The 70556-nt window shown below is 42.9% G+C and overlaps 2 protein-coding genes across 3 annotated transcripts; both read left to right on the top strand.

Moving 5' to 3' along the window:
- Positions 1-39592: 39592 nt before the first annotated feature.
- Positions 39593-65113, top strand: ASMT (acetylserotonin O-methyltransferase). Of its 2 annotated transcripts, XM_051633868.1 has the most exons (9): positions 39593-39649; positions 56156-56344; positions 58136-58307; positions 58589-58718; positions 59559-59627; positions 60147-60265; positions 61048-61188; positions 62453-62575; positions 64611-65113. In XM_051633868.1, exons 2-9 carry the CDS (start codon positions 56273-56275, stop codon positions 64820-64822), a joined length of 1038 nt encoding a protein of 345 aa, XP_051489828.1. In that variant the 5' UTR covers positions 39593-39649; positions 56156-56272; the 3' UTR covers positions 64823-65113. The 2 variants fall into 2 exon arrangements, with proteins under 2 accessions (XP_051489828.1, XP_051489838.1); XM_051633878.1 differs by lacking the exon at positions 56156-56344 and having other exon boundaries at positions 39641-39649.
- Positions 39647-48526, top strand: AKAP17A (A-kinase anchoring protein 17A). Its single transcript, XM_051633780.1, has 4 exons — positions 39647-40747; positions 43251-43399; positions 44300-44540; positions 45980-48526. The coding sequence occupies exons 1-4, from the start codon at positions 39986-39988 to the stop codon at positions 46901-46903; spliced, it is 2076 nt and encodes a 691-aa protein (XP_051489740.1). The 5' UTR covers positions 39647-39985; the 3' UTR covers positions 46904-48526.
- Positions 65114-70556: the final 5443 nt, after the last annotated feature.

Here is a 70556-nt window from a genome sequence, read left to right as displayed (position 1 = left end):
TGTCTTCTGCGTAGCTTTGACCAAGTATATTTTACTGTTGAGTGAAGCTTATGTGATGAAGTGTAGAAATGACTAAGTACTCGCTTCAGCACCATGAGAGCAATATTCTCAACATGACTTCACTGTTGTGGTGTACAACAGACCAAGAAAAAAAAGACTAAAAAAATTAAAAGAGCAGCATCTGGACAAGTATTCGATGCACATATTGTCTAAGATGGTTTTATGCACAGGGGGTCTCTAGGTGAAAGTTGGGCATGCTGGAACATCAGGAGTTAGGTCTGTGCATAAAAAAGGTTTCTACCCCTAAAAGCCTGTTCCCCTTGGCTGAATGTACCTCTTTGACTGAAAGGCATTTCTGAGCCTGAGCACTATATAAAACCATGACCCTGAAAGCTAGCAGAGGCCAGTTCCACACAAAAGCACAGGTGTGAGCGTAGGCTGCCTTTGAGGAGTGAGCATCTCCTCACTGAACCTGAGGTGACACCCAGGCTCTGTGTGCAGGTGCAGGGGGATAGGCACTCCAAAGTGGATTCCTCCCACCAAAATAGCAGAGAAAGAAAACACTTCCATCCACCCATACTGCAACACTGAGGACAGACCTGTACCTTTCTCCATTATTTATGATTTAGAAAACAAGTCCTGGACATATATGCACGCATGTCCTTTCCACAGCCTTGAAGTCTTTTTGCCTAGGCATGTGTGTGCTTTAATTTAAAAACCTTACAGGGGAGGGAAGCATCACTTGCTGCATTTCAAATGTTGGTAGTCAAGAGAGAACAGAAATGTCACCAACAATGCACTTTTATACATCAGTTTCATAGCTCAAGCACCCAGCTACCTTGGTTTGGGCCTGTCAAAAGTCTATAGAAGCTACAAGAAGTAGAGATTGAGTCCGCTCTTCTCAGTAAAGCTGAACTGACACAGCAGGATTTGATGTGTCAGTGAGCCTGTGCTCCACAGACTTTTCCACAGGAGAGGCTTTGCATGAACTACATCAGTGACTTTAGTTACAAGGACCAGAGCTCATCATGTCCAGTTTTTGATGTATAGTGAGTTTCAGAAAGAGTTTTTATCTTAGATTACTACTGCTTACAAGAAGACATGGTCGCTTGGATCTTGGATTCCTCTCAGCAGAGTGGTCCAGTTTCATCAAAAGGACTGGAAATGGTACACATCCCAGCTGTATGCTTAAGGGACTATCCCAAAAAGTGGGACTAGGAAGCCTGAACCTGTCCAGACTGAACGGTCTTCCACTTCCTGGGGCAGTGTTCTGGATTACTGCACAGGGGGTGACTAGGACTGCCTTCCCCAGCACCGCTCACTGCCTTGTGTGGTGAGCACTGCTGGGCCCGTGCTGAACAGGGGCAGTTGACAGCAGATCTGATGCCTCATCCTGCAATGCTTCTGAGCCTGCGAAGAGACCTTTTGTTTAGGTTATCTGAGGTAGTGGTGAGGTTGTCTTTCCCAGCTCCGGACATCTGCACTGCAGAATGTCTACACCAGAGCCAGTCATTTGAGGCACTATTGAATAAAGGCAATGCAGATCAACAGACCTTTACAAGGTTCTTAATCTGGGAGTTTCAACAGCCAAGTAAGGGTTCCTTTTGAGATACATACATGTTTGTAGAATTTGTAATGCAATCAAGATTTTATAAAAACAACAAATCAAGTCTTTATTCGCTCAGGTTTTCCACTGACTTCTCAAGGATTATTCCTAGAATTAATGACTCCTTAGGCATGCTCCTGTGAAGCACTGAGGAGTATGTGATCTACACTTGAAGTTCATCCTTTCACAGAAATAACTGGGATGCTAAGGATCCTCAGTGTAAACAGGTGTTTAACTGCTGGTTTTGAACCGAGGCCAAAACATTTGGGTGATTCTTCAAGCTAGGGCTATTTATCATGGCCAGCAGATCCATTCCTGGCTCCGAGCCTGGTGCTACCAGCAGGACTTTGGGTTCTTTAACCATGGCCTGATTTACAAGACACCAGGCCTGCTGGCAGCAGGTGGTAAAAGCTTATCTATCTCACAGGGGGGAAAGGGTTCTAGGACAAGAGTTAGCAAGGCTCATTGAGAGACCTTTAAACTAGTTTTGAATGGGGATGGAGACATAACCGAGATTGCTAGAGAGGCTTCAGGATGTAGTAGCTCAGCACCTGTGGGGCAGCATGCTAATATTTTTCCCTCTATGAAATGCTTATACACCAATGCACACAGCATGGGGAATAAACAGGAGGAACTGGAGATCTGTGTGTGGGGTCATGAGCTCATTGCAATTACTGAGACATGGTGGGATAGCTCACATGACTGAAATGCTGTCATGGATGACTATGTCCTTTTTAGGAAAGACAGGCCAGCAAGGTGAGGTGGTGCAGTTGCTCTCTATGTGAGAAAGCAACTGCAATGTATGAAGCTCTCCCTGGGGGCAGATGAAAAGCAAGTTGAGAGCTTGTGGGTAAGGATTAAGGGACAGGCTAATATGAGAGACACTGCTGTGGGTGTTTATTACAGGCCACCTGATCAGGATGGGGTTGTTGATGAGGCCTTCTACAGGTAGCTGAGAGTCACCTCACAATCACAGCCCTTGGTTCTCACAGGGAACTTCAGTCACCCTGATACCTGCTGGTAAGGCTACACAACCAGGCATGTACAGTCCAGGAGGTTCCTTCATTGTATTGACAATAACTTTTTTATTCAGATGGTGGAGGGGCCAACAAGGAGAGGTGGACTACTGGATCTAGTCCTCACAAAGAAAAAGGGACTGGTGGAAGACATTAAGGTTAGGGGCAGCCTAGGCTGTAGTGACCATGAGATGGTGGAGTTCATATACAGTAGGTACAGAGCGTCTATCAGGGTCACAACCCTGTGCTTCAGAAGAGCTAACTTTGACCTCTTCAAGGAATTGCTTAGTGAAATCCAATGGGATAGATTATTATAAGGCAGGGTTGTCCAAAAGATTTTGTTAATATCGAAGAACCAGTTCCTCCTAGCTCAAGATTGGAGCATCCCAAAGAGTAAGAAATCAAGTAAGAGAGCCAGGAGACTTGCACGGTTGATCAGGGAGATACTGGACAAACTCAAGAGGATGAAAGAAGTTTATAGGTCATGGAAGAAGGGGATGACTTCCTGGGAGGAATACAAGAATGTTGTTAAAGGATGTAGGGATGCAATGAGAAAAGCCAAGGACCTTTAGAATTAAATTTGGCAAGGGAGGTCAAAGACAAAATGAGAGGCTTCTTTAAATACATTGGAGGCAAAAGGAAGACTAGAGGAAATGTAAACCTGCTGCTGAATGAAGTGGGTGCCCTGGTGACAAAGGATATAAAGAAGGTAGACTTACTGAGTTCCTTCTTTGCCTCAGTCTTTACTGCTCAGGCCAGCCCTCAAGATTCCCAGACCCTTGAGACCACAGAGGAAGTCAGGAGAAAAGAAGACTTTGCCTTGGTCAAAGAGAAGTGGGTTAGAGATTAAGTAAATAAACTGGACATCCACAAGTCCATGGACCCTGATCTGATACACCCATGAGTGTTGAGCAAGCTGGTAGAAGTCATTGCTAGGCCACTCCATATCATCTTTGAAAAGTCATGGATAAAAGAAGAGGTGCCTGAGAACTGGAGGAAAGCCAATGCCACTCCAGTCCTCAAAAAGGTTAAGAAACAGGACCCAGACTGGTTAGTCTCACCTCCATCCCTGGAAAGGTGATGGAACTGGCTTGTTCTTGGTGCCGTCTCAAAGCATGTTGAGGAAAAGAGGGTCATCAGGAGTAATCAGCATGGATTCACCAAGGGGAAGTCATGCTTGATCAATCTGATAGCCTTCTACAATGGCATAACTGGATGGATAAATGAGAGAAGGACAGTGGACATGGTCTACCTTGATTTCAACAAGACTTTTGACACCATCTCCCACAGCATCCTCACAGCCAAACTCAAGAAATGTGGATTGGATGATAGGCAGTGAGGTGGACTGGGAATTTGTTGAATGTTGAAAGACAGAGCTCAGAAAGTTGTGGTAAGTGGGGCAGAATCTAGTTGGAGACCTGTGTCCAGTGGAGTCCCCCAAGGTCTGTATTGGGTCCTGTCCCATTGAATATATTCATTAATGACCTGGATGAAGGGATAGAGTGTATCATTAGCCAGTCTGCTGATGATACAAAACTGGGAGGGGTGGCTGACACACTAGCAGGGTGTGCTGCCATCCAGCGTGACCAGGACAGGCTGGAGAGCTGGGCAGGAAGAAACTTAATGAAGTTCGACAAGGGTAAATTTAAAGAGCTGCATCTAGGGAGAAACAGCCCCGTGTGTCAGCACAAGCCGGGGGCTCACCTGATGCAAAGCAGCTCTGTGGAGAAGGACCTCGGAGTCCTGGTGGACAACAGGCTGACCATGAGCCAGCAATGTGCCCTTGTGGCCAAGAAGGCCAGTGGCATTTTGGGGTGCATTAAGAAGGGTGTGGCCAGTAGGTCAAGGGGGGTCATTCTCCCCCTCTACTCTGCTCTGGTGACACCAGGAGTACTGCATCCAATTTTGGGCTCGTCAGTTCATGAAGGATAAGGAACTCCAGGAAGGAGTTCAGGGCAGGCCCCCAAAGATGATTATGAGGAAAGGCTGAGAGATCTGGATCTATTTAGCTTAGAGAATAGCAGACTGAGGGGGGAATCTCATAAACACTTAGAAATATTTAAAGGGCAGGTGTCAGGAAGGATGGGTCCAGTCTCATTTCAGCAGTGTCCAATGACAGGACAAACTGAAGCATAACTCCAGTTAGTCACCGGAACAGGTTGCCCAGGGAGATGGTGGAGTTGCCATCTCTGGAATACTCAAGAAATGTGTATATGTGGCACTTCAGGGTATGAGTGGGCATGGTGGTTTTTTTGGGGTTGGTGGTGTTGTTGGTTTTGTGGGGTGTGTGGTTGTGGTTTTGTGTTTTTTCCCCTTTTTTTTTTTTTTTAACTGGTGGACTCAGTGATCTGAAGAGGTCTTTTCCAACCATCATCATTCTGATTCATAGGATGTTCAAGCTAAACATAAGGAAAAACTTCTTTACTGTGAGGGTAACAGAGCACTGGAACAGGCTGCCCAGAGAGGTTGTGGAGTCTCCTTCTCAGGAAACATTCAAACCCTGTCTGGACATGTTCCTGTGTTATCTAACGTAGGTGATGCTGTTTTAGCAGGGGAGTTGGACTAGATGATTTTCAGAGGTGACTTCCCACCCCTACCATTCTGTGATTCTGTGATCATACAGCTTCATATGCAGAAGCACTGAGAAGTTTTCCATTAAACATGGCTGTAGGACAGAGTCTCAAGTTCTTCTTGCCTTGACTCCTCTCACTTTCACATGCATAAACTGAATCAACTGTCAGCCTTTGTCAGCTGCCAGACTTGCTTCTCACCATGCACCTACAGGTAAACAGGAAGGAGTTTCAGTCTCACAACCTCAAAATGTGCAAAAAGTATTCACCTCCTGAAAACTAATGAGATTTGGTTTGTTTCCTATGTTGTAATTTTTTTAACAACAATCTTCTTTCAGTTAAAAAACAGGAGCTAGAAATAGAGCTTTTTTCCACTTTTTGATCCTTCAGGCTACAAATATTTCAAATTTTACAAGTTTCATTAACTATCATGAAGAGATGCATTAGGGTGAAAATAAAATTTTCATCAGCTAAAAAACAAAATACACATTTCTTGATTTATTGGAAATTCCTGATATTTTTTCCCTGATCCTCAGTATGCCAGAGGTTTTAAGGTTTTGACCACTCAATCATTGTAGCTTTGATCATTGCCACCATTGCAGATTGCAGTGAAGTGCAACAGAACACGAGTTCCCACTGAATCAAACCACCAGCACAGAAAAAGTGGCTAGAGCCTTAGCTTGAATTGACTCAACTTTGAGAAAACTAATAACTGCTTCTGAAATCGTTTAGGAAACTGTGATTGCTGACTGATTTGCTGATCTAACACCTACTAGGCAGATTTCAGTTTGATAATCCAAATACTCAGTTAAGCTTTAAAAATTATTTCTCCTTGCTATTATTTCTGTTTCAGGGTATAATCCCCATATAAGTGGGTCTCCCTTAATTTTCCCTGGCAGTGTAATGGGGCCATTAAACAGGCAAAAAAGAAATAATGCAGGGATCAGGATTTCTTCCTCTGTGTTTAATTGTTGGAGGCATTTTTCTACCAGTCATATAATTCAATTCTGTTTGACATGTATCTTTGTTAAAGATGTATTTAAATTCCAGCCTAAGGACTGGATTCAGGACTGAGCACTTCAAGTGTTATTTCTGTGGGAAAAAGATTAGGACAAGACAGGATCCAGATCTCAGTCCATTGGGTTACTGCATTTTGCAGAGGGAGCTTTCTCCTAGACAGAGGCAAGCAAAGTGGTCAGAAGCTCAGGTGACTTGCATTGGAGGATAATGCATTCATTTGTTGTGATTCTCCAGGTACCTACTTGGGATAGGTCTCCAAGACATGATGATCTCTGCTGACAAGACCACACATCAAATTCTTTGATTTCCTCCTAAAGAGTGGGTCAGCTCCAAAGAGAAATCTCTATGGTTCTGCAGAAGGCAGTGGTTTAGTGGTCCCTCTACACTCTTATGGTTGAAGCAATAGAATGTTTCCCCAGAGTTGAACTCTCTCTTCGTGCTCTGCCCCATACTCCTAAGAGATGCAAGTAAAACCACTTCAACCAAAGTTTTCCCAAAGTGGGCATATTATTGGGTCTCAATTTCTGGGAGCATGCCTTGAAACACCTGGGGACTGACCAACCGAAGTCAACAGGAGCAAGGCTTTGGTCAAAAACTGCACTACTAGGTTCTGTGTTACTGTGTCATATAGGTTCAAGCATGGTGGTCATCAAGGTTGTTTGCTTACCTTAGCCACAAGGAAGGCTTGTCTCCTGCCAGACCTCAGACACCTCAGATTCTCAAGTGATTGGTGGGCAGACTAGCAGGAAACCAAGGCTTCCTGTCTGCCTGTTCCCTGACTTACCAAGCTCAGGGATATATCACAGAATGTTTTGGGTTGGAAGGGACCTTTAAGGGTCATCTAGACCAACCCCAAATGAAGGCTGAGCATGTGGGAAAGCCTTTTTTCAGGCTTCCCAGCTTTCTAGCTTCTTGCAACTGAGCTCTCTAACTCTTGGCCAAAACAAGCAGTAAAGTGGTTGGCTCCTGCAAAAGTCAATATACTCATCTTATGGAAGGAAATGATTTTTTTTTCATGGTAAAAAATAGTATCTTTGTAATACTTTGAGTTTGGTTTTGCTTTTTGCTTTTAACACCTAAAGTGCTTCAGGGTTTTCTTGCACATATTTGGAAAGCTGTTTGTTGTTTTTTTTTTTTTCTTTTCTTTTTGTTTTGTTGCCCAGATGTAGAATGTGACAAATTGGAATATGCCAAGTAGATGTTTTGGAGCAGCCATCAGTTCTAGAGCAGCAGGTGCTGAAAAACAAGGCTGTAGCTGTCTCATCCAGGACAGTGGGATCACTGCAATTTTTTGTTGGGCTGCTTTTTTGTTTTGTTGGGTTTTTTTCCCCCCTTCCTCTGTCTCCTTCTTGCACCACACAGCTGTTGGGAAATTGCATTTACCCATGTTTGGGTAAGCAGATTCAGTCAAGGCTTGACTGCTACCAAAGATCCTCTGAAGTGAAGACACATTTACTTCTGCTTGCAGCACTAGGTATGACTGGTGTGCAAGATAGAAGCTTGCCTACTGAACACCAAGGGAAGATAAGAATGAAAGAATTATCAGCTTGCCAGCAGCAGCGACTCCACCTCCTAAGGCAGGGGGACTGTCATCCAGGCCTTTAAGAGCAGCCAGGAGTAGGCCAGCCTGGCAGGTAGGAAAGCCTTTTTCTTTTTTCTTTTTTCTTTTTTCTTTTTTTCATAACTAAAAAGTTGTTTTTCAGACTTTATGTAAGATGTCCTATTTGTCTCTAACTTCTCACTGATTACAAACGGATTACAGGAAGGAAGCACTCCACCCAGTTTCTTAATTTATCATGCACCGTTGCTAAAAGGTGTCATCCACGTCTCAACAGAAATCTGTTTTTTCCCCTTCTTTTAAAGAAAAAATAAAAGGGAGGGGAGGAAAGCAGATTATCTTACTGCTTATTAATTATTAATTGTGTGGCAATTACATTCAGAAAAGCTGTTGATTTTTCCAGTTTAACATTTGCTAAGAAATTCTTTCAGCAATAAATCCTTTTATAAAGATTTGATGTTATCTCTTGCAGAAAGGAAAAGGTGTGCAAGAGAGAGAGAAGTTAGGTGGTCTGTATTTCCAAGGGGCTTATGTTGCATCTCAAACCAGAAATCTGTATCTTACTCCTACAATATGAACATCAGTCAGTACTGTCAATGTTGTAATTATTCCTGAAGACCATCAGATAAAAAAGTGAGGGTCGAATTTTGTTCCCAGTTCTTCTAAGGTGGGATTAAAACCATGCAGGTCCTGGAGTGATTCCACCCTTATCACCATCCTCTTGGGACTACAGCTTTGCTCCTTACATCCTTATCACTCTGCTTGTGAAGCTGTGCATGCAGAAAGCTCCCACTGAGAGGACGGAAGGTATTTGGGGTGACTCAGGGAAGAAGCCAGTTTGTGCACAGCTCCTGGGATGCTTGGGGGGGCAACTAAGAGGGAGTGCGAGGGGGGCAGCACCTCTGGATTTGCAGTGAGAACCACGGGCAGCAGGGAGGGGAAAGAAGCAAAGATGAAGGCAAGATGGATCGGGAAGTCTCTACAGGAGTGCCCAGGCAGCTTGTGGAAGAGAACCGTCCCAAGGCCCTTGCCATGGCAGGTGTCCTTTCAGCTGCAGCTTTCCAGAGGAGCAGTAGCTTCATACCAACCTGCAGGCTCAGCTGCCTGCAGAGCTCCAGCTGAGGCATGGCTCAGGCTTTCATGGGCCCAGCCAGGGCCCACAGAGCCACTCCTGTGGCTGGTGCACCTTGGTGGTGGACAGTGACCAAGGACCAGACTTTGTGCACCAGCTGAGGCTGAAAGGCCAGTGCCCAGAGGTCGGAGAGATGCAAAGCACCAGGCGGATTTTCTACTGTGCTATGCTTTGCTGAACGCTGCAGATATTAGGGGCTACATAACGTGCTGGGCCATGCCCATAAATGGCTGACAAAAGCACCAAAACCATTAGAAAACGTACATATAATTATCAACAGTGCAAACACTGATTGCAAAGAGGAAACCAAATTTACGTAGAGAGATCAAAGTTAATCTGTGGGTCTTTTTGCCATTCAGTTTTTAACAGCAGGCTTTGTCAACTCATCTGTACTTACCCTTGACCCAGGCAACAATGAATTTTGCTCTCAGTCCAGATATTTCTTTGCTGCATGACCAAATGTTTATTGTATTGTCTTCAGTCATTTCCTTTAACAATGCAAACGGGAAAGAAGCTTTAGAAGATATTTTTTTGTTTTGTTTTAAGCCCAAGAAATGTAGTCCAGCAGAGTGCAGGGCCCCTGCACTAATGTATACATTGCATTTCTAATTCAGAGACATTCATATGCTGGAGTATCCTGATGCCAAGGAAGATCAGTTCCTTTCTTGATGTTCTCACTGAGCTGTACTTAGTGCCAATAATTGTCTCCCAAAGAAGCTGCGACCGTGTTCTGGAAGAAAGTGGTGTACACTCTTCTGTGGTTTTTGCAATTTGAGCTCTAAAATAACAGCCTTTTCAGGTCCCAGATAAAACGGCAATGTGTAGCTGTTCCAGAGCACATGTATTGTCAGTTCTGCAATTTTTCCCTCAGGAAGTTCTTGGCATATCTGCATTTTCATTGTATGTCTCAGGAATGCATCTTCAGATGTTCATTTGTGCCTTTTGTTAAAATTCTTCACGGCACAATAATAAACAAGTGGGATAAAGCAAAGACTGTTTAATGCCAGCAAAAACTTGTGTAACCCCAAACAATCTCTTCAAGCTGGCAATACAGTCTAGCTGGATTACTCTTATCACCCTATCGAGCACGTAGCACATCATAAAAATCTTGCACAAAACAAACTTGAAAGCACTAGTGTGCTTTTTAGTCTCCCTAAATTGTGTACAAGGGAAAGTAAGAAATTTTCAGTATGAAGTTTTTGAATAATTGCAGTCCTGCTGCTAGTGAGTGAGGGAGAAAACACAAAAAGACCTGTGAGCCAAAGCATCATCTCTAAGGCATTTCAGCACAACAAACACCTCAAAGCGAGCCTCTGTCCGCCTTTCCTGTGCTGTAAAGCATGGGGTGTCTTCCTAAGTGGAAGCAGAGTTAAAGAAGATGCACAGCAGAGGAGCAGCTCTGAGTGGCCAGTTCCCTGGGCACTGCCAGGGGCTGCTGCGTGTGGCCTGAACTGGAATATCTCCCCTTCCCACAGAAGGCAACAGCTGCAGGGTGACAGAGCGGGGCCAAGGAGCTGACTGTTTCCTGGAGACAGCAGGCAACCTTGGCTCTCGTGCTCTACAGCAAAGTGGTGCTGGTCAGGTTAAGGGAGAATTTCACAGAGGGACCCCAAGGCATCCAGAAGCTACAGGGACATGAGCAAGCTGAGTGCTGGCAGGGCAGTGCACTGTGTAGCTCTTGGGCATCACCCTGGTTTGTTAGCTACTGCTACCACAGTGGGAGGATGGATATGGTATCTCTTCTGAAATTAGAAGCCTTTTTTTAAGAAAGAAGGCTGAGTGGGTAAAGAATAAACCCTCCCTTGTTCCAATTTATTATATATATATATATACATATATATATATAAAATCAACAAGTTCCCTTGCATGTCAGAAACCTTTTTCCTTTTTTATTTTCCCTGAGTAAATGCAATACATTTTAATAGATAAATAAAAATATTTTTAGTTTTTTATCCACAATGTTTAGCAATTCAGGCATTTGAATGTAAAGCATATTGTCTTAGATACTCTGAATAGCATTTTCACCCAATACATGTTTCCATTACTGTATGATTTTCACCCCTACTCAATTCTTCTCTTCTCCAGTTTCATCTTCTTATCATTCCAGATTCAGTTCAGTTCTTGCTCACAGGTTTCAGGTTAGAAGATGCTTTACATGTTACAATTGCATAAATTTAGTGTGATTTAACCCTATGCTTGCTTTATTATTTTTTTTTCTTTTTTGTTAAGGCATATTGTCCCAAATGGGGGAAAAAACCTGGTTGTTTACACAGGAAGGGGGTCTTGTGTGCTTTTCATCAGTCCTTGCTTGCATCAGCAGGCACCAGTGCTGTGCTCAGGACTGCAGGGTGCCTTTCCCTGTCCCTTCCACCTGTGTCCAGAGCTTCTGCAGCTTTGCAGCTTTCCAAACGGAGTTGCGGGGGGTGGGTGGTGGAACATGCAGCCCTGGCACCAGCCTATTCTGGAATCTTGCCAGTAAATATCTTGATGGGGAAGAACTCACACAGCTCTAGGAATACCTTTGCAGCATCTACCTTGGTCTATGCTAGAGGGGTCATTCTCAAGACCAGAGATGGGCAATCAGCCTAAGGACAACCTCTGCTTTTAGCCCAGCCAGCTGCTTGTTTTCAGCAGGTGGCTCAGCCTCGCTGATTGCCATCACCACCAAGAAGGTGAGGGCGGTCACTGCTTGCTGCTCCCCGCTGCACAGCCTGCCACAGCAGCAACCAGTGGAGAGAGATGGGAGGAACTGGGAGGCTGAAATGCACCTTTCCTTCATGAACGCAGGGAAGGTCCCGTTCTCTCTCCCTGGGTTTCCTCGCTGTGCATTATGTGGGGTTTCACTGTTTTGTCCCTCCTCCCAACAGGACCCACTCGCCACCTCAGAAAAATCTAATTTTGCACCTGCCTCAGCTCCTGCTGTTGCAAAGTTAGGGAGGTGTGAAGTGAGTTTCCATCCAACATGAGAGGATATAGGTAACAGTGCCTCCTGGTGACTTCTGCCATCATGCTAAGCTCCTGAAGTGATGAACACAGGTGTCCTCAATTACTTGACAGGCACCGAAATCTTCCCGCAGGCTGTATGGTGTCACATGCAAATATTACAGGCCAGGCAGCAGCACATGAATGCCAGCTGGACCTCCCTTCTCCCTCCACTGAAGGCAAGGGAGCAGGTCACTGAATGGGGCTTACAGCTCTTTCACCAGTGGCAAGTGTGGGAGCATTTACTATAGCTGCAGTAAAGTACACCCACGAGTGAGCAAATGAATCAGAAGAAGTTTGGAGGAAGGTCTCAGCATATTTTTGTGGCTCTAATGGGGATACTGAAAGCAACAATAGCTATCCCAGTTGAGGTGGCCAACCTGCTGGACCACTGTGAGCCACTTCTCCTACATGACCTGGACTCCTTTGGGGAAGCTGCATCCAGTGGCAGAGAGACAGTAAAATTTCAGCTCATAATCACCTGCAGCAGCATTTTAATTGGTCCTCACTGACAAGTCAGCACTTACCAAATTCCTAAGCAGCAGCCAGGAGCCAAATGAGGTAAGATAATAATAATAATAATAATAATAATAATAATAATAATAATAATAATAATAATAATAATAATAATAATAATAATAATGTAATACATTTCCAGGAATTAATTCTTCCTTATATAGTCTGACACTATGGCTTTGTGACAAGAAAAGGCCCCTGCTAGGAACTAAAGCAAATTTTTGTCTGGGTTTGATTTCTTTTTCCCTATCTAATATTGAAGTATCTTTAACCTTAATTTTAAGGCTTTGATGGGAAATTTAAGGATTTTTATTTTGGTGGCAGCTAGATGGCAGGTAGATTTTCAAGTCTCTGAGCACATCTAAGTTTCCAGAAGATAAAAATGTTTTGTGTTTCCCTGGTTTCCCAAGCATGAACTAATTTGTACTGGATTTCCTATCCTGCAGATTCCTCCTGCTCCACCTCAGATACGGGGGATATTATTCACCTTCCTTGTTGACTCCCACATACGTAGAGGAGGAGCAGCATCAGCTTTTATTAATATGTAGTGACCTGTTTGTATTTTCTGATTCTAGAAACATAGCAGTAAATGTGAGAGGCTGAACGTTTAACGAGCCTGTGGCTGGTGATGATAAGGGATACTTCCTGTAGGTTTCACCTCCATCTATTGTTTTTGGTAACAATGGGGGAAAATGAAATGTGTTTTCTAAATCAGCAATTTCATGACACTCTTTGCTTTCCCTAATGAGGAAGCATTAGGGAATACCAAAACTTATAAAGGAGAAAGAATTTGAGCAAACAGGATAAAAACCAAGGCTAGTACGTCAGTAAAAGCAGCTCATTGAGCTTCATTGAATGCATTTAGAGTGAATTGCTTGGTGGGCTGATTTTCTTCATCACACATATAGAAGCCTCAGCTGACACCACCTTCCTCCTCCATATGAAGGCATGCACTTTGATGAGTATGAAAGCCTTTCTCCCACATGCAGCAAGGTCCTCTTCCTCCACAGCAGAAGTCCCAGCTCCTCTTTTTCAAGACGAGCTGTGCTCTCTCTTCCCTAACATCTACAGCTGGCATCACAAGCACCCTTCTGTTACTGCCAGGCAGGAGCAAACCATTGCTGTCCCAGGCAAGGGAAAAGAAGCAGCAGGAGGGATAACCAACCTGGCCCCTATTCCATGAGCCTGCAATGCTTCTCTGTTATTGTAACTTATGCCAGGTCAGCTTCAGGAAAAAAAAAATAAATGCTGATTTCAAAGTCTTTGCTCCTTATCCCTGCTTTCCCCAGCTTGTTTCTCCCCAGCCTGTTTCCCTTCAGCAGGCTCTGGCTGGATGCAATACAAGATTGTTCTGGGAAACAGGATTTCAGACTGCTGCAGGGCATGTACTGCCCCACTGACCCAATGTAAAACTGAAACGTGCCTCTCCCAGGGCTGCTGAGACTGTGACTTGAGGAGACCCAGAGGTCTTCAGGGACCTGCCCACCCTCTGCTTTTACTCTCAGATGGAACAGAAACTAGGGAGCTTGACCACCAGCAGGGACTTGCCACTCCTTGGCCAAAACTCAGACACAAGCTAGCACTGAACTGCAAATGTCCAGGAGCAGTTCTAAGCCAAAACATTTCCCTTACTCTCCTCTTCCCTGCCACCATTACTGTACTTAACTCAGACTTTGGCCAGTTGTACAAAATAATTGGATTAGCAATGAACAATTTCTCTTAGGCTCAGCTATAGCTTGTAGCTACCTTCACCCTTGTCTTGTTAGCTAACATATCATTTCCTTTTCATCTTCCTTTACTCTGCCAAGCCAGATAAGTGTGAGCTTAAAGCTCAAGTGCTTATCAACTGAAACTGCAACAGTTTCATGGATAAGAATCACATTAGCTGTGTAAAAATGCCGACACTGGTTGGTTAGATTTCTGTCCTTGAAGAGAAGGGCATGGCCTGGAGGGTGGCCTGTCTCATCTCTCTGAAATAGCTGCCCTGGAATAAAATTAAGTATCTTTCTAGAAGTGCCATCTATCCCCAGCTGACAAGATTAAACCAGACACCTACATTTTAGACTACTTAATTTACATGAGCTGAATTCCATCCTTTGTGACTTACTCCAGAAAGGCAAGTCTTACCTCATGGGTATTTTAATAAGTTAAACTCATCACTGCCATTGCTGAGCATACACTTAGCATGTATCTTTACAGAGCTGGCCTTGGTATACTTGAGTATATGAAACAAAATTATTTTAGCATGAAGTTTAGAGGAAATTTGATAACAGAAAAGTCTAAAAACTGATTTTGTTCCCTCCTCCCCCATTCTCCTAAAGAGATATAATTATTTGATTTTTGTATGTGTTTTTTAAACAACTGTGGTTTTGAAAACATGAGTCTGAGTACCAGTTGCTGCAACTGGTGCTCTAGCAGATTAAGTCCAGGGTATTGCTAGCTATGCATACAGATCTTTCAAATTAAATGTGGCAGAATTAGAGCATGCCATTGGACAGTAACACTATTTTTATTCCTTAATACTTTTACCTGGAAGTCCTACTGCCATTATCATGCATCTAGGTATTCTACCTGTAAGACATACTAAGAGATTGTTTAAAAATCAGATTATTTCTTAACTATTTGCTTTATGGGTTGTCACTCATGAGATTCATAGTCTCAAACCCTTTATGGGGATGAAAAACTTTCTCTTAAGAGAAAGAAAGAAGAGGAAGAAGAAAGTTCAAATGATATTAAAAAGGAACCAATTAATGAAAATTAAAAAAGGATCTGAGGTGATCTGGAGTTGAACTTAAAGCAGTTTGATTTGTCCGCAGAAAAATTCCCTCTGGGGAAAAAAGATAAATCCAGCATCACCAGTAATTTTGACTTAAGACCAGGTGGAAGAATCCCAGGCAGCTGCACTGATGCAGGAGGAGAAGGCACCCAGCTGGTGCAAGATGTAGGTGAATCCTTCTTTGAAGCATATTGTTGCAGCTGCAGCATGGAGAGATAGGCTGCTAGCTAAATATTTCCAGATCAACAGGAAAGGCCAGAAGGAAGGTGAGCAGTTATTAAATGTAAAATGACATTTAAAAAAGAAGTTTGGAATGTCAAACTTGTGGAAAATACGAGATAATAGCATGAAAATTTTCTTCTCTCCCTCTGCACAAACATTGTAAGAAAGTTTGCTCTCTAACTACGTAACTATATTCCCCCTTTTCCGTAGTGCATCTGCCTCAGATGTAAAGGACTAGTCATGCCAATTATGTATGCCATAAAACCAGGTTTTGTTTATACTGTTCATTGAAGCAGGAGCTGGGTTTATGCACTCCCAGCCCCACAACCCCATTATTTTGCATCTGTTATGTTAACCTAGAAACAGTTCTGGCTCACTATTTATGGATAACCAGACTCAAACTTTTGCAAGGGGGTGAGCCTGGAGTACACTTGAACTCACCTGTGACCCATCCTTCTGAAACCCAAAGAACACACTGGGATAAAGGCTTAGATACTTGGCTATGCCTCTACCTCACCATGGGCTGGGGTGTGGGTGCATCTGGGATAAAGAACAAGTAATGCTGTAGACAAAATGCAAAGAACTCGTCCAGCAATTGCCGTCCTGAACGTAGGATTTGGTAGCTGTAGTGATGCGTAGCTACCCACCAGGTGGTGCCATGCAAACACAAGTGTCACCAGCACTGGTTTACAGCTGTACCTTCAGTAGAAATCTGAGTTACTCCAGATACAAGCACCGTTTTTTGTTGCAGAATAAATCAAACCTTTTGTTGCTACACTGTTATTTGGAGCTGTATTCTATTTTTAAGAAACAATATAAAGTAAACATGAAGGAAATAACAAGAAGCGAGATATTGATATAATTCATACCTGTTTTTGATACTATTTACATTGACTTTTCTTCCCCTTAGTGCCAAAGAGCATGTATTCAGTCCTGAGACAGAAGTTTAAATTGATGTTTCAGCGTTGAAAAGATTGTACTAATCAGCAATGAGCAGGTAAACTGATGTTAAAATAATGCAAAAGTTTTGGATTTTGGTCAGCAGATATCAAGACTGGCTGGCACCACAAAGCCTGACATGGAAACATCTGCTCTCCTACAGTGGGAGGTGATCTCTGACACCCAAGGATGGATGTTGATAGGCCAAGTGCAAGGGTAACCCAAGTGCACATGGTTTGAGGTAATCCCAAGCACAGGCACAGGCTGGGCAGATGATTGAGAACAGCCTTGAGGAGAAGGACCTGGGGGTGTTGGTCAATGAAAAGCTCAAAATGAGCCAGCAACATGCACTTGCAGCCTAGAAAGCCAACCGTGTCCTGGGCTGCATCGAAAGAAGCACGGCCAGTCGGTCAAGGGAGATGATTCTGCTCTTCTACTATGCACTTGTGAGACCCCCACCTGCAGTACAGTGTGCAGTTCTGGAGCCCCCAACACAGGAAGGACATGGAGCTCATGGAGCAAGTCCAGAGAAGGGCCATGAAGATGAGCAGAGGGCTGGAGCACATCCCCTATGGAGACAGGCTGAGAGAGCCTGGAGAGGAGAAGACTCTGGGAAGACCTTATAGCAGCCTTCCAGTACCTGAAGGGGGTCTACAGGAAAGTTAGGAAGGGACTTTTTACAAGGGTTTGTAATGATAGGATGAGGGGTAATGGCTTTAAGCTGGAGGAGGGAAGATTTAGATTAGGTATTAGGAAGAAATTCTTTAGCATGAGGGTGGTGAGACACTGGCACAGGTTGCCCAGGGAAGCTGTAGAAGCCCCATCCCTGGCAGTGTTCAAGGGCAGGCTGGATGGGGCTTTGAGCAACCTGAGCTGGTGGGAGGTGTCCCTGCCCATGGCAGGGTTGTTGGGACTAGATGATCTCTAAGATCCCTTTCCAACACATAGAATCATAGAATCATAGAATCCTAGGGGTTGGAAGGGACCTTGAAAGATCATCTAGTCCAACCCCCCCTGCCAGAGCAGGGTCACCTAGAGTACATCACATAGGAACGCATCCAGGTGGGTTTTGAATGTCTCCAGTGAAGGAGACTCCACAACCTCCCTGGGCAGCCTGTTCCAGTGCTCTGTCACTCTTACAGTAAAAAATTTTTTTCGGATATTCACCTTAAACCTCCTATGCTCCAATTTACACCCATTACCCCTTGTCCTATCACTGGTCATCACTGAGAAGAGCCTAACTCCATCTCCCTGACACTCACCCCTTACATATTTGTAAACATTGATGAGGTCACCCCTCAGCCTCCTTTTCTCCAAGCTAAAGAGACCCAGCTCCCTCAACCTTTCCTCATAAGGGAGATGTTCCACTCCCTTTGGAGTGGAACACAAACCATTCTGTCATTCTATGATCCAGTAATACTTTTTATTTCTTCCACTTTCCCTCACAGTTACTTTTGCTAGCCTTCCCTTTGCCCCACACATATCTTAAGAATCTTTTTTAAACAGTGAGAAACCGAAAAGAAGGTTATTTGCATCCCCTGTCCTTCTGTCTCCTGCCTGATCTCCCTAAGAAGGACAGTATACTCATCTATACGGAGCATTTGCCGTCCTTTTGTCCCTTTCCCATTTGACTCACTCCTGCAAGGTATCTACTGTGTCTGACTTCCCCTTCTGGATAGATCCCATCTGCAGTGGTAAAGAGCCACAAGCAGCCTGAAAATCTGGCACTTTTGGGGCCAGCAGATAAGTAATGCAGCATAGGCAGAAGGAGAGAAGGAATTCTCCATACATCCAACTTCTGAGATCCTCTTCGGGCTGTTTGATACTTTGATGCACATGACAGAGTTGGGGAAAAAAACTGCTGAGACCTGATAGCTTCACCCGGAGAGCCCTGAAGTATAATTCAGAAAGTTTTGAAAAAATTATATGAAAAATCTTAAAGCCAAGCAGCAACAGCCCACAATACAGTTATCAGGGTTCAGTACTGTGCGATTAACAACTTCAAAGCAAGCCAGTCCTGTTTGCAAATGCCACAAGACATTGGGATACCATGAATATAGGCATTTCAAAGTAGGATCCTAAAGATCCTGACTGAAGTGTGACGATTTCCAGGTATTGGAAGCAAAACACCTGCCCCTACCTCAGAACTCCTGGGATAGATTCCCAGGCCTGGACCTCAGCACAGATGGCTTGGCTTTACATCAGAGGAGATCCTTGGATGAAGGTGCCTGAGACTTGAGGACAGAGTGCCCTCAGCTCAGCTAAAATGGAGAACTGCTTCAGGTTGAGCAGGGTCATACAAGAGAGACACTGTTGAGTCAGTTTTGGATTCCCGAGGCTGAGGCAGTGGCATTTGCAGAAAATCCCCATTGTTCATTTCCAGGGAATTGCTGCTGAGACAGGGCAGGAAGAACATGTTTAATGCCATGGCTTTGATGTATGACTAAAATGGCAACTTTCTGACCCCCAAACAGAGGGTTGCAACTGAAAGCTCATTCCCATATTACTGTTCTTGTGACAGTAATAATGCACCTGAAACACCTCTGAAGAAAAGGACTTTTTTTGCTCTGACTCAGACCAGGTGCCATAAGACTTTTCACCTTAATGCTGTGGCTTCGTGCTGGTTTTACACTGAACTTTAACATCATCAATACAATACAAGGCAAAAAATAGTGCTTGCATTTCCTTTTCCTAGGCATTCCTCACTTGTTAGTAACATGAGTGGTTTTTCAGCTGTTTGACAAACAGATTTTGAAAAACGGACTTTGCATCACCCACACAAGAAGGCAGAAAAAAAGGAAGCACTGAATTGCAAATTATTCATTGCTTTCCTCTTCCCTTCCCTGTGTTTTAGCAATGGGGTCCTTGACCTCTACAGCTAGCTCACAACTCTCCTACAAATTACAGCCAGGACCTTGATTTAATACCAAGTCAGTTCAACATCCAACAGTTAAAAACTTAAAATCACCCTTATCTCTGAGCAGCTTAGCTGGCACGGAACCAGTTTCAAGATGTTTCAAGCAAGAACACATGATAACTTGACAAACTCAATGTTAAATCGATTTATTTAAGGCAGGATTAATTCTCTATCATGTACATATAAATGGTAGTTTCCACCACACATACATACATGAGGAAATAGGAAGTGAATTACATTGGCTTTCATTTTATGGCATGGCTGGGTCACATTCTCGATCCACAAATGAAACTTCACTTCAACTGTCAATAAAGCTCTGTGTTCTTCCTGTAGGATCTCATCAGAAATCAGACACTTAATTTTTACTTTGTTGTGCCCAGCTGCAGCTTAACCCATCTCTCTGTACGGAACTTCCAAAAGTAAAAACTGTTTAAAGGGAGTCAGTTGGACCATACAGACCCATTCATTGACTCCATTAAGACTTTTATATTGAGATGGTTTTGGCAAGGCAGCTGTTACTGCACAGAAGATTTAGTCCAAATCACACCCCTACACTTGCATGTGAATGGTGAGGTAGTGATAAATAAATAAAATAGAAAAAATCTCCTCTGATGAGAAGTAGAAAAGCTCTACACTATATAGATTAGATCTTTTACCTGTTTGTGACATCAGCTACATCACTGTCTAGAAAGACACCTTAATATCTAAGAAAAGTGATATGAAGCTCATTTGCATGCTCATGTCAGTGAGATACTTAGCAAGATGTTTAGTGCACTGAAGTATCAAGTATCATAGAATGGTTTGTGTTGGAAAGGGATCTTAGAGATCATCTAGTCCCAACACCCCTGGACAAGGACACCTCCCACTAGCCCAGGTTGCTCCAAGCCCCATCCAACCTGCCCTTGAACACTGCCAGGGATGGGGCAGCCACAACTTCCCTGGGCAACCTGTGCCAGTGTCTCACCACCCTCACACTAAAGTATTTTTTCCTAATACCTAATCTAAATCTTCCCTCCTCCAGTTTAAAGCCATTACCCCTTGTTCTGTTGCTGCCTGCCCTTGTAAATGTCCCTCCCCAGCTTTCTTTAAAGCCCTAGTATTATCCACTAATATTTTTGCTGTGGTCTAACCACTGCCTGCAGACAAAGTGATTTCAAAACCGTCTGCCTTTATCCCTTCCAGAGAGCAGTAAGTTCATACTACACTGAAAGAAGTAATTATCTTTGTGGTAGTATGAAGTAAATGCAAATAAAGGTGATGTTTTCAACATTCAAGGCTTTTACCTGCTCCACTCTATCCTACCTCACTACAGCTGCATAGTCCTCTATCTTCTCTGTTGCAAAAGACTTTTTTTTAACATTCTGTTCTGAAAAGTTCAGTCACAGCCACATGAGAACAATATGTTTCCTGAAAAAGTCTTGTGCAGAAATCAACTTCTTTTTTTCTTTTTTTTTTTTTTTTCTAAGGAAGAAAATGATGAATGACAGAGTGACCTCACTTCCAGAGCTGATGGGAAACAGTTGTGAGGTTTCTGGGAAGTTCAGGCACTTAGGAGATTTAGGCTTGGTCAGTCAGAACAAAACTATACACACAAGAAATTATGCTGTTTCCTCAGATCAAAAGCACTTTGGGTGCTGCCACTGTTCCAGGAGGTTGATGTTTCTGAAAATTTCATGCTTACTTGGTCTGGCAAACACTCAAGGATTTTACTGAGTTACTGATTATGCCCATTGCTTGCTGCACAGACAAATACCTCGAAGCCTCCACTCCCAACATGAGCTACTCAGGCCATGGCCACACTGTTCCCTGCCAGGCCCTAAAGCTTTTTCATAGTTTTAGCCCCATGATCCAGGACCCTGAGAGCCCCAGCTGGGACCCAGCAGCTTTGTTGATAACGCAGTATGTTTCCAAGAGAATACCTCAGGTAAAACAGCAGCATTTCCCTGTGATACTCACAGAAAAAAATCAGACCATCTCTGCTGCTGAGACCATCATTCTGCCAGGCCCTGAGGGCAGCCCCCAGCTCTGCTGCCATTCCCTGCTCCTCGGGCCAGGCTGCTCCTGCTCAGGGCAGCCCTGCTGCAGCCCAGCTGGATAGCCTGGCATCTGACTTCTGGGAAAGACCAGGGCAGAGGAGCTGGGAATATCACTGGGGCAGTTTTACATCTCCTGTTTTCTTGGGAACTGCATTTGTGACCAGATCCTCAGGACCTGGTCCTTGCCTGAGCTGCACCACACTCTGTGCCCACCCTCATACCTGCTGACCATCACCACTACACCTCAATGGACTTTGCACACCCAGGGCTCGGGGCTGACCCTGGTCATCACCACCATCCCATCCCATCCCATCCCAGCCCAGCCCAGCCCAGCCCATCCCATCCCATCCCATCCCATCCCATCCCATCCCATCCCTGCTCCCTTGCTGGGTGCTGCTGGATGAACCATGGTTAGGGAGGGCATGGCTCTGATGGTCTTGCAGCCACTCTTGGCTCCTGGCTTGCTCTCATGAGGCAGCCCACCCTCACAGCCCCCATGACATCCTTATGGGACAGTGAAAGCAAAAAGTGTGCTCTTCTGATCACTTCTCAGTTATTTTTATTTATGTACATACTTGGTTTTACAGGCTCCAGCAATCTCCTAAATAAAAGTCATGGCACAAAACTAAGGAGAAAAATCAGAATATAGCTACTTTGTGTATGTGAAGATGCAATTACTTTGTCAAAAGAGCAAGCACATGGTCAAAAGAGCACAACTGAACAGAAAAGGAAATATTTTGGACATTTCTCCCTTGGAGTTATCCTTTCAGTAGAGAGGTGCAGGTATCAGGCTATGATGTTGAACTCTCTGGCTGTGGTGTCATATCAAATAGAAGGGGAGAGGAAAACCTATAAAACTTCATACTCTGCTTTAATCCCTCAGTGGGACTTTTTAAAGAAGATATCCATTGCCTTACATAGCATGCCATTCTTCTCAAAAAAGTTCATATAGAAACTGGTGAAAACCTCTGTACTTTTCCAGTGGTTCACTAGGGTTTATCCTAAGCTGACAGATAATTGCCCTGGGAGAAAAACAGTGGAGGGAAGACAGAAACCAGACTTTTTCTCACTAATGCTTCCACAGAAAAAAAAAAACACAAAACCCAACAAAACACCAAAAAAGCCACTTCCATAATAGGCTTTCTTCGTGGAAAGAAACTTTTGCTTAATTATAATGTATTTGCTTTACCTGGAATACTTAAAAAGCTCTGTATAATGCTGACTTGAGTATTCATAAGCTCTGAATGCAGCCAGTAAGTGCTAATTCAGTAACATCTTCACCAGCTTTGCACAAATATGCTGACATCTCTTCACAGTGTCTGAAGCCACAGATGTCTGTCCAGGACAGTGAAAGCTTTTCACAGAAAAGTCCATTTTCTCCTCACATTTACCAACTGGCCACGGTGCATTAACACCAGTCCAGGTCACCTTCCTTCACTCCACTGTCTCTCCAGTGTTCATGTCTCACCCACCTTCCCTCATTCTCACTACACCAGTTTCACTTCCCTTCTGGGCAGCTCGTTGAACTCATGTGCATGCAGATAGACAAGAACAGTCCCTTTCCCTGCAGTAAATCCATGAAACACAAGCAAAATAAACTGAGCAGCTATCTGACTGTTGGTTTTTTTGTGGTTGCTCTGTCCCCATCCTACTCACTTCTGCAGTTGCAGGCACTTCACCCACGTTTTACACTAGCAGGCATTTGGAAAGTGATACTTTCTTTATGAAGCCTAAATGAGGCTTGCTTTGGGAGGCAAAATCTGACTTGGACTTTTAAATTCAATAAGTTGTTCTGAAAACTTCATCCTCTTCCTGAGATGTATCTATCTATGTAAAGTATTTGGCATCATAAAACATGAGTGAAAATACAGAACTAGCTAAATTCCTAGTTAGCTAAGTAAATTCATTTGATCATTAGTTATAACACTGAAACTCTGTTTTCTGAAAAGAGCTGTTGCCTTAAACAGGGAAGTTTTTCACACCCTGATTAGTGTTTATGGTCAGGCACAAATTCCATACAGACATTTTCAATAAAATGTGAATAAAATTCAGCTCAATATAATTTTACAGAATTATACAATTAGCATAGCAAAATATGAGCACATCACTTATATTCCATTGGATTTGGGGGAATTTATAAATCAATGATTCATCTGGGGAGTTTTACTCTTCTGGAATTTGTCTCACTGACAAAGGAAAGGTAGACCAAAACTTGGATTTAGCCTGTGTGATTGAAAATGTAATATAAGAAAGAGCAATTGCATTTGCACAAAACAAATAGGTTTGGATGGGTTCTTATTTGTTCATATCCTTTCCCTATGGCAGCACCAGTTCAATTTCTGACATAATATTTTGATCTAATGTCTTAGAAAGAATGATAGGGAGTATAAATTCCTCAGGCAATTTGTTCAAGTGGCACCTTTAAATTAGAAAAAAGAAAAAGTCTTCCTGATGTGACTCTTTACTTGATCTGGAGCCTGGAACCCCAGTCTTAGCCACCCTGAGCACAGAGAATGAGCTCCCTCCTACATAAGCCCTCTGAACATTCTTTATCTCCAGGCTAGGCAAACTCAGTCTCTTCAAACTACAAAGATTGAACAAATACCACCACAAATCAAACACTCCTGTCAGTCAAACAAACAGTGATAAGAGTTACTTCTGCTCCCAAATACTTTAGAAGTTCTTAATAAATGATTTATTTTCTTACCTGATTTTTTAACACACATTGAGTTTCTTCAGTCTTTTCTCACGGAATGCATTTCTGCTGCAGCTTGCCAATAGAAACGTGTCATACCGAGACACATACTCCCTCTTTTCACTTCCTTTAATCACTGACAAAGCTATTTTAGAATATTTGTTAAAATACTTATTTTTTTCTCCCACTTCAAAGATTTATTTTTGGAGGATGCCCCCATTACTCACAGAGCACTGGATGGCTGTTTCACTCACCTTGCATCACAAATGTTGGAGCCACTGCCAGAGGTATTTTTCCAGAACGGACATGTGGTTTTGCAACACTGACATTCCAACTTATATTCACCTTCTATTTAAAGCATGGAAAGCTGCAAAGAGTTTCTTAAAACATTAAGAGCAATCCAAGTAGAAGATGAATACAAGTATGTCTCCATGTTAGCAGCCTGAACTTTCTCTGTCATTCACCCATAAGCTTCATTTTCTATTGTGGAAAAAATACATAACCTGTTTCAATAGTGCTACTTATTTGAAATTAGCCACATGAGGATGTCCTAAACTCAAATATGACACAGAGCAGTGGTCTCTGCATTTCTTTGATCATGCACCACTAACATTAAAACATTTTTGAGCACCCCCCCAACATATGTATATTTATTTATACGTAAGTTATATACATGTACCACTGTATTAACATATGGTATGCATTATATAATCTACAAACATATAAATTAAAAAGTAGAAGATAAAGATGAAAGATATGTATATTCTTAATTTTATTTATTAATGGTACAAAATTATTTTCTTCCTGTACCCCAGTGGATGGTCTTGCACAGTCCTTGGGATGTGTGCACTCTGCTTTGGAGACAACTGATGTAGATCACATTAGGCAATGCCACCAATGGCTTCAGGAGCCTTAGCAGACCTTCCAGTTGTCCCTGTAAAATCTATTCCTATGCTAAGGCTTCTTCCTAAAATATAACTTTTGCATTTCCCTCTTCCATTAAACCAGAGAGCTTGTCTGCAGTAGCAGTAGTGTCCCATGCTAATCACATCAGATAAGAATCCCTCCTGACGGGTGCAGACCTCTGAGATGTCCTCTTCAAGGTACAGCTGGAATGATGGAAGAAATGATTACCACAGCTATTAATTTGCTCCTTAGCAGATCAATCTTTTAACATGAGCTCCTCTAAAAGAACTTCATATATTAAGCAGTAGGAGATAGCAGCAAAATAGATTGGGGTAGTAATATACATGGCATCTTTCACAGCAATCATAAAAACGAAAACCAAACTTACATCCAGCTTGGCTTTTTCATGCTAATAGGAAATACAACCTGAAAATATCAGAGGTGAGAATACCCAGAAGTGAGAAGTAAGCTGGGGCTTTCCAAGAAGTAGCAGTCAGAGAGTGTGATGATTAAAACCAATAGATATTCAGAGTTCTTTATACAGAATAGAAAACTCCATGTTAGTTTTAGGTGTATAGCTCCTGAAAACAACTAGGAATACTTGGTAAAAAGAGTGGTAACGATAACAATCTGTCCTAATTAATACAGTTCTGATTTAGTAAAAGGGGTGCTTTACTTGGAGATATGCCCCTCTCTCTCTAGCACTGGCTTCATGCCTAAGCTACAGAGCCCATGCCTAGGACTCCTCACGACCCTCTGTGAAGTTTAGTCTCTCAGATTAAGTTACATTTCATTTTTTTTTTCTCTATTAATCTGTTCTCCTGTTAGTGCTCTTCAAGGGGAAACTTCAGTTTTGAATAATAGTATTTGTTTTCTTGCTTGGTCATTATCTTTGTAAGCTAAATTTGTCAACTATGATTTCTTTGTATATTGCCTGTATGTCATTACTCTTCACTTTCTTGTTTTATCCTAAGTCAGATGCAGCTCTTTTCACTTGCTGTGGTGAGCGCCTAGTTACTCTGGGACACACTGTCTGAACTCATGTGGTTTTTAGATTACAAATGGAGGTCAACAAAGAGCAACACACTCTATGTGCAGAAGCCTTCCTAAAAGACACTGCTCTGTACAAGATACTTTCTTTGCTTTGGTGCAACACGCAAATTTGCAGGCAGTTTCCTGCCCAGAAGCGTGGTGAGAAGCAGATGCAGCAAGAACCAGGTAAGTTTTGTCTTTCTGCTGTTTCTCAGCTCTATTGTAAACTAATGCACAGTTTAACTACAGTCATTCTGAATCTGGCAGCAGCTTAGAACCCAAAGTCATGTACAGAAGCACTGACCTCAATTGCTCTGTATGTAGTTTAGTGCACTTTTTGTGTCAAGAGTTACATGTGACCTCTTGCAGCTCTGGCTGCAGCTGGCTAAAATGTGGCATTTGCCTCCAGCAGCAGAGGTGTAAACAAACACTGATTTTTCCTGCCTCTGTGATGTAGGTATCTAATCTCTAGCAAAGGAGCCAAACAGATAGGTACAGCCAATAACATCTTAAACTGAGGTAGCAACTTCTGCCTGACCCTGGCTGGCGAATTAGTTACCATCTGCTCACCGCCATTCAGCAGCTGAGGGAAGGAGAAGGCATGGGTCAAGAAGTCCCCAGTTGCCACGGGTAAAATCAATGGAGTCAGCTAGATCTAGGGCTGGGGCTGGCTAACTGGCACTTGCCTTCTGCGTGGGAAGGCATTCATAGCAACTGCTTTGCTGCCAGATCAGTAGATAGGTTTGTCTTTGACCAGCATCACTGAATTGAGGGATGCCTGGACTCAGTGTAAAATGAGATACCTGAAACGAGATAAAGCCAATATGAAAATAATTGAAAAACATTGTGTATGCAAATGGAAATTTCCCCAAGTACTCCTTACAAGCAGAGTCACACAGACTTTGACCTCAGCATCACACAGGCTGTAAATTATCATCCTCTAATTCATGCTTTGAGGTCAGTAACTGTTGGGTGAGCAACAGCATTTGAGAACAGCATTCACATCAAATTTTGCATACTGGGCAATTAAGGAGATCAACTGAATTTCTTTTCTCTTTTAAAACCATCAGTTTGAACAGCAGTAAACATTATCACAGAGCTTGGACTGAAAGGAAAAGCTTGCTAGAAACCAAATACCTCAGCTTCATAACGGTGAACAGTTGCTTCTGTTTTCAGAATTTTCTATTTTGTAAAAATGTGACCTGAAGAATTGTTTTTTTGGGGCTTGATTCTCTTCAGGCTGAGATGGGGTTTCCTATCTCACCTATGTATTGTGAAGGTTCTGTGATCCTCCCACCAGAAGGAAACAAACCGTTTGTTCCTCGGGAGAGAGAATCAGAACTTGCCTCATGCAGAGAGCTGAGATGAAGACCCAAAATCCATACCTGACTTCAGTTTTGACTAGTTAGACTCATTCCAACCATTTTTTTAGAACTTGACTTAGGGTGTTTGACTCCCCCCATACACTGTATGCAGGTGTCTCCATACATAGCAATGACTTCACACTTAAAATTTACACAGCACCATGTTCAATTATTTTAGATAGAACGGCTTTATACCAAAGTTTTGAGTGGGAGGGAAATTAAATTTCTGTTTCTCAGACAAGCATTTCAACTGCCAAATTGCCTTCTTCTGTGTACTGTGAAGAGTTGCTACCAGCTATCACACACTCGGACTTGGCAAGCCTTGAGAGTTTATTCTTACAATCATGATGCTTTATTCTCAAAATGATGTGCCATATCTCTAAACTTACTGTTTTATTGAAAACACACGAGAAAGTCAGTGAAAGACAAGCAGAGCACAAAAAAAGAAGAGATGAGAACAAAAAGGGAGAGCTGAGCTGACAGCCAGGGCAACTGAAAACATTTGTCTAAAACTTAATTGGTTGCTGCAAGTTTGTGATCAGCAGAACTTGTTTAAAAAGAGACATGGTTCCTGATAAACTGGCTAAGATTACAAGAACATCATCTATCTTTGTAAAGAAAATCGCAGTAGCACAGCTCCGTAGGAAGGATGATAAAGTTGTAGGAAATCACTCACATTGAATTTAAACTCTTCAGGTCCCCTTACAATGAGCCATATATATGTAAAATCTTAAAACACATAATATGAAAGAAACAAAAGAATCCAGCCCCTAGCTCAGTAAGCAAGGGCTTTCTAAAAGAGGTAGCAAGGGTTGTGAAAAGCTAGCAAGGTTATGAAACCAGGGAAATATCACTGAAATCTAGTGGAGAAACCAGTTTATCATACCACCCATGTTTAACAGCAAAGGGTGAAGTGAGCACCTGAAGCTACAGACAAGAAGTTGTTAGGCTTTGCAGCTTTGCCTAGACAGCCTTATCTCCCAAAAAGTCTTTTAAACAAAACAATCTGGCTGTTATAATGACTACCTCTTTTTATAGGTCAAAGGATATTGCAATAATTACATTTTCCTTTTCTAAATCCCCTTGCACTAACCTAAATAACTTTTCATTTGGTGCAAATCTTGCTTCATGTGGTTATTTCACAGCAAATTTGAGAAGAGACCATAATTGGACTACAGTGTATGTAGGTAAAAATACACTGTTAGAATTCATTACTTCTTTTATCACTAAATTCACTTGATAAAAATCCCTTTATTCTTGCCTCACTTGCAGAAAACTGTCATTTTATCCTTCAAATGGGACTGTCATTATATCAGAGATTATTACTGCCTAGAGATATGAAATATAAGGCAACCTATAATGACTTCTTTCTCCTGGTTCCTCTTTCCATCATGCCTATAATATTACTGCAAACAGAATGTGAAATTTCAGGTTAAATATAAAAGTAATAAATATTTTAATTCCATTCAGTCATTGCAGAATTACCAGTTAGGAAAAATAGCTCACCTGCAGTGGTGTTGTCACATTACCTGCAGTGATGCAGTCACAGGCTGCCCAGGGAGGTGTGTGAATATCTCCTTCTCTGGAGATATTCAAGAACAGCCTGGACACAGTCCTGAGTGAAGTGTTTTAGAGGATCCTGCTTTAGCAGGGGGCTGGACTGGGTGATCTCTAGAGGTCCCTTCCAACTCTGAGAATTCCCATGATTCTGTGATTCTGTGATGTTGTGAGCCTTGCAGTCTTCCAGTATTCTCCCAGAATACTGGAAACTCCCATGATTTATGTGTGTCTACACATCAGCAGAATAAGTAAATCCTACCCAGAGATGGTGTGTCAGATTTTCCTGTGGTGCAGGTAAAGACAAACCACACTATACCTGAAGCTGATGTCTCTAGAACAGTTATTAGACTTATTTCTTCTTACTTCTACATTTTCTGCCACTTGCTGATAGCACAGAATTTCTCACTTAGATTACAGCATTCATATCTTTCTTCATAGTTCTGCCCCACAACAAAGATTGTTAGCAATTAATTACTGATAGGCTTCAATATATGACTGACTGTCTGCTGCAGGAATTCTTGTTTGGAAATGCAACAGCTGATTCTTCATATCACACAAATCTTGCAGAAAGACCTTCACTTATATTTTTGAAATGTGAGATTCCACGTTTATTTTTCACTTTGATTACACACTTCAAAGTAAGCTGCAAAATAAAAATGCATGCTTCTGCCTAGCATCTTTCAGGTCTACTCCGGTTGAGAAAGTCAGTAAGAAACAGTGCTCTGATAGGCAAGTATTTTGCCCAAAGTCATGTGAGAATCAGTTGCAAAACAAGGAACAGAATTGAAGTTGCTGCTTTAACCATATAAATGAGTAATTTAGGAAAACCCAGAGAGCATTTTCTGTTTTCTTTGCACTTGTTACAGAAAGCTATAAGTGAAACTGAAGAGATTTGAGTCAGCAACAGTAGTCCAGAAGGAATGAAAAGGAAGAGCCTTTAAAAGATCTCAGCAAAGAAACGGCTCATGCTATAAGCACCAAGGACCACTGTACTTCCATGCAATATATCTCACAATATGTTTTTTAAGGACAGACAGGCTGAGGGACTTGGGGCTGTTCAGCCTGGAGAAGAGAAGGCTCTGGGAAGACCTTATAGTGGCCTTCCAGTACCTGAAGGGGCTACAGGAAAGCTGGGGAGGGGCTTTTCACCAGAGAGTGTAGTGATGGGACAAGGAGTAATGGTTTTAAGCTGAAAGAGGGGAGATTTAGGTCAGACATCAGGATGAAATTCTTCACCATGGAGGTAATACAGTGCTGGAATAGGTTGATCAGGGACGTTGTGGCTGTCAACCTCCCTGAAGGTGTTTAAGGCCAGGTTGGACGAGGCATGTGTAGCCTCATCTAGTGTGAGGTGTCCCTGCTCATAGCAGGGAGGTTAGAACCTGATGATCCTTAGGGTCCCTTCCAGCCTTCACCATTCTCTGATTCTATGATTCTACGACTTTTACACTAGATTTGGAATATAAGCTGTTTTTTCCATAGTCTTCATTGAACATCACTCACTGCAAGAATGAAAGAAATTTGAAAACATAGAATGGAAATGGAAGATAAGCTTTCTTCTTGCAGAAAATGATGCTGCCTGATGTTTCAGAAGGAATACTACTACTGCTAAAAGTTGCACACAAACCAAAAACCAAACCGAAAAAGAGATGATAACTACTAACTATATTTTAGTCATTGGGATTTAGTAGTATATATAAGAACTATTTTACATACAGAGGTTGGTGGAATAGTACCTAAACTTTGCAGAATAATTTGTCATTTTCTGTAAATGTCCTTCCATGATGCATGATGTGTAGTGCCAGTGTCTTACTCTGAAATCTTTCAAAACCATCACAAACTAAGTCAGAATGAAGAGCCGGCAGTTCTGTCCTTTTGAAGTTGAAGTGGCCAATGTTCAGGCTGGCAGAGCTGGCAGAGCCCTCACTGTCCCCGTAGCACTTGAGCAGGGTCAGTTTGGGGACAGGTTCCTTGAACTGTTGAGTGATCATCAGACAAAACAACGTGACAAACCAAATCTGAGATAAATCCAGGAAGTCCTCTCTCCATCTGTGTGTTCATCTCTGGGTATTGCAAAGTGGTTTTGCAATGGAAGGAGGCCCATGACCACCTTCTAAAAGGCGGCTGTGAACTGCTCTGTAAGATGCTGTCTGAGAGGCCACAGCATCAGTAAAAAGTGGTGTCGGAAGAATGAGTCAGTTCACAGTAGCTTCTTGGGGGAGGGTAAAGGGACCCACCTCAGTGAAACAGGATGACTCCCTGCAAGAGGCACAGATCTGCTACGGCATCCATCAACACACAAGCTGTCACGGGCAGACGGGATTGGGGAGGGGATGCAAGAAACACTGTGGTATTTGAGGAGGCTGTTTGGTACAAGCACTGAAGTTCCAGGCCCAGATGAACTTGGTGGTATTTGTCCACGCTATGGGCCACCAGCAGGCCTGGCTAATTAGCTGCTGTGTCTTCCAGCAGTTCCCATGTCCAGCTGCAGGTTGATCATAATATTAATGTTTGCAGTCGTCCCAAGGGGATGTTCTTCCAGGCTGATGGAAGTTGTGCCAGCAAGATATAGAAGTATAGATATATATACACTATAGTCCAGAAAAAAACTTTGATAAAACTTTTTCAGTGGTTTTGGCCATCTGACGATTATTTAAACAGTCTTAATCTGCACCTTAGTATAAAACTACTATCTGGTCAATAGAAATTACTATGAGACATTTTTTTTAAATGTAAAGTTTAAAATGAATGAGCCCAGGAAGTCATTCTGTGACGCACTGACAGTATCTGTCAGTATGAAAACAGCAGTGTTCTGAGCACATCAGATGTGATCTAGCTTGGTATGTGTTCCATGCCAAGACAGTAGCTTCCTGAACACTTAAAGCTTTCACTGTGCTGGAAGAAACCCTCTTGCCTTGCTTCTCTTTTGGCTGGCCTGAGTGTTTGGGCACATCAGAGACCTGGTCTGCATGGAAATAAGTGTATTTTTGGCTGGGTGAATTCTAGCTTGGATTAGTTTCCTGACCAGTTAGCTGCAGTCTTAGAAATGCTCATCCTAACCTGAGGAATAGTTGGGGTGATGTGGGAAGGAACAAGTGGGGCATTTAACAGCAGTGATGACTTCTCGGATAGTTAGTGTGTTTGGAAGTGAGGCCTTACTCCTGATGGAAAGACCTTTCCTCCAAGGTCAAGTGCCTTCATGGGAATTACTTTTTTCTTCATCTGCTTTGAAAGGTTGATTGTAAAGGCACTTGTAGGGCTGGTGAATAAGAATATACAGAGTTCAGTTTTCCTCTCTGCTACACAAAAAAAGATGTGGACGGGCTGGAATGGGTCCAGAGAAGAGCCATGAGGATGATCAGAGAAATGGAGGACCTGTCATATGAAGAAAGCCTGGCAAAACTGGGTTTGTTCAGCTTAGAGAAGGCTTAGGGGAGAACTTATTAGCATGTGCCAGAAATTAAAGGGTGGCTACCAAGAAGATGGAGACCCCCTATTTACAAAGGGTCACATGGAAAGAACAAGGGATAATGGGCAAAAGTTACTCCTGGGGAGATTCTGATTGGACCCCATTTTCACCCTGAATATGGTTAGACATTGGAGTAATCTCCCAATGGAATTGGAGGATTCCTCTACATTGGACAACATTAAGACTCAGCTTTACAGGGTGCTGAGTCCTCTCATTTAAACTATAATTACCTAGAAAGGTTGGACCAGATGATCCTTGAGGTCCTTTCCAACCTGGCATTCTATGATTTTACAATATTCCTTTTGTTTAGCTTTTCAGATTTCACAATCAGACCCTGGAAAACGAGGAAGGAGGATTGCCAGGAGCAAAAAGCAAAACCAACGAAAACTCAGCATGGTGTTTTGCCACTGATTCCCCTGACCTCTCCAAAAAGTGTGCTGGAAAACAAGGCTGGGCTACAGAAATTGCTGCTGAAACATGAAGTTGCCACCACAATCACTTATACTTTAAACTGCAGAGGGGATCTTGTTTCATTAAAAGCTCTTCAGAAATTCATAGTTCTATAGTTCTGAAAATGCAGTTTCACCTTTTTTAAAATAATAAATCTTTGGGGTGTCAGTACTTGCACTAGTACTGAATCTTGTGGAATTCTTTCCTTTGTCAAAAAAGAAATGTACTAGTGAAGAACGTTACTGATGTGAACCTATTGTTCCTCCCTGCTTCAGAAACAGATGAAGAGACAGGCCAGCAGTTCTTGCATTTCACTTCATAAAATTGCTTAGAAACATTTTTTATTTACAAAGTATACATACTGACATGAGATACTTTTATGATTGGCATCTATCTGTAACATGTAATATTGTGGAGGAAACACTTAATTCTCAAATGTTATCTTGAATCACATTCAAATATTTCCCCCATAGCAGACAATGGGAAAAAAAAAGTAGAAAAAACTTCTGGTCTTTCATATTCAGATTTGTTTTAAGTGATATCTGTAGAAATCTGACAGCATGAAAGCATCTGTATTGGGTTTCCGTGGCAAAGGTTTGGTAGCAGGGAGGTGCCAGTAAAAAAAGTTAAATAATCAGTAATTAATCTGAAAGCATGGTAGTCTAACTATTTAAAATATAAAACTTGCTAGTGAGATCAATAGAATGTGCCTTTGCAACTTGAATATACTTTTATATTTTATAGACTACAGCATGCCATGGTTCAACCAGACGGGTCATAAATCAGTACCAATACAGATGCTAATTCCCCAGGAAAAAACAAAACAAAACAAAACACAAAAAGCAGAAAATTTGCCATTTATGTTTAGTATAAGATAGATGGCAGTGGGCATAGTGCAGCAAGATAAATTAGTAGGAGGGGCCTGCTCTGCATTGTGTGCTCCTAATTTGTGCTAACGAGACAGATTCTCTGCCACTAGGACGTGTTAAGGACAGTGAAACTGTCTCAGTACATTGTCATATTCTACTGCTTTAAAAAGAACACAACACCTAGGCCACAGGAAGTGATCATTAATTCCAGTAAACTAAAATTACCTCACATCAGCACATGTAGTACTGCTAATTATATGTATTCCTTCCAAGGAAGATAATCCATCACACCCACACACTTCAAGGACACACAGCATTCAGTTAGATAAAAATAATAATTGAGTAGAGCTAATCAAAGGAAATTGAACCATTTGTGGAGCTGTTTCTCATCATGGGAAATAAAAATGATGTATTTCAGGTGCATTCCTCTGTCCCTGTCCACTTCAGGGCTTGATTTTGCTTTGTGGGGAGAGGCTATTTCGAATCTGAAAACAACATTGTAATGGCTCTTCAAGAGTTATGGAATCCCTTCATCTGAGATTCTTCTGTGCTGCTGCCTCCACCTTTAAATATCATTCATCAACAGTTTGATTGCACAGTGAATTATTTTGGTTTTCCCTTAAGAGTGAGTGAGAATGAAGTGATTTCCTCTGTTCAGCACACACACACACACAAAACACATTGAAAGTAAACCACAGGGTGCCACGTACTCTGTTTCTAAAAAGATACATAGTAGGAGTATTTCTGGGTATTATATTGTAGCGAACAGTTAGATAAGCACAGGAGATAAAACATTCTCCAACTTATAAAGCTAAGTTTTAAATTAAAAAGGGTTTATATTTCTTCTTCTGTGTGTTTTGGAGAAGAAGGGAAAGAAAATTTAATTATACAGGGTTGTTGCTTTATTTTATGTAAACACTCCTGTAAGGTCTTGCATGCATTACCACAAGTGACCACTAAAGTAAAGAAAATCAGATTCCTAGAATGTATTGTGTTGGGACCTCAAAAGGTCATCTAGTCCAAGCCCCCTACAATAAGCAGGGACATCTCACACTAGACCAGATTGCTCAGAGCCCCATCAGGCCTGACCTTGAATGTGTCCAGGGATGGGGCCTCCACCACCTGCCTAGGCAACCTGTTCCAGTGATCCACCACCCTCATTGTAAATAACTTCTTCCTAATGTCCAACATAAATCAACCCTTTTCTAGCTCAAAACGATTACTCCTTTTCCTATTGTTACATGCCCTTGTGAACAGTTCTTCCCCAGCCTTCTTCCAGGCTTCTTTCAGGTATTGGAAGGTCACTATAAGGTCGCCCCGGAGTCTTCTCTTCTTCAGGCTGAGCAACCCCAACTCCCTCACCCTGTTTTCACAAGAGAGGTGCTCCAGCCCTCTGATCATTTTCATGGCCCTTCTCTGGACATGCTCCCACAGGTCCACATCCTTCTTGTGTTGGGGGCTCCAGAGCTGGATGCAGTACTGCAGCTGGGGTCTCACCAGGGCAGAGCAGAGGGGCAGAATCATCTCTCGATCTGCTGGCCACACTTCTTTTGATACAACCCAGGATGGAGTTGGCCTTCCTGGCTGCAATTGCACGTTGGTGGCTCATGTCCAGCTTTTGATCTACTAGTACCCCCAGGTCCTTTTCCACAGGGCTGCTCTCTAGCATGTCTTCCCCCAGCCTGTATTCATCTCTGGTTGCCCCGGCCCAGGTGCAGGACCCTGCACTTGGCCTTGTTGAACCTCATGAGGTTCACCTGGGCCCAGTTCTCCAGCTTGTTCTGGTCCCTCTGGATGACAGTTGTGCATTTCAGGAAGAACAGAAGTACACAGATAAGACCATGCATAGTTGGGAGAATTATATCCTATTCCAAGAAAGGAAGAATAGTTTGTATTACTGCACGAACACAAAACTTAGTACCTGCTGGTTATAGCGTATTTTAAGTGTTTATGAATACATGAAAATAACAAGTGCTCCCTCTAGTGAACTTTTGTGGGATTCGGTGTTAGAACTACTGAGGTTAGAGGTGAGAAATTTTATAGGCAGAACTGGTACCTGTTAAAGTCAGGAAAAGGTACAAGCTTTTAGACACACTGGATAATTTTAAAGGTTGGTAGTGTAAGTAATTTGTCAGAGTAGGGAAGAGACAATGTCTTACAGTAAAAACCAGATGTACGGACTCTGTTGCACTTGCATACCACCTTACTGATGCTAACTTTGCCTGTTAATCCTTTCCTCTTTGGTAGGTGTGATATCCTTGCTTTACTGACAGTATTTCACACACTGAAACCTGAAGGGAGACATTTCATTTACTCAGATAACAATAAAAACAACATATCTGCCCAACACAGAGGACTGCATTTCAACAGAGATGCTGCTTATCCTTCCCACACTGCAGTATTGATGCTTGATTACACCTTTGAAAAGTTATGTACATTATCACTACTTCTTCTCACCCGTGTGTTTTTACAATATTTCTAAATGTAATGCTTGAAGCATTTTTTTTTCAATTTTGAGCATATCAGAAAAGTAATCTATGAAAACTGTTACAGTTGTGGCTGATGTCATAGAATCATAGAACTATTCAGGTTGGAAAAGACCCTTGGGATCACCTAGTCCAACCACCACCCCTACTCTACAAAGTTCTCCCCCAAATCATCTCCACCAGCACCACATCCAAACGACCCTTAAACACATCCAGGGATGGTGACTCCACCACCCCCCTGGGCAGCCTATTCCAGTGTCTAACCACTCGTCTTGTGAAAAATTTTTCCTAATATCCAGTCTAAACCTCCCTTGTTGCAGCTTGAAGCCTTTCCCTCTTGTTCTGTTGCTAATTACCTGTAAGAAGAGACCAGCACCAACCTCTCTACAGTGACCTTTCAGGCAGTTGTAGAGACTGATGAGGTCTCTCCTCAACCTCCTCTTCCTCAGACTAAACATTCCCAGCTCCTTCAAGAATTCTTCACATTTTGTAACTTTTCAGAGCACTGATTTATTCTTTTAATTTAGAAATACAGAATACTTCTTTCTGGCACAGTCTCAGGGGGTGAAGCTATCAACATGCACGGGACCAAAAATCTTTGCCATAGGAAGTGTCTCATTGCCCTGCTGCTGAAACGCCCTGGAACACTAACTGCTTTGCATACCTCCAAGCGTGAGTTTGTCGGAGAAGGTGTGACATATCATGCAGGGGCTCCCAGACAATAAAGCACAACCTATTTCAAACAGTTGTATGCTAGCAGTCATTCCTAGTTCTGCCTTTACACTAGTACCCAACTAAACCATAAAAGAAATGGAGTAGACCCAGCAGTTACCAGCACCTGCAATGTGAAATGGCACCTCTGCACAACAGCCATAGTCTCACTGCAACTGCTGGATTGATGGTGACCTCCTGAGTGTTCTCATTGCTGGGTGGGACCTAGTGCCTGTTTTAAAATTATAGAGCAGGGGCATGAAGGTGCTGTAGTGGGTGAGGTGCTGGGTGAAGGCAGCAGCTGCAGGAGCAGCACACAGGCGAGGTGTGAGCAGCAGGAAATTCCAGGTGGGGGCATGCCACTGCAGCCCCAGTGTTGGAACCAGGGTTCTCTGAGAGCCTGGCAGGATGTGTCTGGAGGGTGGTGGCCTTCTCCTTTGCATTCACAGCAACTTGTGTCTCCTTTGCTTCCAGCAAACCCCAGTAAGTGGTAAAGCTACAACGAGAAGCTCTGACGTGTTATCTGCAAAGCAATGAAAGATCACTTAAGAACTGTGCTTGAGGACCTGCAGGCCTATCTAATATTTGCCTCCTTTGTACAGCGGGCAAAGCAGGCGTAAAAAGTGAGCAAACACAAAATGGACAACTGTGCCCACTACTGCAATATAAACCCCTTTTTTCACTGGTATAAACTGCAGACTAGTGCAGGATAAGAGGATGTTCAAAAGATGTGCTTTGGTATGCCTTAAACATTTATGGGTGAACAATTATGTAAAGACACATCGATACTGGGTATTGAGAACACCAAGAATATCATCCTGTTAAAGACTCAGCCCTCTGAGTTCAGGTGTCTGAATGCTGATAGCTACCTGTGAACTAGAAACAGGATTCAGCTCCCTGGCATAGGGGCTTAGGGCCTGTCGAGATTCTCCAGGGTACTGGAGATGTCAGCTTAGGTGCAGTAGGTTCAACCCAAGATCTGAGAAGACCTGCGCCCTCCTAAAGCAGCAGATGAAAGCCAAGCAGGACCCAGACTCCACAGCCCCTGAGATGACCCTGAACGCTTAATTCAGTTGTCTAACTGTTTTGCATTTGGGGAAGAACAACCCCATGTACCAGTACAGGTTGGGGGCTGACCTGCTGGAGAGCAGTGTAGGAGAAAGGGACCTGGGGGTCCTGGTAGACAGGAGGATGACCATGAGCCAGCAATGTGCCTTTGTGGCCAAGAAGGCCAATGGCATTCTGAGGTGCATTAGAAAGGGTGTGGTTAGTAGGACAAGAGAGGTTCTCCTCCCCCTCTGTTCTGCTTTGGTGAGGCCGCATCTGGAGTATTGTGTCCAGTTCTGGGCCCCTCAGTTCAGGAAGGACAGGGAAGTGCTTGAAAGAGTCCAGTGCAGAGCCACAAGGATGATTAAGGGAGTGGAACATCTCCCTGATGAGGAAAGGCTGAGAGAGCTGGGTCTCTTTAGCTTGGAGAAAAGGAGACTGAGGGGTGACCTCATCAATGTTTACAAATATGTAAAGGGTGGGTGTCAGGAGGACAGAGCCAGGCTTTTTTCAGTGATGACCAGTGATAGGACAAGGGGTAATGGGTGCGAACTAGAACATAGGAGGTTCCATGTGAACATCAGGAAGAACTTCTTTACTGTGAGAGTGACAGAGCCCTGGAACAGGCTGCCCAGAGAGGCTGTGGAGTCTCCTTCTCTGGAGACATTCAAAACCCGCCTGGACACATTCCTGTGTGATGTGCTCTAGGTGATCCTGCTCTGGCGGGGGGGTTGGGCTGGGTGATCTTTCGCGGTCCCTTCCAACCCCTCAGTTTCTGTGATTCGGTGACACCTCACATGCCTGCAGCCCTTCGGCACGCCGCGGGCTGCCCCCCCAGCACAGCCCGCAGCTCCAGCGCAGTCCGGCTGCCCGCAGGTCGCGCTGCCCTTTCCCCAGACCCGTGCGCGCGTAGCTGGGCGACCTCCCAGCACGTCTAACAGCACCGGCCTCTCGCGGCCGCGCCAGGCCAGGGAACCGGCTGGGCTGGAAGGGACGGCGAAGACAATCGAGTCCCGGAGCCGCGTCCACGGGCAGGGACACCCCCCCCCCCGGGCTGGGACGCCAGGACAGGGCCCCGCGCTGCACCCGCCCCGCCGCCAGGCGCCGCCCGCGCCGCCGCTGCCATAGAGACCGGCTGCCGTACAGAGCGGCCCCGCCTCCCGGCCTGCCCCGAGCCCCGCGGCGGCGGAAGCGGAAGCCGCGGCGCGGGCAGCGGAGGGGCCTGTGTGCGGGGCGCGCACGCACCGGGCCCGGGGGCCGTTGTCCCGGGGGTGGGCCGAGCCGCCCCGCCCCGCCGGTGAGGCAGGCGCTGGGGCTGGGGAGGTGTCCCTGCGGAGGCAGAGCGGGCCGGCACAGGGCATCCGGCGGCGGAGGGTGCGGGGAACCTGGTCCGGCCCTGGTGGGCCCGCTGAGCGGGTGTCCCCGCGGGTGTCTTCCCCGGGGTCTCTGCCGGCCTTGCCGTGGGCGGGTGGTGGTGGCGGGTGGTGGCGGCGGGTGGTGCTGGCTGGCTGCGGGGCGGCTCGCGGCGCTCCCCCCGCTCCTGCTGCCGAGGCCGCGGGGCGCTGCGCGGGGCGCTGCGCGGGGGGCGGGGGCGCTGCTGGGTTTTGCATCAAGCGGGGCGGTTTTCTCTCGTTGCAGACACCTGGCGAGTCTTTCTGCGGGAGGACGTGGGATCCGCCTCGGCGCTGGCCTGCTGGCGTGTCCTGCTTGCCACGCAGCCCTCAGAGCGGTGGGACATCGCCCCGCCAGCCCCCTCCTGCCGCAAAAAGGGTAGCTGCTTTCTGAGCCATCCCGTACCGGCTGCGTGTTATGCCTAAAATTGTCATCAGCTTCTTGGGTGTCTGTTTTTGGTTTGTTTTTTTTTTTTCCTGAGGCCTTACTGAGGTTTAATTACTTAAAGGCGCTTGTGGTGATAGTGTAATTTAAGATGTTTGTCCTACTCAGTTTTAACTCTCTAATTGACTCTTTTATGTTGTTTTAACTCGGGAATGGTTAAATGGCCAAAGAATTCAATTATTTACGGATAAGGGCTGTTTTATTTGAGTACTCTTGGCCTGCAACTTAAACTTGCATCTTTTATTTTTTATCCTATGCTTTTTCTGTGCTATGGCTGCTGCAACAATAGTTCATGATACATCAGAAGCTGTAGAGCTCTGTGCTCCCTGTGGGTTATACCTTAAACCCATTACAAAAATGACCATCAGTGTGGCCCTTCCTCAGCTGAAACAACCGGGAAAATCCATTTCCAACTGGGAAGTGATGGAAAGATTGAAAGGGATGGTGCAAACTCATCAGTTTTCCACTCTGCGGATTTCTAAAAGCACAATGGATTTCATCCGGTTCGAAGGAGAGGTGGAGAACAAAAGTTTGGTTAAATCTTTCCTGGCGTGCCTGGATGGCAAAACCATCAAGCTGAGCGGCTTCTCTGACATCTTGAAGGTCCGTGCTGCAGAGTATAAGATTGACTTTCCTACCAGGCATGACTGGGACTCGTTTTTCCGTGATGCCAAGGATATGAATGAAACCCTGCCAGGGGAGAGGCCAGACACGATTCATTTAGAGGGCTTACCTTGTAAATGGTTTGCAGCAAAGGACTCCGGCTCGGAAAAGCCGAGTGAAGAAATCCTTATAAAAGTTTTCAGGAATTTTGGAGAGATACGGAATGTGGACATACCCATGCTGGACCCTTACAGAGAAGAAATGACTGGCAGGAATTTCCACACTTTCAGTTTCGGAGGCCATTTAAATTTTGAAGCTTATGTTCAATATCAAGAGTACGCGGGTTTCATTAAGGCCATGAATGCCCTGCGAGGGATGAAGCTGATGTACAAAGGTGATGATGGCAAAGCAGTGGCTTGCAATATAAAGGTAAGAAGCTGGGAACCTGTGTGAAAGACCAAATACAGCTAAGTGGTGTTTCCCTAGTGCCTAAAACATCTGTTTGTAAACTCTGCTGATGGCAACAGGTGACATTAACAGCACTAACGTAGTTATAGCTGTAGTTATAGGCAGAGGGTTGGTTTCCTAGGCCTGTTAGTAGGGTGGTGAATCAGAGTGGGAAGGCTAGAGCTGTGTTTATGGATAGTTGGGTGGGTGGGGTAAATGTGTAGGCTAGGAAGCCCAGGAGGTTAATTAGGAGTAGAAGGGTTATTAGTGATGTTAGGATTAGGGCTCATTTGTGCCCGTCTTTATTTAGTGGGGTTATTAGTCGTTTTGTGATTAGGTGGAAGAATCATGATTGAAGGGTAGAAAGGTGGTTGGTGATTCATCAGTTGCCTGGTGTGGGGAGGAGGAGGGCAGGGAATAGTGTGGAAAGGAGGATTAAGTGGAATTCCTAGTAGGTGGGGGCTTATGAATTGATCGAAGAAGCTCAGGTTCAGGGAGTGATTTTAGTGTGTATTGTGGTTTTGTTTGAGGGAAGGTTGGTAGAGGTGAACTTTTAAAGAGGTAGACTTTTAAAAGAAAACGATAGAAGAAAAATCTATTGTTAGACTGTGTGAACCTTTTGAGAGTTTGCTTTTTTTGAACAAGCCGGTTCTAGAAATGAGAAGTGTTTAATGGCCCAAACAAGAACAGGAGCATGACCTGCTAAAAGGTTTTTAGAAAGTAATATGTTATTTATAATTCATGTCATTTCAGTTACAAATTTAAATCCTGAACAAGTACAGCCATATTTCTCCAGAAGGCTGTCTTTCAAGTGCATTGGTGTCTCTTGTGTTCACTATAAATAGAAATTTTAGGGGAGAAATGCACAGCCTCTGTATTTAGTCCCTGCATTGATAATTAAGTCTACCAGACAAGTGTCAGAACTGTGACGTTTAGCAGCATGTGGCCTGTAAGAGCTGCCGAGTGCAGTTAAGCAGCAGTGTACTTCACATACAGAAAGGGCCCACAGAAATTTAAACAATTATGTTAATTCATAGCGCAGTTTCCAGTGAATTCATAATATGTACATACTGAGTTTTCCAGATCTTTTTTCCTTGTAACCCTTGTCTTAGAAAATGCAGCTAGGACAGGAGAGAAAAGGGCATTCTGTTCATAGGAACTGTGAAAACAAGGCCTGAAGAAAACTTCCTCTCATATGTGGTCCATGCATTTACATATTGGTTGAGTGAAATGTTTGTGGGTGTGTTTCAGTATGCTCTGTGGTCATTTATCAAACCAGGAAGTGTATTTCAGGAAAAATCTTGAGGATTCCTTTATATAATATGGGAACATGCAAATATTTATTCAAGTTGTCAGTCAGTATAACTAAAATACTGTAATCTTTTATCTTGTTACCAAGGGTTGTTAGTTGAAGCATAGAACCTCTTTCTACCCTGCCCCTCAAGGTTTTCAAGGGGCTGTGAAATTCAAACTATCACTTAAATGCAGGGGATCAGGGTTCCCAAATTTAGTTTGGCTGTGAAACAGGAGAGGAAGCATGCCTTCCTGACAGCTGTCCTGGCAATTGATAGGAAAGAGGGAGTGCTGTGTTTGTGACTATGCTCTTGGGACAGATCTCTGTCATACAAGGTCACAAGACCTTGTCAGTTTCTACCTGTCTGTCCTTTTAGCCTGTTAACAAAACATCATTTTACATAGAGCCTGGCTGTTCTCTGCCCCATGGTGCCCGACAGTGGGCATGCTGGAATGTGTTACGGATCCCTGCCTGCCTGCGTGCACAGCCATTGATATCTAGAGTGGGAGATGAGGACACCAGGGATGTGATGTCTGCTAGTGTCCTATTCCAGCACACAGCTGGACATGGCTAAGGTGTGCCCAGATGTCCTGGAAGCTAAGCCTTGTTTCTCTTAAGTGTGTTAACTTCCTTTTCTCTTGTGTTCCGAGTCTCAAAGTTGGAGCTTAAGCCCAATATTCCTCAATTTGGAAATCTTGGTGTTAGAATTGGTGGGAAGGCACTTGCTTCAACTGGGTGCTGAATGTTGTAAAATTGTTTCTTTGGCTGAACTTCAGGATTGCAGCTTTAGACAGGCCTTTATTAAAGTCCATTTCTACCTTGTGCTATACAGTCAGTCCTTAATAACATATGTGAGTTACAACAGTTCTGTATGTTCCTGTTCTGACAGGTTGAAAACATTGGACAGCCAGGGCCTAAACCACACTAGGGTTTATTTTTGGATGTCTGACACACACAACAGTGTAAACTGGTACCTGCTTGTGCCGGTGTGCAGGCATGGGGTTACCAGTTACCTGGTTATAGTACTCAGGTACTTCCTCTGGGCACATACCTTTGTTTTGAAAAAAGTTTTATGGTTCTGATTTTACTTAGACTGTGGTTTGGATACTTTGGGCTAGGTTAAAATTGTTGAGGATTGTGCCAGGGATTTATTTTTCTACTTAAAACTGTATTCACTTATATCCTGTAAAGGTTTCTTTTGACTCAACAAAACACCTCAGTGATGCCTCAATTAAGAAGCGTCAGCTTGAAAGGCAAAAGCTTCAAGAGCTTGAAAAACAGAGAGAAGAACAAAAACGTAGAGAGAAAGAAGCTGAAGAAAAACAAAAAGAGGAAGAAAGGTATTTATTGCTTATTGCTAAGTTATATTTTCAGCACCTGGGTATAACAACATTGTAATTACTTCTTCATAGCAGCATCAATAGCAATTAACAAAACACAGGTTTCATTTCAAAGTTCTGCTTCTCTAGCTAAAGTGAAGCACTTACAATATTTTGGTACTTCTGAGGAGTTAGGATCCAGGGATTGTGAGATTTAGAGAAGAAGTGGTTTACACTGTTTTTTTTTCTTGGGGGGGAGGGGGGTGTGTGTTGAACTGTAATTCCAAGAGCTCAAACTATACATATAAACACAAATGGAGCAAGTTGTGTCAGAGATTCTGTGCTGTTCTGCTGCCTTGTTGTGCATCAATTCTCATTGCTTAATGCTTAGCTATTAGACAGTTCCTGAAGCTATAAGGTTTAGATTATCCCTAATGCTTGTGTTCAGTCAAAATACTAAATCTGCAAAATATTCCATTTCCTAAAAATTGTTCCATTAGACACCTGATCTCAGAGACCCTTGTTGTTTTTAATGTAAGCTTCCATTTTGTCCTGATGACTGAAATAAAACCCACCAACCCCTGCACACATTTTACACACAATTGGTAATTGTCTTCTCACTATGATGACTGACTGCCTAGCTGTCTGATGCCTTGTTACTGTCTCTAGTCAAATTGGCTTTAAAAAAAGTAGTTTTTGTTGTAGCCATGTTTTATGTTTGGATTCCAACTTGCTTTTAGATATTAACATGCGGATGGTTGCTTGCTATCACAACTACTGGCTGAAATGTTCACTGTTTTCTCCTTCTGTTTTTCAGTAATCAAATACAGTTACTTAGAAACAAATTGCTTTTTTACATAGAGTAGCAGTCTAAAATAGTGCCTGCCCTAGATAAGATAAAAATATTTAATCTCTTTTTAGGAAGCAGAGAGAGCTTGAAGAATATGAGAGAGAGAGAAAAAGAGAAGAAAAGTTGCGCAAGAGAGAACAGAAGCAGAGAGATCGTGAAGTTCGACGAAACAAGAAACAACTTGAAAAGCTTCAAGCTGAAGAACAGAAAAAACTGCAAGAGAAGATAAAGTTGGAAGAAAGGAAGCTCCTGTTAGCTCAGAGAAACCTTCAGTCCATTAGACTAATTGCAGAGCTGCTAAGCAGGGCAAAGGTAACTTCAGTATTTATTTCAGAAGCTAATGAAGAACCCAGGATGATAAAGCCTTTTGATGACTTGAGAGGGAGTAGGGAGCGCTGGTCAGTAAACAGCAGTTTTAGTACCTCTCCATATGCTGTTCCTTAGACAAAAAAAATTGAAGTGCAATGAAACAGTATTTCTTCTTTGGTGGATAAAGGTAAATGGAAGGGTGAAGTTGAACCTGTAGACCTCAATAGCATTTTTGACATGTAAAGTAACTGGCAGGCTTGCTCTGAAGTCCAGTAAAAGAAAGTGTAAACGTGATAAAGTGAGCTAAACACAAAAGATAAAATGCAAGACTTCTCATATCTAATTCCAGTTTTGATGCTGTTTACTGTCTGGCTTTTTACACTTCTGTTAACTGTTCTTTGCCTTTTCAGAGAATGAGCTTTCATTATTTGATGTTTGAAAATGTGCAGAATTATTTTTCTGTAGGGAAAAATACTGTCAGCTAAGGTTTTGATTCTTAGATCCTGTTGCTCTAACAGTATTGTGAATTTTCAATGAAACAGGATGTAGTTTGCTTAATATTTGGATAAAGTAATTTTAGGCTCTAATGTCATGTGTGTTATTCCTGTAGAAATTAAAAACTGCAGCAAAGCACAGGGTGGTTTTTTTCTTGATTCCATTGTACTTCAGGAGTGTTTTTGAACTCATACAGTCCTATGTGGTCAGTTGTATGCTAGGAGAAGGGAAAAGTACCTGCAGGCTTCATAACTTTGCAGGTGTGAAATAGAAATATTGTCTGATAAAACAGAGCAGTTTGTTTATTTCATTCCCAGAATTTTGGGGTCTACACTAAGCTTGTTTATTTGGGTCAGAATGAAAAAAAAGTTTGAACCTTCTTTTTTTTCAGAAACTCAGTATCATGAGTTTCTGAAGTGATTGACAAAATGAGAATCAGTTTCTACATATGTCTGTGTTAAATTATTTGCTGGTATTTATGAACTCCTTCTAAAGTCCTGTATGAACTATAGACTGCAATCATCTAAGACAAATCAGTGTTTCAAATTTGACTTCAAGTGTTCACCTTGATAAATTAATTCTTCAGATTTCACTTGTTCTTCTAGCTTGTTTCCCTTGTCATATTAAGGAGCCATAAAGACTGAGCTTTGGTTTTGCTTTGTGAGACAGCTAGGAGAAATCACACTCAAAAGAGTTTGGGGACTAATCATAATTTTTCACTTTACAGCAGCTGTGTGTTATTGGGCTTTTTGTATGTCTGATTTTGGGTGGTTTTGGGATTTTTTCCCTTTAAGAGAGAAACAACCATTTTATTTTAGGATGCTTGTTCTGTTTGGTAGGTTTTATTTTCTGGCCATATTGCTGCTTTTGTGTTGTGATAGAACCTGTAAGTAAGAGCAGGCCTGTAAGTAATTTTTTTTGTTTACTCTTCCCTTTCACTCTTTCAGACAGTAAAGCTTTTGGAGCAAGAACATAATGAAGAGAAGATTCGTCTTCAGCAGCAAGAGGAGAGACGAAGGCTCCAGGAGGCTGAGCTCAAACGTGTGGAAGAGGAAAAAGAGAGAGCACTGGGGTTGCAGAGAAAAGAAAAGGAACTGAGGGAGAAACTACTGAATAATCTTCTGAGCAAGAAAATGGATGAAGTCAATCAAAACAAAGAAGGAACTGAAGCATCTCAGTCTGACATGTCAAAAACCCCTAGTGGTCCACACACAGTGTCATCCAGCTGCATCACTTCTACCTCAGGGCAGGCTGTTACAGACAAACTGACTCCTGGCTCTCAAAGAGAAGTAGCATCACCGGAGACTGTCAATACTCAATGCAAGTACTTGAATGGCAACATTCATGACAAAGTTTATGTTAAAGAAGGTCAGACACTTCATACCACAAACTCTGAGAGGTGTTCTGAGAGAAGTTCAGGGGTACTTTCATGTGTTCCCACCAATAACCAGCAGCAGAGGAGCCTCTCTAGCTCTGACCAGAATACCTGTAGGAAGGACTCACACTGTGAGCAGAGCAAGCGTAGCACAGAGCCAAGGAGAAGAAAGAGCCGTTCCTGTAGCAGCGTCAACACTGATGAGAGCAAGGATAAACGGGAGAGGAGCAGACACAGGAGAGATGTAGATTATCGGGATGAAAAGCGCAGGAAAGAAAGGAGGTATTACAGACACTCTAGCAGAAGTTACAGCCCTCGCCGGAGCCGCAGCCCTCGCCGAAGAAGCGTCAGCCCCAGACGTTCCCGCTACAGAAGAACTGGCAGCAGTGAACGTAAGAGGGACAGAAGGGAAAGAAGTCACAGTCGCAGAAGTGTGAGTAGGAGACAAAGGAGGAGGAGATCACTGAGTAAGCAAAGGAGTACTTGGAGTAGGTAGTGGACTTGGAAAGACCGTGGTTGGACAAAAGGGCCAGAAAGTTGTAAATGAGACCTCATCAGTGTGACTACTATAGAAAAATTTGTTTTGAGCAATGCTTGACTTGCACCTAGTCCCTGAAATGAAGAAAATAGATGCCTGATGGTTCTGATGTTCCTTCATGCTTTGTTGTCGCTTTCTAGGTTTTCTACCACGATGTAAACCACCTGTGCTTGTGCTTGAGTTCCTACCATGCTAAAAGCCAACCTGTTTTCTTGATTTTCAGTTTTCTAAACCTTAATTTTAGTCAATTTAGGGTTTTTTTTCTCTCTGTATCGCCTAATTTGGCTTGAGAAGTACACAAGTGCCAGTTATAGGAACTCAAGATTTGACAAGCTATTACATATAGATTGGATTTAAAATGTTTTCTGGTACATTCAGTGAAATCACATTTGACAAAGTAGAGGTTTTGCTGATGGAGATGGATAGCAGGACTTGCATTTGTTTCTTAAAACTGACTATAAAGATAAGCAGATGATCTTTTTAAACTGCTATGATTCCTTCATGTGTCTGTATGGTGCCAAGCTTTTTGGCCCAAATTATTCTGACATGTAGTGCTGTTTGTATAATACTTTCCATCTAAGAGAGGTGCACTGATGTAGGAAGTAATAAGCAGTGATAAAATGGTTGAAAAGGTGTTGACGTATTTTGTTGACATTTGGCTTTGTAATTGCTTCAGGTGGTATAGAGCCACTTGAAGGATTTTTTTCAGGTACATACAGAGCTAGTCATTGTCTTCTGAAAAAGGGGCCTTCTTGCTAAATTATTTTTACTTGTGGTGTTGGAAAGTAAGGCTGCAGTGTCCCTTGTTAAATCCATGTAAGAATACTTTTGCTTCTAAAATGCAGCTCAGGAATATTAAAAGCTATAACATTACAATGAAACAGTTTATTTTGCCTTTTTATGGTAAAATTAAAAAAACCAAACCTGTTTCCAGCGAACTGAAGTTGCTGTTTTCATGTCAGTATATTAAAATCTGCAGAAGTGTTGTATGAGAACCCATTTGTTGAAAAAGATCCCTCAACATATTTGAATAATGAAGCTCAGCCATTCTTCTTGATGGTCCCGTAATGTACAACTATGTCAAGTGTTATTTGAGCAGGATGTGTGATCTTTACCTACAGCCTTCAGGTGCCATTTTCCTTACACTGATGTATCAAATTAAAGTGCATCCTTTTCATGGAGTGCCTGGAGAACACATTGGTACTGCAGCTCAGCTGGATCACTGGGTGGTTGAGTTTATTTGCGTTGATTTCACTGAATCCATGTAGGGTTTCTTTCTTACTAGATCATGCTGCTGAAATATTAGTAGTTACTAGCTGTGGAAAGAAAAGGTAGACATTGTTTTCCCTTCCTGGCAATTCATGTCTTTAAAGATCTACAGTTAATTATGGTACTTCTCAAGTTTTTGTCATGTCTCTTGTTGAGTTTCACCACTACCTTGGGGGCTTGGAGCACAACTGATTTATCTAACCATCTCAACACTGCCAATTTCTTGAATTCTGACTGTGAGGCTAAAAGCCTATCTACCTGAAGATAAGTTCATTTTTAGTCATGATTTACATTAAAAAACAATCTAATGTTGGTTGCTAGTATTTGATAAGGCTGGTGGGATGCCTGTTTGTAAATGCATGGAATTCTGCATAGCCTGATCTTAAATGCTGGCACACTGTCCATGGTAACACTAATTTTTTCGTTTGAAAAAAGTGTATTCTGTCTGCTTATGTGAGAAGCTTAACTAATGGCTGTCAGTACCAATGTCTTTGAGCTCAGGGTTAGATTCTTACTAATATTTCTACAGTATGTTTCTACTGTGGATTTCCACAGGGATTGATATGTTGGCTGGAGGGTCTTGATGTATTATGTAAGTAATTGGGGTGTTGCTAGTTTATAATGCTACTTTTGGGAAGCCATCAAGAGACGGATGCAGTGTTATTGCCGAGTGGAAGCCATTAAAGTAGTGGCAGTCACCAAAAAGTGTTGGAGTTATACTAGAAGCATCCAACAGATACTGTTAGATGATGCAAAAAAAGACTGATATTTTGGTTCAGAGAAGGTGCCAAAAGCAGGTGTCATATTCCGCCCTGAAATTATTAAATTCCATAAGCTCCCCTGATGTTTAGAGCAATTTCTGAGGCCAGAGAAGATAAACTGTAGGGAGGATGTTCAGCTGACAGGCTTTGACGATCATTCAGCTTAACACGTCATATCCAGCGCTGGCTTCATACAAGATCCTGAAAGTGCAGTAACTTTAGTAAAGTAAGTTTGTAGTGCTTGTAGTTCTTCTTCTTCTCACAGCAGCTTCAGGAAGAAAAGCCTGAAAGTGCTTTGAAGCTACTTGCAAATGCTTACTTTCCAAAATGTAGAGAAAATGTGGAAGAAGTCCTCTTTCAGTCTGCCAGCTCAACCAAATCAAAACCTCTTAAAAATTCTAGTACCTAAAGTCACCCAGTAACTGCTCAGTGCAGAGTGTTATCTACTCTTAACACAGTAGTATTGTTGCTTCAGCTATGTGTTTTGCTTCGAAGCTCTCCAAAATTATTTCAGCCCTGAATCTTCTGAAATGGATTTTATCATGTGTCCTTGTACTGGTTCTGGCAATGGTAGAGTTCACTTCCTTCACAGATGCCAGTAGGGTGCTGTGTTTTGGGTTTGTGACAAACAGTGTTGATAATACACCAACACTCTACCTGTTGCTGAGCAGTTCTTGCACAGTGTCAAGGCCCTTCTCCATTTCCCAGTTTGTACACACCCTACCAAATGGGAAGACTGAGGTTGGGAGGGGACACAGCTGGGACAGCTGACCCCAACTGACCAAAGGGATAGCCTGTGCCATATTTTATTATGGCTGAAGTATGTGCTTTTGCTACTGCAAAACCCTCACTAATGCAATAGTCTTCTTTGCTCATTCCTACTAGGTATCTTCTAGGGGTCTTAGTATTTTAAATGAAAGAATCTAGGATACCAGAAGGCTTTATAAGAGTGTCTAGAAGCTAAAGTACTGAAGCTACCAATATTTTTCCCTACTCTGAATGCTGTGATGCTGATTGCTTAAGTCTTATCTGATTGGATTTGCAAGACTGACTTTCAGGAGCCGTTTAAAAGCAGATAAAATTATTTGGTCTTTTTCTATTCCATTTCAGCGTATGTCTGTTGCGTGTCCTTGAGTTTGTATGAGAAGATAAGTAATGCCTGTCCTTTTCTGTTTTAGCTGCTTTAGAACAATGTCTTCAATCTTTGATCAACAAACTTTGGTCTGATTAACGAAGGAGTTCCAACAATCCCCACAGCTGTTCTTGTTTGACTATTACATTCACAGTGCTTAAATCACACCACAGTCACAGGCTGGGATATAAATGTAAAGGAAATGGGTTTATCAGCTAATATTCAAACATTGACTTTATGTTGGTGTGGTTGAGTATGACTTAGTTACTATGTTACCTCTACCTTCAGACCCTTAACTGCTAGAAATTAATCCAATAAGAAAGTTTGCAAAGACACCTGCCTGTTTACTTCTGGAACTGGTCAATGAGGATTATGTACCAATAGTAACTTGATTCTTTGCCTACACTTGTCAGGAGTTGCATGTTGATTGTGTCCCATTGTGTGAAAGTCACATAGCTTATTCCATTTGTCTGTCAATTGCCAGGATTTGGTTTTGTTTTGGTGGCTTTGTTCCCCCAGGTTCTAAACAGGAATACGGATTTATTCACTGTTTTTATCAGAAAATTGAGGATCTGGCTGAGCAAGACTGTAAGTCCTTTTATTCTCCATTAGACTACTGTTTGAAAAGTGAAACCTCAGTGTTGGATTTTGTCTTGACTGAACATGACAGCCCCAGGGGTATAAGGTAGAGATGAGGAAAGAAGTCCTTGAAGATGATGGAAGATTTCAGTTCAAGTTATTCCTCCAGACTGTTAAGCTTACCTCATGCATTTGACTTTTTTTTTTTTTTTATCCTGCTTTTAAACACTGGAGCTCTTCTCATGCCATTGCAAAGCCAAGAACTCAAAATAGTTCCCAGCTTCCTGCACTGTGTCAGGTAGCCATATGTGTCAATTTTAAGCTTACTTTAAGATCAGCCTTTGTTGCTGGGAAAAACTCAGTTTCACTTTTTAATGTTAAGGGTTTTTTTTCCTTCTGTAGTGGAAAAATCTCCTCGGTGAGCAGGACTGGTGTGGTATAAACATGGAATGTACATCTCGTTAGCCATGGCTCAGGCAACTCCACAGTACAACACTGTTCATGCCTGCTGGGAAGCCTTGGCTGCAATGAAAGAGAACTCAGCCCTATTCTGCTTACTAACTCCCAAGAAATGCCCAGGGTTTCTTCCAATATTCTACCTCCCTTCTGGAGTCTGAAGTCACACAATGGGACAGGAGGAGAGTTTTCTGAATTACGAGGATGCATCTCTCTTGCACTTAGCTCCAGGAAAGATTTCACATCTATCTCCACAAAACACAGTGTCTGTCTTCCGTCCTTCTAGAGATGCCAGGAGGATAGAATTGAACCAGTGGGAACCTACCATGTTCTTGAGGATGTGTAGGGTTCAGAATTGTATTAACCATGTAATGATACATGGCAGCATGTGACCTCTTCTGTTTGAGGGCGAGGACCCCTTCTCATAACAGACTGCAGGAGTGTCCTACACGAAGAGGGTGGGAAGATTGTTGGGCCAAAGCTCCTGAGCCTCCCTGTGCTGAGCAGGAGCTGGTGCATGGTGTCCCTGCCAGTGCTGTTGCCTCCTTGTGGCTCTTAGCACTGGCAGCTAGGAGTGGTTTTCGGGCAGCCCTGTTAAATGAAGAAGAACATGAGCCTCAAAAGGGTAAGAAATCCAAGTTCTTCATGCTAAGAAATCCTAAGTTCTCATAGCACACAGTCCCGTTCTGATCCTTAAAGAAGAATGTCTCCTGTTTCTGTCTGAGGGCTGATGAGCCTCTCTGCACTTACCAGCATTTCAGCCTGCAGTTTTCTTTTTATCTCTTGGCTTCATCCTGCACTAGGTCATTTGGGAAGCAGATTACTCAACAGAAGCTACAGCTTCTCTACAAGGGCAAGGCTAAGCCCTTCAATATGATTGTCATGGTGCTTTTCATCTGCTTACTGCCTGCTGTGGTAAAGTAAATTTGATAATGTATGAGTCACATTGCTAGAAGTAATTGATATTAGTGAGAATTGGTTACCAAAGCTGTGGCCATATCCATATGTTGTTTTTTTTTTAATTGACTCTACCTTTGTAGAGTAATGTATTCAAATATCTAGACTAAGGGCATATGCATGATAAGGTATGTGTGTAAAAAAACATTTTATATGTTACCAGGAAGCATAATCTTGAAAACTGTTAGAGAAAATGGGCATTTTTGCAGTGGCTTCCAAAATTGTGAGCGCCAGGCTGTACCAGGGACTGCAAGGCTGTAAGTGCAAACCACCAGAGTCACTCCCAAATAGCATCAACCAAAGCAAAGGAATTAATTCACTAACACCTATCAGCAGGCAGGTGTTCAACCATATCCAGGAAAGTCGGGCTTCAGAATGTATAGTGGTTACTTGGGAAGACAAATGCCATCACTCCATATGTCCCCCAGCTCTTTAAGCTGAGCATGATGTTTTATGGTGTGGAATATCCCTTTGTTCAGCTGAGGTCAGCTGTCCCAGTTGTGTCCTCTCCCAACTCCTTGTGCACCCCCAGCCTTCTTGCTCACAGGGTGGTGTGAGAAGCAGAAAAGGCCTTGAGGCTGTGCAAGCACTGCTCAGCAACAGCTAAACATCCCTTGTTATCAACACTGTTTTGGTCACAAATCTAAAACATAGCCCCATATCAGCTACTAAGAAGAAAATTAATCCCAGCCAAAACCAGCACACTTGCAAAGAGCATGAGGTTGTGAACAATGCTTGAGTTGGGCCATCAGGTAAAAGGACTTCAGGGGTGCCTACACAAAGCCACAGGAACACTAATTTCTAAAGTTTCTTTTTGAACGAATGGAGGAGAGAATTATCAGATTAGCAAGTGTAAAATGGCCTGTGCAAGGCAGTTACATGTCCACTGATGGCTTTTGTGATACTTGACACAGTACAAGTAATTTCTGACGTAAGAGCCTGCTTCAGTTTCTGTCAGTCTTCATCTTCTTTTTGCATCTCTCCCTCTTCAAAAGTTTCAGCCTCTACCATTTTTAGCTTACAAACCTGTCTGTCCTAAGGGATACCATGCCTCTTATCTGCTGGGGCCTTCCTCTGACAGAGATCTTAATGACTCTTTGGGTGAATTCTTTGTTGAGAGATTATTTGCAGGCCAGGAAGTTGAAGCAAATACAAATCCAGATTGCTTGTGATGGACTTCAAAAGACATTCTCAGTCAAGAGTTTTTACTATAAGAAAAAATGAGCAAAAGGGAGGGTTTGCTTAGAGAATAAGCTGGGTATACAGGTTTTCCTGTCTTCTCCAAATGTCTGCCAGTAACATATGTGATGTACAATAGGAATAAAAAAATTAATTGGTGTAAAAAATTGACAGAAACAATAGTCATGCTACTAGGGAAACATTCATCGTAAAGCATGAGAAGAATTAGAAGTTGTAAAGAAGAAAAAGAGCATTTTGTTAAAATTGTATGTTCTGTTTCAAAGATAAAATATGATACTGAGTATCTTGAATTTTTAGGATTCTTAAAAAATGGCAGGGGGTTGTGGGGGGCACAGACTGTACTATCTTGGTGCACTTCCAGGCCATCTCATGTAAGCTGGGTGTACACAGAAGCTTCATAAAGATGGCAAAGCATGGTTGTTTTCATACTGGCATTACTGAACCTCATTACTGTAGTCATGTCCCTGAGATTTGTACTTGTTCCTTGTCAGGAAAGTTGTACATGTGAAAACAGTGTCATCTACCATTTCTCACTGGCAGATACATTATTAAATCTGCCTTGTTCATAGATGAGTTCTTACTTTCACATGTGATGCAAAAATGACTTAATTTTTTTTGTGTAGTATTTTTCTGTAGTAATTGGGACAAAGAGAAGTTAATTACCAAAATAGAACCGTTGAGGTAAAGTAAAAGCTTTAGCCTGAACCTGGTATTAGTGCTATGATAAAAACCTTGATGGGTTTTTCAGAGAAAGCGAGCCAGTGCAATTTCATCTTCATGAATGCATTTGTAGCTTAGAAGGAGCTTAGTCTCTAAGCCTCGCTAACAATTTACTTAGAAATAGTCACTGTGTGTGGCTTTGCATGAATCTGGTGTGGGTTATCTGCAACCCTCGTCCCCTACATCTCACTACTGGTAGTAATCCTATTAGATGATTACATCTGGTGTCCTCAACAGACAGATTTAGTCGTAATTGAAAAAGTACTTCTAGTGGATTTAATTAACTGTCTAGTAAGTTTGTTACCAGAGCCTCCTGTACCCTGTAACTTTACCTTAAGTGAAGTGAGTTTATGTCCCACTAGGGCACACTAGCCTACAGCTATGCATGTAACTGTCTGTTATTTAGTCAAAAGTCCAAGAATCAAGGGCTGAGCATTTTAGTATTGGTGAATCTTTAATGCAGCTGTACTAAATGTCACTGTAATATCTGATTACCAATCTGTAGCCACGTCATTTGAGGAAAGTGTAAGCTGGTGAGTAACAACTAGCTCTTCCTAGGCTTGTTGTGTTTATCTCCATGGAAGAGAAATGTATAATCCAGTGTGGTGAGCATTTGCTTACAATGTGGCTGATGGCCTGGATCTAAATAGCTATTATGATCCCAGGAATGGGAAATCTTTATGCTTGGGCAAAATTGCACCAATTTGTTTCTTAGGAGCAGGCAGGAAGAACTGACCTTTAGCAGAAAAGTGTTTTAATTTTCCTACATATTTCCAATTTTTTAGCTAACAATATTTGTCTTTGGCTAGTGATATTTATCTATGTACAGTTTATTTTAATCAGAGGAGAGGGAAGGCTATTGAGGGAATGAAGCTGACCTCAATGTCCAAATGGATGGAGACTTTTTAAAAACTTTTTTAAGTTTTTAAACTTTCTTTTCTCATAGAACTGTCTTTGGAATGGATCTGAGGAACTGAAAAAGCCGCAGTGCGTTCACTGTGAGTGGGTCTAGATTTGGGCAAGTGAGTGAACTCTGCAGACTCACACTTAGGGCATGTGCAGACAGAATTTCCTGAATAGAAACTGAGCATGGGTGCTGTTGTTGAGGTGGGGATAGCAGGGGAAGATGTCCATTATGAATGTAGCTGTGTTCTTGAAACCTGTTGTCCAGGCTTTTCCTTAGGAGAAACTGTTTCTCATTACATGCAAGGTGTATAGATTCACAGTCACTCTGGCAGAAAGGTGAATTGTGATCTCCAGCCTCCACAGTACAGATTAAATAGAATATTAGTGTCTAACCAACACTGAACAGTGAAATCCAGTGCCCTAGCAAGGCAGCAGCAGTATATTTACAGACTGTTGGCCATGACAAGGAGATCTAAGTGTTTCTACAGTTTGATGTTTGCTGTAACTTCTGTATGTTCAGACCTATTGTTCTAATAACAAGGGATGGCCCCTGGTGTTAGAACCTGGAGAACCAGTACTGTTTCCGAGTAAGGCTGATAACTGTGACATCTGCTTAGCTAACTTTAACAATTAACTCTTAAAGCAGATTGCTATTTCACTATTGGCTAAAAGAAACACAACATCTTTTGGCTGAAATGAGAGGGGTGAGTGAAATTAGGGCCATGGGAGGTGCTAGAACTGGTCAGGAATATGTCATGACCACTTTAAGGTGAGCTGGTACTCTTTCACACTTAAACACCTGGGAATGTCCACCTTTCACTTGAAGAATTATTTTGCCAAATTGTTTTCTTTCCTCTGGAGTCACCGTCATTGGGCTGGCATAGGTAAAGGATTTCTAATCTCAGGAAATCTTCCAGCATAAAAATGCCAGTCTGGTGGAACAGAGCTGCCTTTGAGCAAGCCCCAAGAAAGACTCTGCTTTGGTTTATGAACTTCTGGTGCATCACATTGAGTTCAGGTTCTTGATGCTGTTCTGTAGGATTTCTGTTTTGCCTGTTAGAAGCTTTCAAGTGCTTCTAAAGCACCAGTGTGTTAATCAACTACTGAACTGCCAATACAGGCTTTAATCCTCACTGTTTCTTTAGCCCTGAACTTGATGATGGAAGACCCAAAGGAACATCTGAAGCTGGTGGAAAGGCCAAATAACTTAGCTAACATGTTTGTAAGCAGCGTGTTTCTCAGAAGCAATAAGATTAAGTGGATCAGCTGGTGTGCTTTGTGTCTGGTGGAAAGAAGCTTATTTAAATTAAGAGGACCAGAGAATCAGTGCTTCAGTCCAGAAAGAAGATGGGTTCCACAGAAGACCTTGACTATCCCCAAGTCATCTTGCAATACAGCAGTGGATTTTTAGTCTCAAAGGTAAGAAATATAACTCAGTCTTGGATAGATGTCTAAGAGTATGCAGACAGAAATATTCAAAGATCTCCCTTTAGATCCTGCATGGAGGTCTTTGGAATGAAAACCATTCCATACAGAAGCATCCTGTCTGCTCATCTAGACAGGTAGGAAATTTGGTAAGAAAAAAGTTCTGAAAGCGACCTGACCTTCAGGCTAGACTCAGCATTTATTGAGACTTCTCTGGCCTTTGAGGTCTTGGATGAACAAACCTTGTCTCAGTGTGAGGCTTTATAAAAAACACAGGGGCTTATGGCTGAGGAGTTGCTGTCTAACTGCATCAGATGTGGAAGGTTCCTTCGGTGGTGGGATTTCTTCCTACTTTTAATTTTGGGAGTTTGAGAAACAGAGCACTGACCTGAATTGCCAAATGTCCTCCCTGTTAAACCATGCAAAGAAAAAAGATTTTTCAAATACTTTCTCACAGAATTTCCTTCCCTGGTCCATAGTTTGTCTGCATATATTATGCAGAATCCTGTGCTTGAGAACTGCTGTATATTGCCTCTTTTCAGGTGAAAGAAAGAGTCTAGTATAATGACTGTTTTTCCAGATGACATTTGATTAAGCCACAAAGGTAGAACTAGTAGTTCTACTTCCCTTATTGTTTACTGATGTTGCTTGCCTTTCTGTGTGTGTAAGCACATGGGCATAAAATTATAATATCCAGTGCAGTGGAGATTTTTTTCTTTGTTTACTATTTAGTTACCTTTCTTATTGTCCCTTACTGCACCTCTGGCCAACCTGGTAATGTGGAATGTTCTCTTGTGCAAATACTGCTGCATCCTAAGGCTCCTGAAAGACAGAGCTGACAGTAAAGAGGGGAAAAAATGGATAATGAAAAAACCTTTTGCATGGTGAGAAAGAGGAATGCCCAGTGCTTTCCAGTTTAAGACTGGTACCATGTTTTTGAGAAACAATCTCAACTTTGGTTAAACCATGTTCATCCCAAAGTTAAAAGGAGATTCCCATGGATTTCATCAAATCATTGTAGAGATAGGCAGTCAACTGACTTGATGCATTTGTTACTGTTTTAGGAGTATTTACATGGCCAGAGCAATAGGCTAATACTTGTCAACTTCACCATGTACAGCTTATGTATGTTTATGTATGTCTGTCTGAAGGCTGAGGGTTGTTCCTGGAGGTGTTACACATTTTCTCTGTGAAAAGGCAGGGCAATTCTGTTGTCCGGAATGGGGCAGTTCTTTTGGATGAGAAGAACCTCCTTGCCTCAGAGAGACCACTGTAGTCATGCATGTCAATCTCCCTGAAAATAAGGTCCATACAGCAAGATATTCCCCTCTGCTGCAAACCACAGGAGAGTCTCCAGGGTTCACTGAGCATGTGTTAGAGCCTTAGTTAAAGAGTAAAAACAACAGAAAAGCACACCACTGAGCAGTGTTGCCTTTGTACTCTCCAGGCAAAATGCATAAGAGACTTTGAGAATGAGCTCTGAAACTAAGGAAGAGGCAGGAGCGTTCACACCCAAAATCTGGTCTCTAAATATGAACCTTTGTGAGCCAAAAGCACTGGCTGGCTTATCCAGAAAAGGAAAAGAAATGGAAAAAGGTGCACTACAAGCACTGTACGGTATTACCCGTGTTCAGAGAAACTTCATTTTAATCATTGGACTTCTTTATATGAAATATAATTTTCCATTAAAAAAAATTATGGGTGTATTTTCACTAACAAAGTAGCTTTAGAAAGGCAGTAGGTGCTTTCACCTGATCCCTTACTCTCACCTCTCCTTACCCCAAGGTTATGTTCACTGCCTGTCAGTTGGGGGTGTTTGATCTGCTGGAGTCAGAAGGGCCTCTGTCTTCAGATGCCATTGCTGCACGCTTGGGTACCAGCACCATGGGGATGGAAAGACTGCTGGATGCCTGTGTGGGATTGAAGCTCCTGGCAGTAGAGCTGACACAAGAAGGAGGTAATAAAGGCAGAAGAAAAGGAAGAAACTAAAATACTTAACCTCTGATGGTTCTGAAAGCGAGGCAGGATGTGTGGGGGAAGTGTTACCTATAGTTAGGCCAGTTACTGTATCTGGAAGGAGGAGAGAGTCCCTTGGGAAAGCCATTTCCTTTAAAGCTGAAAGAGAAACAGCAAATGTCAGCATGATTAAAGGTGTAAAGTGAAACCCAGGTGAAGGGCTCTATACCCCTAAACTTGTATATCATACATGTTAGTAAATGTATTTATTTCACCCTTTAGCCCTCTACCGAAACACAGACATTTCCAACATCTATCTTACCAAATCAAGTCCCAAGTCTCAATATCACATTATGATGTATTACTCCAACACAGTCTACTTGTGCTGGCACTACCTGGCTGATGCTGTGAGGTAAGGAGGAATGTTGTGCACTCTGTTGCAGACTGCTTTGTGGCTTCTGTGTGACTGCTTTGAGTGGTGTGTTTCTTGGGAAGGGCACAACAAAGATGCTGGCTGGTTCTCAGAAAAGCCAAACTAATAGACCATTTTGCCTGTTAACATGGCCAATGTGATCTCGTTTTTTCTTGTTTTCCATTTGCATGTATTCTTGTTTTCCTTTTCCTTCTCTGATGATTTAGGAATCAGATTTCTGTGTGTTTGACCTTCAGGAAAGTGCTTGATCATTGAAATGGCTCTTACTAGAGGAGGCATCAACAAAGTAAATGATGAGTAATGATGGCTAAGGGTACTTCTGTTGCAAAGTTGTATAGGAGTAGTTTGATATGGAGCTGGAGTTTCACTTGTTTAGGTCTGTGCAACTGATGATCAGTATGGTGTGTGTGTGATGGTGATGATTGTACCAGTCTTGTACCTTTACCTGAGAGAAGTTCCCATAAATCACAGAACCATAGAATGGTTTGGTTTGGAAATGACCTTAAAGGTCATCTAGTTCCAACCCCCCTGCTACGGGCAGGGTCACCACCCACTACTAAACCAGATTGCTCAAAGCACCATCCAACCTGGCCTTGAAAAGAACCAGTCATTCTAGTGAAAGGTTGAGAAATGTATCAGCAGATTTTGGGGAGGGAAATGAGGGTGCCTTTACAGTCATTGCAAACAGGCTGACATATATTCTCTACAAAATTGACCACCTTCCATGGGAATAAACTAGCTGAAGCAATAGCCCTGAGGCGCATCTGGGGTAAAAGAAAAAAAAACATACTCATATGCTTTTTTTGGTTGCTGACTTAGAGAAGGAAGAAACCAATATGAAAGAGCTTTTGGCATTTCATCTGAAGACCCTTTTGGAGCAATGTACAGGTAATCAGTACTATATTAATACAAAACTTACATATATTGTAGATAAAATTAATGCTTTTAATTATGGTTCAGGACAATGAAATATGAAGAGGTGAGAATCTCGCTCATCAGAACCATCATGCAGCGTTTTCCTTTCTCAAAAATATCCATTGTTGGGACACTGATATTTTGAATATAATTTCCTGTTCTGAAAAATGTGTGGCAGGTCTCTGACACAGAGGCAATGGTAGTTGATGGAAAAAAAGCCCCTTGGAAGCCTGATAATTAGCAGTATAATACACTGTTGGGCTAGTTGGACTGTACTAGTCCTAATTCCCTATTTAAATGCATGAACGCATAGATGTACCCTTCTGCTACAGTAAGATTCATGGTAAGTTTATATGCAGAGAATGTACTCTGTGTCAATAAAAACAGAGGTTAGTATTAGAGATAAAATTTATATTAAAAGTTATATGATAGGCATCACTAAGGATATTGTAAGTTGCCTTTTCTATGTGCTGTGTCTGTTTGCATTACTAGATCAGAAGAAGAAATGCTGAGTTTCATGGCTGGCCAGAACTCAGTATGGAGTGTATGTGGCAGGGATGTTCTTGCTGCATTTGACCTTTCCCCTTTCACGCAGATCTATGACCTGGGAGGTGAGTGTCAGCAGGTCTTCTTGCACAAGCCTCTGAGCTGTCTTCATTTAGAAGCTCTGCAAAGAAAAATCACTCCTGTGTTTTAGGATGGGCAAAGCAATGGAAAGCAGGACATATCTCAGCAATAAAAGGAACATTTAACTGATTTTGTTGGGTTGAAAAGAGAAATGTGAGAGTGGTGAGAGCATTAGGAAGCTGATTGCTTTTGTCTACAGAGTCTCACTTGTTTGATTAGTGGCCCTTCCCCTTGTGTACATAGCAGCTTTGGCATATTTTCATGCCTTGCTAGATGCATTCTTCTGGTGTCAGTCTCTTTCCCTCCTCCCCTTCAGTCAGTGTCACTGGATATTTTCTGCAGCCTTTTACCTTGCAAGCACCTCGTTGTCCCAGCATTGCTGAGTCCTTCCAGGATTCATGGGATTGGTCAGGCTCCCTCATGGGTTTCATCACTGCTTTCACAGCCTGTGGTTTAGTGGCTCTGTTTTTCATTTCCCAGCTTTCAGCATCCACAGCTGGGTCTGGCTGAGGGCTGCATAAAAGCTCTAAGAGCTGGGACTGACCCCATAGGCCTGGGTGCTGGGGACCCTGGAGCTTCCTGCAGAACCAGTGGAGACAGTGACTTCTCTTGTCCCTACTCTTTAATTTCAGCAACATGTGAGGAGCGAATATACCTTGCCGGCTTCCATACGGCTGAGTGTACCATTGCCTGCTTCACTTCATGGGGATGTTGCTGAACAGGTTGGTTTTGTGTCAGTGCTGACCTTCTTTTTCTCTCCCAAAAGGAGGTGGAGGAGCTTTGGCCCGGGAGTGTGTTTCTTTGTACCCAAATTCCACAGTCACAATTTATGACCTGCCAAAAGTTGTGCAGTTGGCCAAAGAGCAATTTGTTCCCCCTGAGGAGTGTCGGATCAATTTCCATGAAGGTAAGTGCAAACAGCAGTGTAGTGTCATCCCAGCTGTTGCTCCTGAGCCCCTTGTCTCTGCTCAGAGGCACCACGCTGGAGGCTTAGGTCTCCAGCTGCCCCTTACGGGAGCAGAGTGTCCCAGGCTGCAGCCTCCCCAGCCCAGCTCTGCAGTTCATTGCTACCACAGGGCTGAACTGGTTGTGCATCTGCAGGTTGCCTTCTCTCAGAGGCACAGTGTGGCTGTTCAGGAGCCCAGAGCTCTTTACTCCTGAACAGAACTATTTGATTTCTTCAGAACAAGGATGCTTTAAAAGTTAAAGAAAGGCTTGCATTTCTGGAAAACTGACATGTCCATGTTATTAATCTTCCTAACACTCCCTTTTCTCCTGTGTAGACCTCCTGGCAGATGTGTGGGATGCCAGGCCTGTGCTGAGCAAGGGGTTTTCCTTCTCTGGTTATGATTGATTGACTTTCAAGTCCTAAGATATTTCAGGCTTTGATTATGGGTGAGTTAGCCCATATTCCTCTTGGCCAGTGAGAAGATCTTGTATGGCCTTTGCACCATCAGTGATGAAAATGAGTGTAGGGAGATCTAAATTTTAATGTTTACAAAATCCTTGGAATGACGTAGTATTGCTTGAAGCTCAGAGTAAAGAAACCTTGAGGAAAGAAAAGTGTATATAAAAACAAAGGTAGAGAAACACAGGAAATGTAACATGTGCCAGTGGTGCAAAGAAATGGGAGTGAAATGGCAAAGATGCAGAGAGAAAAATGTGGATGCCTTACATCAGGTGCTGAACAAAAGGCATGATGATGAAGCTAGTGTTAGGAGGTGAGAGATGTGTGTTTTTTCCTTATGAATTTATGATGTAGCTTGTGGTTGCTGAAGGTCTTTGAAAAGTTGTTTGGATAAGGGAAAAAGTCTTTCCTTTTTTACTGTGACAGAAACCACGAGAAACTGTCTCCTCTCCTTAACACTTTATGAAGCTGAATTCTTGTCGTTGGAGAAAATTTAGATTCAGATGCTTTCCTTTGTATCAAAAGCTGTTTCAGATAAGCAGTTGCTATTAAACATTTCAGACCTTCTTGAGCGTGAAAAAGAACAAAATTCCCTATGCGGTGCCACAAAGGACTTTTACCAGTAACTGTGTTGCTGTCTAATGTGAGTGATGGACATGGAAAGCCCAGAGTCTTTAGAACTGGACAGAACTGAAAATATTTGCTTAACATAACCCTCTGTGTTTTGGTGTTTTTTTGTAATACATATATTCTTACTTTACAGGAGACTTCTTTAATGATTTAATTCCAGAAGCTGAGCTGTACATTTTATCCAAGATACTGCATGATTGGGATGATGACAAATGCAGGCAACTGCTGGCAAAAGTCTACAAGGCTTGCAAACCTGGTAGGTGTGAGCCCTTGAAGAGCAGAGAGACTTTTGCCTGTTGTGGTTTGGGACAACAAAAGGAACAGCCCCATGGCCACTCACTCAACTCCCCCCTCCCCTCACACACACTCTGGGATGAGGAGGACAAAGCTCACAAGTTGAGACAAAGGACAAGGAGGGTTCTTCACCGATTAAGGTCCCGGGTAAAACAGACTCAACTTGGGGAAAAATAATAATGTAATTTCACACTAACCACACACACCCAGGACACAGACACACACAGAGCAGGGCTTGCATATGTTACCCCACCCCTCCCTTCTTCCCGGGCCCAAATCCCTTTGTTCCCGGTTCCCTTCCCCCCAGCGGCACAGGGGGACAGGGGATGGGGTTTAGAGTCACTTCACAGGCTGGTGGTTCCTGCTGCTCCTTCCTCCTCAGGAAGAAGGATTCCTCACAGTCCTGCCCTGCTTCCCCATGGGGTCCCTCCCATGGCAGAGAGTCCTCCACAAACCTCTCCTTCATGAGTCCTTCCCACGAGGTCCGGAGCTGCTCCAGCCTGGGCCTCCCACAGAGTCAGGGGCTGCTTCGGGAACAGCCACCTCCCCTGGCCCCGGGGTCTTCCACATCGGCGCAATCAGAGTCCACTGGCAGCAAAGCCTCTGGCCACAACATCCAAGTCCAGTGGCCAAGTTCACCCCTCCTGGCGCCTTCAGGGAATGTTCCACCACGTTCCTCCATGAGTGCTGGGAAACAGCTGCCATCTCATCATGGGCTGCAGGGAAACTTCTGCTTGGGCACCTTCCTCCCCTTCTTCCTCACCAACCACCAGCACCGCTCTCCTTACCCAGCACAGCTCTCCCCCTGCTGCACAGCTCTTCTACCCTAAGTGCTTCTCTGCTCAGGTGTTACAGCTGTTCTTTTGTATTTTAGTCTCAGACTCACATGTGTTTTCCCTCTAATGGTTACTTGGCTGGGTTTTGGAAGCAGGGGGAGCTTCTCAGCTTCTTACCAGAGCCACTCCTGTGGCCCTTCTCCCGCTACAAAAAACCCCACCAAACGAAATCAGAACATTCCACTCCTTGCCTCTGTGAATCACATACGAAAGAATCATTAGCAAAATCTACATTCAGCACAAGAGTTTTCACAAGCTTCACTCACACTGAAAAAAAAAAAAAAAAAGCATAAAAAAAAATAGATAGCAGCACGATACCACACAGAAAAAAATAATGTACACACAATCCACCCCTCAGCCATTTACCACAATATTAACAACAAAAAATTCCCCATAACCACACTTGTCCATGTTTTGCCTGTTACCTCTCCTTATTTATATCCTTGTCTCTCCTGCCTGGCTCTTCCAGAGGTGCATCTATTGTCCCTCTAATGGCTCCTTGGCTGGTTTAGGAGCAGGGGCAGCTTCTCAGCTTCTTACTGGAGCCACCCCTGGGGCCCTTCCCGTGCTACCAAAAACCCCACCAAACCAGCACACCTATCAGTACCATGAAGCACACCAGTCTCAATGCTCAATTTCAGTGCAAGGGCTTCTTGCTTTAGTCTTTTGCTTTCTTAATCCAGCCATGTGCAGCTGAGCCTAATAAGGCGTGGTCTAAGTTCTCATTATCTGCCTTTTTGTTTTAGTCTTCTCTGCAGGGACTCCTCTTTTAAGGCATTTAACTATAAGGATTGGGGATTTGAGGTATTGTTTAGACAGACAAGTGTGTATGTTGTATTAAAAATCCCATTAAACATTAAATTGAACCCTCAGAGATTGAATACACTGCCTACAGAGCCAAAATGAGTAACATCAGGAAAATGGGAAGTTTCCATTCCAGCCATAGCATCCTCTTCAGCCCTGGTACATCAGTACCTATGTAGCCCAGTGAAGCCATGCTGTGATGTTTTTGCTCTTCCGTTGTCCTCTGTGATGCTGAAACATGACTTAATATCGAGGTTACTTCTTCTTGAAACTAAAGGTTAGGATCTAATAACTCAGCTAAAAAGTATCTTGTCTTCTCAGAGCTCAGCACATGTTTATTTCTCTTTGTTCAACCAGGTGGTGGGGTGCTGCTGGTTGAATCGCTTCTGAATGAAGACAAAAGTGGGCCTTTAGAAACCCAACTGTATTCGATGAACATGTTGGTGCAGACAGAAGGAAAAGAGAGAACAGCAGCAGAGTACAGCAAGCTCCTGGAGACAGCTGGCTTTGGAGACGTTCAAGTCAAGAGGACTGGAAAACTCTATGATGCTGTTTTAGGAAGGAAATAATAGAATGTCTTTTATGTACCTAACTGTCACATTCTCTTCTTAGAGGGAATAATCAACTTAGCTTTTAGTTAAAGTAACTAACTGATATTTTGTCAGGAGAATCACTGATTATAGATCTTGAGCATGCATGGGTTGTGAGTCTGGTAGCCTGATTGGGGCTTCCCTTTAGATCTGGAAGGTAAAGAAAGAAATCAACCTATTCCACAATAAATATCACATAACAGAAATGTACAATGTGTCTGCTTCAATTTTTTTAAATTCTTTCCAGTTATAACACTATATCTGACAAAAGCAAAGCTGAATTTGTATTTATTTCCTGAAAAATAAAACTGATCCCTGTACTGAGCTCTGTTACCAGAATTTTTATTCCTGGGGAATTAATATAGTATAAACAAACCAAATTATGTCTCCCTGTAGTTAGTATTTTTGAAGTTCCAGGAGAAGTCCTGCCTGAGGCTTGGGGAATTTGGCATGAAAAATGATAATCATTTATTTCCTCTAGATTTTGATTTAACCTACAAAAAATAATTTTGTATCTTGAGGACTGGCTGAAGCCCAGGGATGCTCTTTACAGGGAATGCCCTGAGATGACAGCTGAGAGGGAGAATGATGCAGCCAAGTAATTTATTTACACATTAGGCAAGTCCTTATTGCATGGCTCCTGCTATTTCTTTAAATAATTCAGTCAGTTCATGGAAGCAGAATTACAGATTATTAGAGTGAGAGATGTTTGGAGAAGGCACCAGAAAGTCACTGTTTGCTGTTGTGGCTTGAATACTAACTGCATTTGGACATTAAACTGGGTACTAAAGCAGTCTGAGATACTTTTCTCAACAGTCATATATGGGAACCTCCCTCTTCTTTGATATTAGGAGGACAGGGAGAAGGTGGCCTCAATAGGGAAAAGTTGGCTTTTTGTCTTGTTTTGTAGTATGAAAATGAGATCACAAGGCCGTGATGGCCCTTTTATCCCTCAAAGCAACAGGACACAGTTCATAAGCTACAGTGCAGGTAGTAGGTTTATGCCTGAGTAGGATCTCACCCTGTAGATATTGACAGGGTATTGAAGGATTTGGGGCAAGAGGTTTCAGAGAGTTCCCTCATGAGCTGCAGTCACTGTGCAGTGTTCCCTACCTGCAAGTTATGTGGCATGAAGGTGACTTTGCCAGGAGCTGCAGCCTATGAGTAATGTGTTCTGAATGCTTTCCAGACAAAGCGGGGTGTTCCATCCTGCAGCAGCCAGGCACCAACACAAATAATGAAAGGAGGCTCACCAGGTCTTTGCTGATTCTTACCACCACCCAGAAAAACAAATGTTCAGAGAAATTATTTTGCTGCTTGGAATGTACCAAGCAGCCAATGAAATATGCTGGGGTAAAAAAAAAAAAAAAACAAAGCTCCTGTCCAGACTTTCTCCTGTTACACTTTTTTCCTCTAAAAATGTTACATGCTTATGGGCTGGTTCCTCACATGGGTGCACTGTGTCCTGAGACAGTAGACAGGCCAGTCATGGTCAGCATGCTGCTGCTGCTGTGTATGTAAATTGACCCACCATATAACCTTGATAAGTCTGAGAATTTCTGTCTTGGCTGGTGTCAGTGGTAATTCTGCCCTTGACCTGAAAAAAAGCCATGAGCAGACAGTTTTGGCTTGTCAAAAAGTATCACAGAATCACAAAATTGTTAAGAGTTGGAAGGGACCTCTAGAGATCATCTAGTCCAACTCCCATACTAAAGCAGGATCCCCTAGAGCACATTACTCAGGGCTGCATCCAGGTGAGTCTTGAATGTCTCCAGAGAAGGAGACTCCACAACCTCCCTGGGCAGCCTGTTCCAGTGCTCTGCCACCCTCAAAGAAAATAAGTTTTTCCTCATATTTAAATGGAACTTCCTCTGATCCAGCTTGTGCCCATTGCCCCTCAACCTATCACAGAGAACTGCTGAAAACAGTCTGGCTCCATCCTCCCTGCACCCACCTTTTAGATACTTATTGACGTGAATAAGGTCTCCCCTCAGCCTTCTCTTCTCCAGGCTAGACCCCAGCTCTCTCAGCCTTTCCTCATAAGGGAGATGCTCCAGTCCTCCAGTCATCTTTATTGCCCTCCACTGGACTCTCTCTAGTAGTTTCCTGTCTCTCTTGAACTGGGGAGCCCAGAACTGGATGCAGTATTCCAGAGGTGGCCTCACCAGAGCAGAGTAGAGGGGGAGAATGACCTCCCTTGACCTACTGGCCACACTCTTCCTCATGCACCCCAGGATTCCATTGACCTTCTTGGCAGCAAGGACACACTGCTGGCTCATGGGTAATTTACTATCTCTCCAGGACTCCCAGATCCCTCTCCTCAGAACTGCTTTCCAGCAGGTCCACCTCTAACCTATATTGGTGCCTGGGGTTCTTCCTCCCCAGGTGCAGGATCCTACAGAAGCCCTTGTTCAACATCATTATGTTCTCTGCCCAACTGTCCAACCTATCTAGGTCACGCTGGATGGCAATGTGACCTGCCATCCCTGAATTCCCTAAATACAGTACTTCTGCCATGAGTTGATCCACAGCATGCTCTCTATGTCATTAACTTATCAGTGAGTGGCTTGGGCACAACTTCAATATCCAAGGTGCACACCTGCCTTCTAGATGTATCAAGATTCAAAGATGCTGGGTCTATAAATAGCAGGATTGACCCATCGTTACCTGGAATACAGATCAAAAGGAATGAAGTGGATAGTGATTGCACAATTTGAAGATCATTGGTGTTTAAATGACTTTTAAGGGTCAGATGTGATGCCAAATCAGAGCAGCTAAACACCAACACATGGTCACAGTGTGTGATTGCCAGTGTGCTCCCAGGCAGAATCAATGCCTGTCCAAAACAGAACCTCCAGCTGTCTATAGCCTGGGCTTCTCATTCCTTATCTGATAGTTGACATTTGAGCATCCAGCTTCTGGAGGAATGCTATAGCATTCTTGGCTACTCTCTTATGCTAGATGATCAAGGAAATATGTATAAGGAAAATACTAAAATTCTATATTCACCTTCAGAGGCCAGACCTTTGAAACCACAAAATAATGTAATAAGAGTACTTGGGCTGTTTCCATTAGACTATATTAATTTATGTACTCAGTTCTGATTTTCTTACTCTTCTTCTTCACCTCTCCACCCTTTCCCCCACAGTGTGATCCTCCAGAGTATCTTTTTTTCTCCTTTGTCCATCCTTTAGTCCTACCTTTCTGGCACAAAGAGAAAGTTGCTCTATGAGCACAGAACAAGTCAGTGCCAGAGTAAGAGAGTAAGCTCAGAGTTCTCTGAGCTCAAGACCTGCCTTGACAAAGCAGAGGCATAGCTGGTCTCATCAGATCCTCTTCCATTTTTTTCCCTTTTTTTCCTTTTTATCTTTTTTTTTTTTTTTTTTCCTAAATGACTAACATTGTAAAAAAGACCTGAAACAAATGCATTGCTGTACACAGGCAAATTAAAACCCTGTTTGCTCTATGGTTTCCATGCTCCAACAGGCATTTCTGATGACACCTTGTTATACATGAGATATTTCAGCTGTGTTTTTGCTTGTCATTGGATAATTTAGTATTAAAAAAAATATTGCATATGAACAAAGTAATAAGGTGGAGATGTCTAAGTTACTTGTGTTTTGGGTAATGGAAACAGTTTCCAAGTTCAGTCCCTTTCGAGGTGCTGGAGTGGAGGGTTTTCTGCTTGATGCAGGTGGCTCTTCTCAACAGAGTTCAATTCCCCTTTCAAGGAGTTTTTAGCCCTTTAGGCTGAGATAAATCTTATGGCTCCCAATACTATTTAGGAATGACAATTGGACCTGTCGATAGCTGGAGTGAATCAGTGAAGAGCAGAAGATGGGTTTGAATGCACCAGGCAGGAAATTCTCATGAGAACTTGTTGCTGCACTGTTAGATAAAGGCAAGGCCACACAGGTGGTATAAACACTGGCACCGAGTGGGAGCTGCCTGCAGCATCCTCTGTTATGGCAAACTGGCTGTGCTCATCCTGCAGCTGAAGGATGTGAGGAACACAGCATGAAGCTGAAGACCACCCTGGATGTGCAGCATGATGCAGCCCAGGCTTGCACTTGGTCAGCTTAGCTGTGATGTGAGGCACTACCTCCTGAACCTGCAATGGGCTCCTGGTCAGAATCAACGTGTTCCACCCCTTGATCCACAAACATCTTACCTTTCTCAAAAATAGTATGAGTTGCAGGTTACCTTAATAGCACATGGGTTTCTCAAGCCCTTAGTATGAGGCCCAGTAGAGTAAACATGGCCTGTCCAAGACCACTGACTCCTTGAGTACAATGTCTTCTATAAGGCTGCCAGTACAGTGGCTTTCAGAATAAGGTCAGCATGTTTCTGAAGACCTGAATGTTCTCACACCTTGCAGCCTCAGAAAGAGTGCAGTGTCTGTGCCCAGGCTTGCTGAAACCAATTTGGTTGCAACAGGATGAAACAGATTTCTTAAAATAGGAAATAAGTCTTTGCATTACATATTAGTGCAATCAGACTGTCAGGAGCTGAAAAACACGTCAAACTCAGTATTTCTTTCCAATGTCTCAGGATAAATTCTGAGTATGACTTAAAGTTCATGTTGTGGGAAAGGTGCATATTTAGTCTTTATCCTGTGCTGTATCTTGTAGCTTTAAGAAAGGTAATGTTTTTTGAAATGGAATACAGCCTTTGATCAATAAACCTTTGGTATGATAAATGAAGCAGTGCTAGTAGGACACATTGCTGATTTCTTCTTTCAGCATTTATAACACAAAAAGAAGACTGCAGTTCCAGGCTGTGATATGAATGCCAAGGATGCCGAAGTGCATCAAAGCTATTCACCTTGTCATGCTTATGAAAAAATTTTAAAAAACCCCAACAAACAAAACTCACGTGGAAGCACTGAGATGTTGGTAGGATTTAATTTTTAGTTGGAGACTAGATAATATAATACTACTATATAAACATTTATTTCAGCCCTTTAGCTGTCAGAAATCAACAGCCTTGGGCACCAAAGGATGTTAAAAAGGCAACAAAACTGTTAGCATTTATATGTGTGGGCTGCTGAAAGCAAGGATTTTTAATTGGCAAGAAGGAGTATTTTGTAGGCAAGGAGGGTTCAAAGAGGGAGCCGGGTGCTTCTCAATGGTGCCCAGCTGTGGGACCAGAGGCAATGGGCACAAACTGAAACACAGGACATTCCCTCTGAACAAAACAATTTTTTGCTGTGAGGGTAACTGAGCACTGGCACAGGTTGCTTAGGGAGGTGGTAGAATCTCCCAGTTGGGAGATATCCAAAGCCTGTCTAGACATGGTGCTGGGCACCCAGGTCTAGGTGGTTTTGCTTGAGAAGGGGGACAGACCAGATGACCTCCAGAGGTCCTTCTCTACTTCAAACAGCATGTGATTCTCTGTGTCCAAATACGGTTGGATTTAAGGTGTGATGTTTCTGGCAGCTCATTTTTAAAAAAACAATAACTCAGTATTCACCTTCATCTAGCCAGTTTTATGCAATGTCTTGAAAGTGGTAGGAAGAATAAGATTTCAAGTGTCCGTTGGTGTTGGGAAAACCGAACTTCCAACCTGGAGGAGAACAAAATTATTCCTACAGGAAGTTATCTCTCCACGTATGGTCTGAAGATAAGTCAGAGAGAGGGAAAGTTCAAGCCAAAGTATTGATTACTTGTCCTAACCCAGTCCCACCACACTGGAGCAGCTGGCTAAAGGAGGC

The sequence above is a fragment of the Apus apus genome, chromosome 1 (genome assembly GCF_020740795.1).
Source record: "Apus apus isolate bApuApu2 chromosome 1, bApuApu2.pri.cur, whole genome shotgun sequence".
Classification (NCBI taxonomy): domain Eukaryota; kingdom Metazoa; phylum Chordata; class Aves; order Apodiformes; family Apodidae; genus Apus; species Apus apus.
Note: the sequence above shows the minus strand (reverse complement) of the source record. Positions and strands in the feature narration are given on the sequence as shown.

Excerpts from the sequence above, each read along its gene's own strand:
- ASMT (XM_051633868.1), top strand. The coding sequence starts at position 56,273 with ATGGGTTCCACAGAAGACCTTGACTATCCCCAAGTCATCTTGCAATAC. Across the intron at positions 59,628-60,146 it reads CCTTTTGGAGCAATGTACAG|ATCAGAAGAAGAAATGCTGA; the intron begins GTAATCAGTACT and ends TTGCATTACTAG. Across the intron at positions 62,576-64,610 it reads CTACAAGGCTTGCAAACCTG|GTGGTGGGGTGCTGCTGGTT; the intron begins GTAGGTGTGAGC and ends TTGTTCAACCAG.
- AKAP17A (XM_051633780.1), top strand. The coding sequence starts at position 39,986 with ATGGCTGCTGCAACAATAGTTCATGATACATCAGAAGCTGTAGAGCTC. Across the intron at positions 43,400-44,299 it reads AAACAAAAAGAGGAAGAAAG|GAAGCAGAGAGAGCTTGAAG; the intron begins GTATTTATTGCT and ends ATCTCTTTTTAG. Across the intron at positions 44,541-45,979 it reads AGCTGCTAAGCAGGGCAAAG|ACAGTAAAGCTTTTGGAGCA; the intron begins GTAACTTCAGTA and ends TCACTCTTTCAG.